This window comes from Balearica regulorum, chromosome 21 (assembly GCF_011004875.1).
Source record: "Balearica regulorum gibbericeps isolate bBalReg1 chromosome 21, bBalReg1.pri, whole genome shotgun sequence".
Lineage (NCBI taxonomy): Eukaryota > Metazoa > Chordata > Aves > Gruiformes > Gruidae > Balearica > Balearica regulorum.
In genome coordinates this window covers 2701813-2762941 of record NC_046204.1, presented here as the reverse complement: position 1 = coordinate 2762941, position 61129 = coordinate 2701813, and the positions used below count along the sequence as shown (strand labels likewise).

General features: G+C 47.5%; 2 protein-coding genes across 3 annotated transcripts; both read right to left on the bottom strand.

Moving 5' to 3' along the window:
• Window positions 1-5616: 5616 nt before the first annotated feature.
• On the bottom strand, window positions 5617-8030 carry FNDC10 (fibronectin type III domain containing 10). The gene has a single exon (XM_075773558.1). It carries the CDS (start codon window positions 7897-7899, stop codon window positions 7183-7185), a length of 717 nt encoding a protein of 238 aa, XP_075629673.1. The 5' UTR covers window positions 7900-8030; the 3' UTR covers window positions 5617-7182.
• Window positions 8031-15283: 7253 nt separating this feature from the next.
• Window positions 15284-49155, bottom strand: LOC104638027 (uncharacterized). Of its 2 annotated transcripts, none has more exons than XM_075773556.1 (14): window positions 48380-49155; window positions 41252-41326; window positions 39958-40007; window positions 38281-38334; window positions 34074-34224; window positions 30048-30130; window positions 26168-26323; window positions 25757-26035; window positions 24970-25127; window positions 21215-21423; window positions 18860-18927; window positions 18383-18547; window positions 17200-17271; window positions 15284-15816 (listed from the first exon to the last, which is right to left on the bottom strand). In XM_075773556.1, exons 1-14 carry the CDS (start codon window positions 48564-48566, stop codon window positions 15706-15708), a joined length of 1818 nt encoding a protein of 605 aa, XP_075629671.1. In that variant the 5' UTR covers window positions 48567-49155; the 3' UTR covers window positions 15284-15705. The 2 variants fall into 2 exon arrangements, with proteins under 2 accessions (XP_075629671.1, XP_075629672.1); XM_075773557.1 differs by having other exon boundaries at window positions 17187-17271; window positions 48380-49049.
• Between the last annotated feature and the right edge of the window lie 11974 nt (window positions 49156-61129).

Below are 61129 nucleotides of genomic sequence, written 5' to 3'. Positions count from 1 at the left end.
AGAGCAAAAATTAAATGGGAAAAATCCCTGCTTTTTCTATAAAAAAGAAAAATCCTCATAAGAAAAGAATTTCTCATAGGACATTTACAAACGAGCTTTCCCGTAAGATGCCCGCAATTACTTTATGAAAACATTTCCAGAAACCTTGATCCAAAGATGAAAGCTCCAGATATACCTCTAATATTATTTTATGCTGGAATTAACAACTCAAAACACAAAGCTTGCAAATGTGAGATTACCGAGGGCAGAAGAATTTAGGACATGTATATTCCAAAAGCAAGAACCAAAATAACCATCTCCTGCTGTATTTATACCAGGAAAAAAATGTATTGCAATAGAGCAGAAATCTGGGCCACAGAACCCCAAGATAATTACACATTGCTCCCAGTACTCACATGCTTTTGCTTGCTCTTAAAAAGTACCCCTAGAGAAACAAGGTCCAACAGAGGATATGTGAGCAAAGTACCTCCACATTGATGTGGGGAAATGAAAAAAAGACAAAATTCATAACCTAAAAATTCAGAGACAGCAGGAATACAGTGATTAAAGGAAGGAGAAGATAACAGTCCATAAGACAAAATAACCAGCTGAATATATCTCAGGTATTTTTCTAATACATAAGGAGAGCTACAAAAGATAGGCCATCTACAGGCATGTTTTCACACAGATCTTGCAGCTATATTATAGAATAAAAGGAAATATGGAAAATAAGACAAACACTGATGACAGATAAAATCACACCAAAAATGGAACACAAAGGAGAAAAAGAGGAGAATATCTTAAAAAAAACCCCAACTGGTGCAGAGACCAGGAAACAAAATTTATTATTGGTAATAAAGTCTTCCATAGGTTTTGATGTCTGAAAAGCATAAATAAAATCTGTAGAAGGAGTCAGAAAATAAATACACAAAAAGGAGACATTAAACACAAGAACAAAAAAACAAATGTCTTCTCAGAAGATAATAAAAGACCTCATTGCAGCACTAGCTCCAGCATGTCTCAAACAATAATGACACCCATTCTCCACAAAAAGAAAGCGGTAAAAAACTACATCCAACTTACTACCTCCCTGCTCTGGGCAACAAAATGGCTCGGGAGCACCAGGGAATGCGGGTCTGCATCCCAGGCCCTGCCTCCAGGGAAGTGCCACTGTCCAGGGTCCTTCCCCTCCATCTTCTGGGACTTCATCATTGGCCTCGTCAACAGCCTGCAGATTCTTATCGCTCTTTGCTTGCAGTTCTCCAAAGCCTTCCTTGTCTTGTTCACTTCTGTATGGCAGGGGAACCATGAATAAGAGAAATACAGGAGATGAGATCAGGACATGGAAGAAACAACTCTATTCCCCAGCCCAGCTGAACTTCACCTAGCGAGGCAGGACTCTCCCTGCTCAGGTAGGGGTGCTTTTTCTCTCCTCAGTGCTTCCTAAAAATATTTTCTGCTCCCCCATTAATATCTTTTCCCCTCTGTTCTTTCTGAGAAATTCTTTCCCCACTATCACATCAGCAATTTCTGAGAAAAGCCTTTTCTTTCTTTCCCCAGAGCACTTCCCACAAATGTCTTTCATCTCTTTCCCTTCAGTGCTTCCCAGCTAATTCGTTACTCCCTCCCCTTGTGCTTTGCACAAAAGCCTTTTCCCTCCATCACTTTCCACAGAAAGCCTTTCCCCACTACCCCCTTGACATTTCCCTATGAAACGTTTCCTCCCTCATACATCCAGTGCTTCCTGACAAATCGTTTCCCTCTCCCTCCCCTCAGCACTTCCAGCAGGGCCCTTACCCATCTTTCAGCACCTTCTCACATAACCCATTGCTCTCCTTTTAGCGCCTTCCACAAAAGCCTCGCCGTCCCCCAGCGCGTCCTGCTAAAACCTCTCCCCCTCTTGCATTTCCCATAAAAAACCCCATTTCCTCACTTTTTCCTCGACTTTTCCAACAAACTCTTTCCCTCTCCCTCCCCTCAGCCCTCACAGCAAACCGCTCCCCTCTCCTCAGATCTTCCCACCTCACATCTCGCCCCGGCGTGTGCAGACGAAGCCCTCCTGCCACACACCGTTTCCCGCCTAAATGTGTCCTCTCTCTCCTCAGCGCTGCCGAGAAAAGCCTTTCCCCCTTCTTTTCCTTAGCGCCTGCCTCTCTCCCAGGAAAACGTTTTTTTCCTTCCTTTCCTCCGCTGCTCTTCAGCATAGCCTGCCCATTTTTCTCCCCTCTGTGCTCCCCACTGAAACCCATCTGTCTTTCTGCTCAGCTCTTTCTCCAAAAACCTCTTGCCTTGTGTCTCCTCTCGGCCATTTTTGCTAAACCTGCCCCACTGGCTGCAATGCTTGCTCTTTTGTTACTTCTTTTTCTGCAAAGACACGCTGCAAATCATCTGGTAGTTCTGGGATATCTGGTTAGTGAATGAATTATCTGAATACGCACATCTACTTTTACAAAGGATCTATGGGTCAATGCACAGAGATCTCCTCTGGAAAATTCTTCCACCAAAATCATTTTTGGAGGGGTTTTGTTGGCACGCTGTATAAATACTGTACTGCACTGCCATCGTTTACATCTCAGCAAAGCAGGCTGAAAATACTGCCAGTGAATTTTAAATGATAAGCAAAACATGTGATATGAAAATCTCTGCATCAAAAAACATTCTTTCAGGTGAAAACAAAGGAAAGATTTTGGGCAATTTTTTCCCAGATGAGATCAGACTATGTGTAAAGACAAGAGATGCAGTGATCAGATCTATGGTGAAGCAATACCAATCAGGGCCTATTTGCTCAGGCTAAAACTGCCAAAGACCCCATCCAAGCATCACTGCTATAATTCCTAAGCCTTTACCAGGAATGTGACACAATTAACTGTTATCTGCCACTTTTTCTTCTTTCAGCCCACTCTCCCTAGCCTTTCTTGTGGAACATACTGGTGAAATAAAGCAGCAGTTTGCAGTCTTGTAAGACTACAACTCCAGGTCTCCATGGAAGCAAAATACCAGCTTTCACTTGCACCTCCAAATAAAGCCCAGCAGCCTTTCCTTTTATGTACCACAAAAAATATCGTAATGGAATTAAGAGGGATTCTTTGCTTGAGGCACAGACTGTTTCCTCCAGAAGATTCAAAGTTGGGGTCAGGCTGAGCTTGAGCTGCTTACATTTAGGCAGTTGTTTTCCTCACATTTAGCACAGGGCAAGGAAAAAAAAGCTTGTTAACGAGCATATCAGTCTCTATTTTAACTCCTGCAGAAATGGATATGGCTTGGTATTTGTACTGGAAATTGCCAGGTAAACACAGGATTATATACCACCTAAGAGTGTGCCATACGGATTTTTAATACCCAGGGACTTGTATCGTAATACGGAGAATGTGTAGTTGCCTTAGAAGTTATTTCCACTTTTTCTCAAAGCATTAGGTGCCTAAGAGCCAGCTTCTTGGCAGTTAGAAATCAGCATACTGCTACTTCTTTATTGCTGCCTGGACAGGCCAGGATTGACTATAACTCTACAAGGTACTCTGCGTGGTTTTGGGAATTGCTGCAGATACTGGATAAAGCTTTAACTGTGGAGTGTCACAAAGGCTTCTGGGAGTCAAATTAATATCAAGTCTATGTATGTGTAATTTTTCCCATTACTGCTAAAAAGAAATGTCTATACTCACGATGGAGGAAAAAACCCCACAGTTATCAATGGGTCAGCAGAGGTTTTGCTTAACGTCACATAAAATAAAATAGAGAATACTATGATTTTCTTTTCCGGACACCAAGATGCATCCATTAAAATTTAATCCACTGAAAATGAATGAGAAACTATGAGATATTGTTTCCCACACCCCACTTACAATGCATGGAAAGGAAAAAACTGATAAAAGTAATCCTTTAGAGTATTACAGAATTTCCTCCATCAGGATTTACATTCTTGTTCTACGTATTTTGCTCTTGCTTGTCTCTCCTCTGGCCAGCATGCTGTTGCAATGCTATCCACAGAGACAGATGCATGAAGATGTGAGATGACTACATATAATGCCTCTATAGTATCAACTAGGTGCTGTTTTAGCAGGTAACTGTATCCTATCAATACCTGCAGAGGTGTCTTATTGAAGATAGTCACTTACAAAACCGTAAATTAAATGTGGTGCTCAGTTTCCTCAGACTTACATCAGTGTCACCACAACGAACAGTGCTGGCTGCACACAAGATGAAGTAGCTTGAATTGGTAAAGAAAGGTGGATTTAGGAACTAAGGGCAGCTCATTCAAAGGTCAAATAAGGATTCTTTATATTCAAAACCAAAGACACCTGGCTACCATAATTAATGGTTTTGGCTCAGTGAATTTCCATACAAAATTTCACATCTGGCCTCCTATATCTGAAAGACTGAAGCGATCATCTTGAATATTGCTCTTTTCCCATTGCTGTTGGATATGTAGATCATGAGCTCCTTGTACCAGGTGCTGTGACCTCCGGCTTGGTAAGAATATTTTAGGGTGGGTGAGATGATCTCTGTAGCCCAAGCCTTTCCCCCACCACCAATTACGGACAGTACCATGATCAAGTTCAGGCTTGCCCAGAGAGGTTGTGCAGTCTCTGTCCCAGAGGTTTTCAAGGCAACACTGGGTACAGCCCTCAGTAACCCGGTGTGATCTCACAGCTGACCCTGCTTTGAACTAGATGACCTTCAGAGGCCCCTTCCAACCTGAATTACCCTGTGATCCTTTAGTCTAAACCTCCAGTAAACAAAAATCAAGTATTCAGACAATTAATCTAATTGTCCCACTAATGTTGTCATAATTTTACAGTAGGCAATGGAATATCCTTATGACCAGCCTTTGGGCAGATTTGCTCGCTTTGAATCAAACAAGATCTTGAACCATTAAATATTTGTGATGTTTTAATTTCTTTTCATTATTCTCTTAATTTATTAAGGTCAATGCCAAGGTGGTACAAGGCTCATTATTTATACATTTACTTTTCACATCTGGCAATTCACGACAAGATGAAGAACAAAACAGTAACACTGGTTGACAGAAGCTGACAGAGATACACAAAATCAGTGCCACTCTAGTAGTCCTGTGCAGAACTGGCTACAGGCAAGACTGACTTGAAACCTTTAAAAGACCTTTAACCCAAATTTTCTCTGTGTTTAAATTCACTGAACTAAACACCACTGCATACAATTTGTCTTAGTGTTCTTAAAAACAGATTGCCTTTTCTCTGAGCAGTCAATCTCCTGAGGGATAAAATAAGAAAAATTATGACATTGTCCTTCAACATCAATGAATGACACCATCTTTGTTACTGCGATGCTAGATATTGTCAGGCTGCTTAAATCAAGTACATTGGCGAGTTAATAAAAAAGAGAACACTGTTAAATTTAGAGTCAGCTGCATGTGAGAAAGAAAACAAAGCAAGAATAACAAACAAATAAAAGGTATTTCTGCCTGATGAAATATAGACCTTCAGTTTCTCAGCCACTCTCAAATTACTGAAGGGATTATGATTAGTACAAATACTACATTTTATTAAGGTTTCCATATACTTTCTATATTTACCCTCTACTAGCAAGTTTACACTTCGCAAACTACTTTCACAAAAAAAGCATACGGGTCATTCACCAGTCATAAACATTTACACAAACAGATCACATAGGAAACGGATGTTATTTTAATAGCAATACCCCTTTACAGAAGAGCTGTTCCCCTACTTTTGCTTTAGGTGCTCAGTTTAAGTGACATAAAGTAATTTTTTTGTTACAGCAGTCAACTACATACAAACAACACTAAATAAAAACTAGCTCACTAAATAAATACCTCTCAGATGGTAACTGACTCTATTTTGTGTACATATTAAAGTTCAAGTAACGATCAGCCTAAGTTTGTTTTAAAAAAACCAAACAAACAACCGAACAAACAAACCAACAACCACTAGTTTCAGAGACAAAAACACTAGGGGAGATGCAGTTGTCTATGAAGACTACAAGAACAGATACACCAATATAAATGGGACAAATTCTCAGCACTAAGGCACAATAGAATTAATACTAGAATATGGCTAAAACCTTACTTACTACAGCATTGAGTGAGCAGTTAACAAGGAGTGTTCCTACGCTCAAAACACCCGGCTACAACATCAGTGAGTTCTGTGTTTAAGACGCTTTTACCTTAAGTGTAGCTGCACACAGCATTCCTAAAGATGGGATTTCAGAGGGCAGTGATGGTGCTCATTTACATTGTACTTATTTTATAATTAAGGATTGGTTCCTATTGGCACAACAAAATGGAAATTTCATACTAAATTTGTCCCATTAGCATTGCTCTTGGTGGAAACTGCCGATACGACAGTTCTAAAGGGAGAAAAGCAGGTTTGGTCGGTGTAGGATGTTGATGGTCACTCAAGCTGACCGAAAAACCCGTTTTTTTTGCACAGCGGCCAGTCTAGGTCCCAGAATTTGTCGACAGCATAAGGCACGATACAAAACCCACTTAAGTCACGAGATTTAGGTGGGCTTTGGATCAAAGACACTCTTAGCTATAGGTTTTGTGGTTCCACCGGTCTGTTCTCCCACAGAATTTAAACAACATCCCCCCTCAGGGAAAAATTCAAGCACACATCTAAGAGCAAGGGGGTTTAGGCATAGGCTTAAAATAAGGGTGTTCTGGAGAGTCTTCTCAAACAGGCCCCCTGTAAGATCTGTCACTTGCTTTTAAAACAGACGTTTTTCTGGCACTTGTGGGCCCTTGCCATTATTTACTTTTAGTCCACTGAGATCCCGCGAGTTCAGTAACCATGCACGGCTCAGGCTGAAAACCCACCCCAGGAGGAAAAAGAGCTCCAAATACTGAGGAAAACCCAAATGCTGGAAGTTTGGGAAAAGCAAACCCAAGACACCCAACGCTTCAAACGAGGCCCTGAGCAACACCGCTGCCAGAACAGTTTGGAGAACCTCTCCTCCTCCTCCTCCTCCTCCCCTGAAAGAGCCACAAAGCCGGCGTCGGGCGCGCTGCAAGAAGCAGTCTGGCAAGGGAACCGGGGACGCCGCCGCTGCCGTACCGGCACCCCGGGACGGGCGCCGCAGTGCCCTCCCCGCCCGGGGCGGGGCCCCACGCAGCGCAGCCAAGCCCAGAGCCGGCTGAGCGGGAGGCGCGGCCCGGTCCGGTCCCGCTCCGCTTCCGCGGCGCACCCGGGCCCCGGCGGGCAGCGCTGAAGGCTAGGCGCGGCGAGGAGCTGCGGCGCCCGCGGCCCCGGCGAGGGCCGGGCTCATGAGGTTCTCGGTGATGTAGGCCACCAGGAGGCAGATGAAGACGAGCATGACGCAGATGGAGCCCCCCACGGCCGTCATGGCGACGACGATATCCCGCATGGCGGCCGGCTCCACGCGGAACTCCACGCACTGGGCGGGCGGCGCGGGGCGCGACGGCGCGTAGCGCGGCTGCAGGCAGAGGCGGTAGCGCACGCTGCCGTGCGCCTCGGGCAGCAGGTAGTCGCGGCAGGCGGCGCCCAGCTCCACGCTGTCGCAGGGGAAGCGCGTGTAGGTGCCGTCCCAGGAGCAGTTGAGCGCGAAGCCGCGGAGGCCGGCGGCGGGGCGCGGCGGCCCCCACTGCAGCAGCACGCTGCCGTTGCGCAGCACGTTGGCTACCAGGGCGCCGCCCGGCGACCGGTGGGCGCGGCAGGCCCGCGCCGCGCACTGGAAGCCGCGGGCCGGTGTGCGGAAGCAAAGCCGCCCGCCCGCCGAGCCCTCGGTCCCCACCTTGTAGGGACACCACGGCTCCTCCGCCGCCTCGGCCCCGGCCCCGGCCTCGGCCCGCCGCGGCGAGGCGGGCGGCGCTGGCCCCGCGGCGGCGGGCGGCGCCCTCAGGGCGGGCGCCGGCGCCCCGAAGCAGAGTAGGGCGAGGAAGGGCGGCAGCAGGCTGGGCATGCCGGGCATGCCGGCCGCCGCGGCATGGAGCCGAGCCGCGGTGCCGGCGGAGGGCTGCGGCGCCCCGTGCGCCGGTTATAAACGCGGGCTCCGCAGCCGCTCCGCCGGCCGCCAATGGAGAGGCGGCTGCGCCGTTAACTCTCGCTGGGCTGCGGAGCACCCGCCGCGTTGGCCAGCGCCCGCTCCGGACCAGCGGCGGGCGGCCCCGACCCTGCCGTGCCCGGCCTGCGGGGGACCCGCAGCCCCCAACGGACGGTCCCCGGGTGCCCCGAGCGCTGCGCCCCCCGGTAAGGGCCGGCACGGGCTTGGCTCAGTCCCCTCCCCGCCCCCCCGGGGCGTTGCGTGCCCGTCCGGCGCTGCTCTGCTCTGCTCTGCTCGCCGCGGGGCTCGGGGGCTCCGCGCAGGCCCCCGGGGGAGCTGCGGCCCCAAGGGATGGGGTGACCGCGGGTCCAGGCCGTCAGGGTGCCTCTGCCCCCGGGAGGGTGCCTCTGCCCCCGGGGTCGCACAACCAGCAGAGGCTTGGACCAGGGCAGCGTTGTGGAAAGTTACAGAGCTCCCCTCCAGCTGAAGCAGACCTTTTTCAAAGGGGTGTGTGTGTGTTATGTGGATTTTGTAAAATGGTTGTGCCTGCAGAGCTAGGCTGCTTTAACCCCGTCGGCAAAGATGTAGTAGATGGAGAAAGGCATGAGTCCCCCAGGAGGTCAGCTGATGGTGATAAAGCTGTGCGTCGTCAGTGCACACTAGTCTGCGAGACCAGAGGAAAAAAAGATACTCCTCTTGCTCCTGTCCTCTAACAAAAGCCCCTTTTTCCCCCGCTCTGCAACAGGACCAACCCACAATCCACCCATTTGATCTACAGCCAGCTGTTTATTTTACAGCACAGAAGAGGGCTGAAGGAAACAGAGCCGTGCTCTTTCCTACCAGTACACCGTAGCGCTTTCCAAATGACCTTGAAAGATGTAAAGTATAGACTTGTGTTCCTATATTTAGACAAGATCTAATGAATCAATCAAAAATACATACTTAACCTAAGCAAAGTTTGAAGATTCTTTGAACAGTTAAATTGATAAAAGCTATGTTAAGTCCTGTCATTGCTGAGTTGCACATTACATTCCACACAAAAAAGGGTGGGGTTGGGGTTTTTTGTGTTTTGATCAGGTTTTACATAGTGTCCTATTCCAGTTTTTATAGCAGAACATAATACAGATAAATGCTTAATTTGTAAAGTAGAACAATTACCATGTTACATGGTTAAAAACCCCAGAAATGTACCTAAACACAAAATTGAGTGTTTTCTTCACTGTGTTACTTGGAAACAAAAGATCTACAGATTACTATGCAAGTTTTCTTTAAAAGTGTTTATTGTCTTATATAAGTTTAAAATACAACAAAAATAAAATTCTGAAGCCTATTTTTATTTCATAGCCTAAACAGAACCCAAACCCAAATCATACACCTTGGTGTTTGCTGCAAATTACATTTTGTATATATTCAAGTAATGTGGAACTTATTTAAATAGTTTTGTTTTCTAGATGCGTTGAACATCAACATGACCAAATGGTCTCATATCGGACACCTTTTCCTGCCTGAAAGACTTGCTTATTTAAAGTATATTGTTTCTTAAGGAAATCTTTGAACATAATTTAATAATACCAAGCACTATCTCATAAGTTATTCCCACATCTAGTTTTTAACCAAATTTAATGCTGGGAGGGGGAGGGTGTCTGCTAGCCTACAGAAAGTTGCTGGAAATATCTTTTTGATACCAAGAGATATTAATAGGAATCAATGGAGAAAAAAAAAAGGATCAGGAGAGAAAAGGATGCTAGAGTTGTAGTAATGGCTGCTCTCCTTGGAAAACCCTTGTTTATCACAGAATAGGAGGTGCTGTGCTGCTGAAGGCACTTCTTGGTGGCTGAGGCAAACTTACCTGTGGAAGTTCCAGCTAGGATGCAAAACTGAAGCTCCGACAGCCCTTCCTGAGGAACGCGTGGGTGTTCAGGAGATGGTTGGAGTCAAACCAAGCAAGTTTTGCCTCTTTAAACTTTGTGCGGTTCTCCTAACTGCTATTAAGAGCGGATTGCACTCCAGAGTTGTCACTGGTTCAGTGAAGAGGGAAGAGATCTGGCACCAGCCTCTGATATTGTTTATGATTTGCAACGCACTTTGAGTTCCTCCGTTGAGAGATCCAGCAGAAGGGTCTGGCATTTGGTACAGGAAAGGAAAATGGTTGGCACAGCAGTGAAGGTGCCTGATTGCACGTGCCACATCACTTAGCTCTGGACTTAATTCCATACTTGCATTTGAAGTTGTAGAAGAAGGAAAAATAAGGTAACCAGAGATACCTCATTTCATGGAAAGCTGTAGAAGCCTCCTCAAATGTCCTTCCTAGAATGGCTGCCAAAATTACCAGGAATTGGAATGGATAATCATATTCTTCCCTTTGGGTTTGAGTTCTAAACCTCTGACTCATGCAAGGCAATACTGTAACTGCCCACTTCCATTTAGCCGTTTACATATTACGATCAGAACAACGGGTTCTGTGATAAGCTGGAATAGGTTTGTCATTGAACAGGACAATGAACTGACCTCAACGTTCATGAAAACTGTTGAGTATGTCCTTGTGCCATCACTGTCATCCTCAGACCTTTTGGCTTGTAGGTGTACCCTCGCACTGGAGACCCACAGTCTCCTTTATAACAAGACATCTAGATAAACACATATTCCTTTGATTTCCAGATTTTCTTCAGGCACATGAATTTAAGGATACAGAACACCCCAAGCCCTGTCAGTGATAATGTCTACCTCATCTTTTCTGTGTATATCGATATTCTCTAACTCTAAAGCAGCAGAGTTCAGCAAAACCGGCAGGCTTCACTGCAAAGGCGAAGTGTAAAATGGCACTAAGAGATGTGGGTTGAGGTGAAAAAACGTATTATTGCAAGGTGCAAAGAAGGAATGAGCACTGAAGGATGTTCATTCCCTGGCAGGCCCATACTCCATCAGTCTAGGTTAGATTTGTATTTAATGCATGAGTTTTATAACAGCCAGTCTCACTCAAACTGCATAGAATATGAACAAGAGTCATCCTTAGGAACAACAGTTACTCTTAAGCAAGTCATATATATAATTAGAAATGAGAGGACAGCCTGGGTTTGGGGATACGCAGACAGTTCACACCTACAGTATGCAAGTGTTTAGGGCATTTTCTCCTCCAACTATTTCAGATGTCTGAGAGAAAAACATCTCATTAAACTCCTATTTAATTGCCCCATTTTAACCCCTAAAAATTGCCACATAAATGAATGAGCCTAATAACCCTAAACAGGTTTCCAAGAAGTGGATTACAAAGAAGTAGGCTTCATTAAGCAGAGATTTCATTTAACTAATTGATAGGCATATGTTTTCCTCATCTATGCCTTTATTTGTAAGGGCACAGAATGTACCAGTAATCCTCATCATCTGGCTAAAGATGTGGCCGAACCACTTAATACTTTGACATCACGTGAATCCTGGAAATACATTTGTTTACAGAAATCTAATCTCCATCATTTTGATGGAGTCCAAAGGAAAATTAAGAGCAACCCATCAAAAAATTTGTAACGATGCTACAGGTTAACTACACCTTACGCTGCACCGCATCCTTCAGCCTTGCACTACGTCTCTAAGCAAAAGACAATTATTTATGCAAGAGACTAGCAAAACCACATGCTTTGGCTTCGTCTGCCAGCACTGGCTTCATATGAATACTTTTCCTCATTGTTTGCTCTCTTAGTAATCCAGCTGTTTCCTAAGACCTTCTTCTGTGCCCCAATCTGCAGTAAAACTCAGCCCGGACTTCTCGTATGCTGCTTCAACGGTTTGCCACTCCGGCAAAACACTACTACTTGCTTTAAGCAGTGAACCCCCAGGCAGCATATCAAAATCAGTAACATCCCATATTGCTTTATAGGCCTTCAGACAGACCCAACACCACAGGTTTTGTGGTTTTCTAGTTCTCCTCCACTGGGTTTATTGTCCCGTTTCCTCTCGTGTTAGGGGAAACAGTGAACTAGTATTAAAATGGGGGCAACTTGCTCTAGGCCAGACAAGGAAGCACTAACCACCCACAGCTAACAATTTATACAACGCTGCTAATTTTAGTCTCGGATTCAGCCAGGGCAGACAATCCCTAAAGCAGAGATGCTTAGCGCTCAGCTCAGGGCAGCGTGCGACATATGGTTGCTAAAGCATCCTCCTAGCAGGGAGCTTTACATTTCAGGCTGAGTTGCTACAGTTCCCTCCAAGTCATAACTTTGAGGATTACTCATCCTAGACATGCAAAAGCAGAGAATTTGCCTCTATTTAGATAGCTCCTGCAGTCTCTCTGAATCAGCACACAGTCTCACCCCCACTGGGGTTCTATTTCCAGCACTTGATTCACTTCCAGTAAGGTCTGAACCCACACACTCCAACAGTCACAGGCTAAGAGAAGCCTGGAAGAGGAGTGAATGAAATTCAGACAGATAACTGCACTACGTAGCTCACTGGGGCAGCACAGGCATGCGGGTTTGAAGCTCATGCCACAGACCGTGGTCATTGATCCTGCGCTGAACGGTGAAACGATGGCATCTTACCAGCCCAGCTGAGAACTGGAGACATTTTTGATCAGGATGCACCTGAACCCCTAACTGCAAGTCCAGCTAATCTATTCTGAATGTGCTATTTATAGCAGACCCTGGAGCCTGAGAAGTATTGCATCATACAGCAAGGTTGGTAATATAAAGTACTAACGCAGCATTTCAAGTAATTTTGAGTATCTTACAGCCCATTCTCGCTTTGCAATGAGCGTCTTGGCAGGCTACATGAGCAGCCATGGCACTTGGCTAGTAGACCTTTTCCTAGATTCCCTGGAACAACCTCTGGCTGCTCTTTTGCCTCTGGCACCTTTGCTTGTTCTGCCCACAAAGACACTGCGTACCAAGAGCGTAGAACCCCTACAACAGCATTTGTCTTCGCTGGAGATCTGTGCACACACCGAGGCCGGGATACCTCCACACTTAAAGCAGGCTATGCTAGGGAGTGATACAAAATTGAAAGATCAGAAAAAACTATTTCTAAATTGGAGGTTTGCTGAAGCTCTCAAATGAAATAGCTCAATTTAAGTCGTAGCTGGATTTCTGATCCAGGAGAAAGCTGGGAGAAAAAGAAAAGCAGTATTCAGAGAATGCTCTGTAGACTGAATGCTCCTTTCCAGGGCTGAGAAAGCTCTTCTCATCTTAAGTGGCGGGTTGCAGCTGAACTGTGGTTGACAACAGCTCTACAGTGACTGGTGCTCAGCCTTTGACTTGAACTTAGCTGAGATAAGGTGCCTAGGCAGCTCCTGGCTGCAGAGTTCTGCCTGCAGCCGTATCTCAACTCATGTCCTCCCAAAAGCTAGTATCATCAGTGTTCACTTCTGATGAGTTCTGTATTCTCACACGGTTTTGGAACACACAGTTCAAAACTGTTGCAATGAGGCTCTTCGTGGTCTCGGTGCACAAGTGCATCCTCCCCAGTTTCAGCAAGCAGCAGATCAGGTCTGTGAGGTCCTAACATGATTCTACTGGGCTCCGTAATAACCAGCAGTACCCTCCAGCTGACCTGATGCTGCACCTCTAGAAAAGCAGAGTTCTTGCTGCTTCCACACAAAGCAAGCAGAGCGCCAACCACATTAACAAGCCCAACCTACCCCAGCTTTTGACTTGCACAGCAGATTGTGCTGGTAAGAAGCACAAGCAGAATAAAAGCCAAGAACCAGAAAGTCCGATGACGTGTTCATTTCAAGCTCCATTAGAATCAGTGGAACAAAAAAAATCAATACTGTCTGTATGAAGACCAAGCCTATTGGGAGATAAATATTGTTTTTCCAAGTGTCTAGAAGCGCTTACAAAATATGCCCCAAACCAAGGGATTAAAAAAAAGCTTAACTAATGCAAATAAGGAGCCAAGATCTCTTCTCTGATCTTTTATCAGGTCACAACATTCAACCACAAGCTGCATTTGCTGAGTGAGGTCCAGGACTTCCGACAGTGATGAGGAAATAGGAAACTGCTCGGATGTGCGGGTCTTGCACAAGGTAGGAGATTTGACAGCTCTGCCCTGTTCATATGAGTAAACCAGGTCCAAGGCTTTGAGATATCATGATGAAGCCCATTCTCCTTTCAGCTGCCTCCATTTTAAATTCCAGGGACTCCAGATGACTCATTTCTTCTTTCTGAGGTCAGGCAAGATGTATTTTGGAGACTAAATAAAGCACCACAGATTTCAATCTACTGAATCAACAGAACACTAGAAATACCCAACTTGCCGATTAAAAACCAGACCTATCTAGAAGGAGAAAAATTTATCTTAGCTCCCTGACAAATTCTGGGAGACTGGAAAGCAGCTGAGCAGGATGGAATTGCATCCGTTGGGCTCCAAATCCTTCATATCTACCATCATGAATACTCTTCCTTACTTTTTTTTGCCCCCCTCCTGTGCATCATTTGGTCATCCTTGGCAAGCGTTTCATGCTTGTTTGGGAATCCTGAACAACCTAGGGCACCTGGGGAGGTGCCACAAGCTGAGTTAACGTCAGGAAGGGAGGGAGGGAGGGGGGAGGTTGTGGGTCTGGGAGGCAGACGCAGGCTGGGGTGTGCTGATACGTTCTGCCGACAGCCTGAGGAGGGCAGAGTAGGGACAGCTCTGCTGGGATGCTGCAGCTACATCGAGGATAGTAAGGTTTGAGCACACACAGCCATCACAGACATGGACGTCTGCTCCCATCCTGCTGCTTGCATGTGAAAGCTTTAGGACAGTTTGGCCCTTCCCAGACTCTGTTCACGTCCCACTGGGGGCATCCACACCACCAAACTGCCACACAAAGTGACAAGAATATCCCATCAAAGGGACTGGCAGCTGTGCCATCAAGTGCTTCATTCCCTGCAGCAGAGGTTACTGCAGGGCTGCACTTGTTTCTTCGTGTGGCAGGACCCCCCCCACCATCCCAGAAGAGCCCGTCTTCACTCAGGCCAGCCCACGTCTCCAGGAACCCAGGGTGCAGCAGCAACATCAAGACAAGATGCACAGCATTAAGCGAGGAGGCTCCAAGCCCAGCAGGACAGTCACAGCTCAAAGCCAAGAAAAGAACTCTGCAGGCTTCTCCTGAGTGGCTGGGAAGGGTCTCTGCGCCAGGAAGAGGATCCAGTCATTCATATACACACATGCACACATGCACACACGCACACACTGGCTGGCACGTGGTCATTTCTGTTGGTGCTCATGGTTAGCTATCACCCTTGCATTACTACAGACAACAAGCAGGCTAACTTCCTCTCTACCCTACTCCGATGGGAGCAAAGGATGTTTTAAAGAAACACTACTGAGCAAAATATTTTATGAAGACAGATTCCTTTGTATTAGCAATCAGTCGAGTAAGTCCAGAGACCAAGTTCAGGCACCCTCTGCTGCCCAGGGTGTTAAAAAAAAATAAGAAAAAAAACTCTCCAGCTGGGGAGGGGATAGGGAAAGCAAGAGGGGGAAGAACACAATAAATCAAAAAGTGCTTCTAAGCGAAGCAGCAGGATAAAGTCGTTCCTACAGTCTGAGAGCACTTCCATGCTCTGGAGAGGCAGCAATGGCCCCACGCACGTAGATGTAACGCATATCAGCAAGCACCCTGCTCAGTGCCTGCAAGTACACTTATCTCCTCCTGCCTTTGTCTGTCCTGGGCAGTGTTTAATACAGGCGCCAGTTCCCAGGAGGAGTTACCATCCCCTCATTCCTATAGCGCATTCCATTTTCCTTCAGCATCTTTCAGTAGTAGTCATCCTTCTTGCCATCAGCTCCCCGTATGCCTGCATGGTTCTTCTGGTCTTGGACAAGTTCCAGGTCATCATTGTCATCCATCTCACCTCCATGATCCTCCTGGGTGCAGAGGGAACAGCCAGGAAGGAAAAATCAGCAAGGCCTGGTAAAGGAGACCCTAACTAGCAGTGCACCATGCTGCTTCTGAGTATAGCTGTTATACCATACCAGCCCAGCTTGGGAAACTCAGGAAATCAGGGAAGGATCCATCTCTGCCAGAGACCTTTAGGTGGCATTGGCAAGCCACTTAGCCAAGATAGAGAGGTAAGAAGCCTGTGCTGCCATGATCAGCAGGTTCATTTTAAGCACATTTCATATCCTGGCATTACAATGCAATTTTAACACCTCAGCCTGTTGCCACTGCTACATGAGTAGAAGATATCATACATCCACCACGTTTAAAACTGTGTAACAAAGCCCACCCATGACGTGCAGCAGCCAGCACAGCCTCCATTGGCACTTCTAGGTCCAACTATTCAGTGTATGAGCCAGGTTCTACACAGAGGGCAAGGACAGCTCCTGACATCAACTTTGCACTGCCCACCCCTTCCCTTCCCCCCCCCCATCCCCTTTATTCCCAGCAGGCAGCCCAAACCCTCACTTCCTCAGCAATCATGTTGGAACTGCAGAAAAAGCCAGCAGCAGCCTCTCACAAAGGGCAAGGAGAGGATGAACAAGACTGGAAGAGGATCCTTTGTTTCTATCTATGTGAGCCAGAAGGCACCAGGTTGATCCTTTCTAGCACTCATGCCCTCAATCTTTGGTGGCCTCCAAACTTCCTCCTAGAGGAATGCCAACTTGTCACTGACTACAGTAGTCCTAGGCTCTGAGACACAGCAATAATACCTGTTTTCAGCCAAAAATAGGACCAGTTGCATCCTGGCAACTGTGGCCCAACCACTGCACCACCCCTCCCACTTGCCTCAGGAGAGGGATATCCCATTCTTCTGCCACCCATACTTTTGTTCGACTTACTGACTGTAACCCAATGACCCTTCTCCCCAGCTCTTCCACAAACACAGGCTAGACCAGTAGGACCTGTGCAGCAGACTACAGGGCTCTCAGTGAATTTCTCACCACAGGAATAAACCCAGGGTGATGCTTGGAGAAACACATACTGAGCTTGCCTAGGTGCACAGCTTTAATTCACCCCAGCTGCTGTTTGGTAAGCATCTCAAAGCTCAACTGCTGCAGATTGATGCAAAAAGAAATGAGGAGGGCAAACAGAGCATAAAGGGTACTCTGAACACCTGAAAAAGGGAGCAGAGGTAAGCAGGCTCCAGGTTTGTTCTGGAGACCCACCTCAATGAGGAGGCACAAACCTGAAGGCAGTACTCACATCTGGTTTCCTAAAAGCTGAGTCATGCTCAGCTCCCGTCTACCAACATACCCAAGTAACAAATCACACCAGAGAGGGAAAGAGGAAGAACCTTGGTGTCGTACAATTTCTTGCTCCTGATCTTCTTGATAGTCATCCATTGGGTCTTCCCTGGGCTTGGCAGGTCTGCCAGCATCCTGAAAAATACAGGAAGTCAGATTCTGTTGACACTGCCCCAACCTACCTCCATCCCCTGCCAGGGATACAGCTCTCTCACATTAGAGCTCCAGGTCTGGAAGACTGGACTACAGATCATGAATCAGAGGGCAGCAGAGACACAGTGAGACAACCCAAACTCCATTTGTGCTTTCTCCACCCAGTCTCTCCTCCTGCCTGCTGGCAGGAACTGCCTAGCTCCTTCCACTGCAGCAGGAAGGTCCCAGCGCCAGGGCCCTTTGCGCATGCTGCTGCTGCATCAAGTCCCAGGGCTGTGGGGAATCTACAAGTTATTTAGGGTAGACCTTTAGGGAGCCCAGCGCAGCCCTAGCTGAAAGTCAGGTATTTATAGCATTCATTTTTTCCACATTTTGCACTAATCTTAAGGTGGTGTTACTCTGTTGATACCAGCATCTCTTTCTTGTTTGATTTCATTGGCCTGGATTTCTTTTTTTTTTTTTTTTTTTTTAAAAACCTCACTATTAATCTTGATTTTAGAGCCTGACAGATAAAACACTCCTTTTTTAAAACCAAGCAACACTCAGTTGCTTGTCAAAACAAGCTAACATTTTCCTGATGCAGAGTCTGGCTTCAGACAGCAAGCAGCACTTTGTAAAATAAATGGATTCCTTCTGCAAGCAGGCAAACACGGAGGCAGAGTTCTCGCGTGTTGCCACTGCTCCATACCCCTCCCAGGAGGGGCAATGGCTGCACTGACCAGACCCTGAGCATCAGCCCAGATTATTGTCTCTGGTTTTGGTCTCTCAAGTGCTTGAAAAGATACAGCACCTCCGCAGTACCAGCCGTGGAGTGAGCCATCTCCTGTTCAGCGTCTCTCCAGCCATGTAGGTGCTGCAAATGTGAGGGCTGACTTCAACAAGCAGAGGACAGGACCAGAACAGGTTCTGGTACTGACCAACCCACTGATTCTCAGAAAGAGGTTTCTCCCGCCTGCCATATCCCTGTGGTGGGATTATGGATCCATCCAGGAACATGACGTTTTCCCCTTTGAGTCCTGAAGCTCTCTGCCTCCCCCCATTCATAGCTGGGGATCTCTCCCTGGCTCCTGCTGGTTGCCTTGATGTCAGTCACCTTCAGTGGCTTCTCCTTAGACTCTTCTTTCATGCTGGGCTCCTTGAACTTCTCCAAACCTCCCACCTTCTCTTCAAAGTCAGGTCTCTCCAGCTCAGCTTCTTCAAACTCATCCTCACCTTGGTTATTGGGATCCTGGGCAGGATCTGCAGCATCATCTGGCATCTGGACAAGAAAAGTCTCTTGTGACTACCAGGCAGGATATCCCCTTGGGAGACAGCGGCCAAGGTGAGCCTGCCTTCACCAGCACGCAGGAAGTGCTGGCTTGTAGCACTTCAGTCACACCTCTCCAAGCACGGTAGCGGTCTAAAACCAAAACCCCATGTCTTTGTTATCCCTCTGAATCCCTCCAGAACCAAGGAGTTTGGAGTTGGATGTTACAGAAACTTCTGGGAAAGCGTTGACTTAAGTGGGACAGCTGGATTCTTATTCAGAGCTAGGGCTGCATCCAGATGACAGCATGACGGCATTACTTACCATGGGTTCCTGGACAACAGTCTCTTTCTGAGCACGCACGTTCTCCCCTCTCTCAATCACTCCTGCGTCTGCAAGGAAGAGGGACAGTTATGAGTGACGTGTCTCAGAAGTCAGCGTCTCCAGTTCAGATCCCACTGCTGGGGAGCGGCTGTCTTCGCTCTGTGCCAAGCAGGGATCTGTCTCGACCTGCCTGCAGGTTGCGGCAGACAACGCTCTATGGATGTTTTCCAAGGAACGCTTCTTCAGTGCCATTTGCAAAGCAGCATGATGCTCCTACAGCGGCTCAAGCTGCTTCCGTGTCCCCACGGCTGGGGCACAAACACGTCCCTACCTTACTGAATAGCACATATGACGCAAAGACAAAAACCAGCTCTGAAATCGGCCCTTAATTTCTATTAGGAGGCACCTTTCTCTCATGCCACTGCTAAGTCTGGGCAGTATCTACAGCAGCAATCCAGACCATCGCTGGGAGCCGAACCGGACCACAGCAGGTCGGGATGTCGGTGCCACCTTCCCCTTCGTCGGCACACAGCTGCCGACAAGACGATACCAGAACAAGAGGCAGGCTTCTTGTGTCAGGTACGGGGACGTTCAGGGTGGGGGGGGAGTACTAATGAAAGAAAAATACAGCCTTTTAAAAATACCACCTTTGCTTTCAACTAAGTAAAGGCCTAATCCTCACCCTGAATTGGATCTGGCTCTGACACGTCCCAGCTCTGGCACTGGGCACTCTGCCTGCCGTCACCAGGAACGCTTCTCCCCAAAACAGCAGAGCTGCCGGTGAGGCAGCAGTGCTCCCAACTGGACAGCAGCACGGCCAGGGCAGTCGAGTCATTACTTTGGTTGTTAATTCCAATTAGGACACAGAGGTCAAAGGCTACAGGTCCTCACGCTCCCCTATACCTGCCATTAGGCCTTTTCTTTTCAGTGCAGAATTCACTTTGATGTGAACCAATTAGTTCGGTTCCTCTAAGGGGACTTGCTGAAAATCAGGTCAGCGAAACATGAAATAGCAGCGAGGCATAGCTTTGGGAAAGTGCAATACCACCAAACCTCCTCTGCAGACGGGCATCTGCGTGCACGTTAGTGTTGCCCAACTGTTGCTGCAGGACTTCATCTGCACGGAGTGAACAGAGCCAAGAGCCTGGCAGGAAACCACCCACCTTGGGTGACTTCAGCCTCTTGATCCCCGATTCAGTTAGAACCACTGACCTTCATCTCTGCCCCATGACATCCCTCCTCTGTTCGAAATCCAGAGCCAAAAGTCGACTGTCAAGAAACCAGGCTGAGATAATCTTTATAATGCTTAATAGGATGCAAGTCAGCATTTCAAATGAGATCCTCACAGGAGTCTCAGCTCCCAGCTTCCCTGCCTTACTGCATTCAAGACCGCAGGGGGAAAAAAAAAAAAAAAATTAGCTACATGAAAAGCCACCTACTTAGTCATTCTGCCTCAATCTAGCAACGTACAGGATTAGCCTTAGTCATATCTACAGGTCAGCGCCTCATTTTGACAAAAGTAACTAGCTGACTTCCAGATCCCACAGGTTATTTCCACGTGTGCAAGAAATTGATGGTGGAGTCTGTTTGCAGCCAAAGAAATATGTTTTCAAAGTGTTAACGCTGTATATCCTGGCCGATTGACAAACCTCACCTGGAAAACGAGGCAAAGAAAAGGTTCTGCCCTCACACGCGTAATCCAATGGATTAATCACTAGTTGCTTTCATGGTGTGATGGTGAACTTTACACCAAGTCACATGTTTCTCCCCTCCTGTTATCAGCCGAGTGAATCAACGTGCAGGGGTCTGAACAGATCTGGATGGGAAGACTGAGGAATTCTAACTCCGTGTTCTAAGAGCTGCTCTCCAATCGCCCAAACGCAGTTACTTACGAGACTTTAAAATAGCTGTAGGTGCTCTGTTGGCTCACTGACAAACACAGCTAGCTGCCCCTGAATTTATTTGCTTTTAGTGCCTTAAGGACAGTTGGGAAATCTTCTGCCCTAAGTTAGAAAACCCACTTCTACAAATTAAATCACTTCCCATAGGAGACTGAGATCGAGTCTTGCAAAAAACAGCGACGTTTTCCCCATCACTCCCACAGCAAAAAAAAAATATTACTTAACTTACACAGATTTTGAGTCCGCTGCCTTGGAAATGTCTGAGGACGCAGGACAACAGGGAACAAAACCAGAAAGCTGTCTGGGCTTTTCATTTGACCGAGGACAATAGCAGCACAACAAGTTTTCAGCAGTTATAAGGTTTTCCTTTGACACAAGCAGAAAGCTTTTCTCGCTCCCTACCTTGATTAGCAACAAATTAGTGCTGAACATCATAGGATTAAGGAACCCATACCCATTTCAAGTTCCTCAGCATCTGTCCTTTCCTTCTCGCCTTCCTGCTCAGCGACGTGATGCTCTTCCCCTCTCTTCTGATTAGGTGGTTGTGGGCTGCCTTTCTGCATCTCCTGCCCAGGCTTGGGGTCAAAAGGAAGGCTCCTTGGGTAACCGCGCACTTGTTCTTCATCCATCTGGGCATTCACTTTGTTAACTACGTCCTTCCAGCTGCAGCAAGGGTACAACACAAACCACAACACCCCCGCCTCAGGATATCAAGGGATATTTTATAATGGTGAGCAGAGAAAAAGCCCCCAACACATGCAGAAGTTTGTCCTAATTTAACTTTATGGCAAAACTAGCAGATTGCATTAGTTACTGTGATATTTGCTTGAAACACAACATTTAATATGCTATATAAGTACAAAATAAGTTAGGCTTTATAAACACAATTTATTGTAGAACTGCTTTAATATTATTCATATTATACAATAACATATCCACACGGCAATAAACTCCAGTTCTAAATGGATACTTACTCATGCCTCACACATACCCAAATACACAAATCTAACTGGTTTGTTTTGGTTTTGTTTTTTTTTTTTTTTTAAATCAAAACCATAAGTCCTCTTTATTGTTCCAACTTAATTTAAAATGAAGATGCTACTAAAGTAAAACTGTAGAATTTTGACCTATAAGGAGGAAAAAAAACCTTTCAAAATAAACAGGAAAGCCACAATACAAAATTGATAGTTTCTGTTGCCTGATTATTTTTTTTAAAGCTAAAGTTCTCTACAAAGCTTTGCAACTGGGATGGATACTTTAACCAGCGTCTGTTTATAAAACTCTTCATAACAGGCATCTGTCCCCTGTACAAACCCCAACAGTGAAAAGAGAACTAGCTGAAAGTAAATATTCATATATTGTTTTGATTTTTTTTTTTTAGGTGAACATGGGAAAAAGCAGTTCATTTCTTTACTCAGTGAGGAAAGCCATGTTCCAGTAGGATTTACTGCTTTTCCTACCACCACCCCCAAATGTTTCCATTCATCTACTGACCTGCAAAATCAATTATTCAGACACAGCTCGCTCCGCGAGAGTTCAGGCAGCCAGAGTCAGGAATTCCCTCCTCTGTAACGGTTCCACCTCAAGCACACTTCTCCAGATGCCGACATCAATATCTACGCCTGCTTCCTTCTTAACAGGAGCGCCTCAGCGGGCCAACGACTTGCTATCAAGGTAGATGCCGAATGCTGCACGTTTTTCATTAACGCTACCCTGCCTGCAGCAATAGCCCAGCTCACGTGGATGCCGAACCAGAGGCTCGGCAGCAGAGCACGTAGTAGCGTAACACCCTTCCGCTGCATGGAAATGCACTGGAGGGCAGAGAAGGAAGAGCTGCCTCATACTCGTTTGAGTGAACCCCCAAAAACGCCCAGAAGGCAGAGCTGCTCATAAGGAATATTTTCTACCCAAATATCCTTCCTTCCTCAGGGAAACTTTCAGAAACAAAGAAGGGTAAAGGGATGAAATCCCAGTGGTAAGGGCTCTCACAAGTGACTGAAACCCAAACGTTTAACCTGAGTAAGTTACCACCAGCTTCAAGCAGGATTACTGCTTGGTCTAGCCTGTCCTGCTGCACAAGCCAGCTGAGATTTAAAAGTCTACTTAAAACATTTACATTTTTAAACTGCTGAGAAAGGACAAGTGGTCTTAGCCGTAGCAGCTTTTTAAAGTCCGCAGACTAACACCACACAAAACTTTTAGTAAGAAAAGCCATAACCCAGCCCTCAGCTCAGATTTCCCCATTATAAAGCCATCGAAATGCAGATTGGCCATCAAGAGCTCATCTGGAATCTGCTGGTCTCAGCCACCCAACGCAACAGTTCTTGGCATTGGATGCATGGCCTCTTTTGTGCTCCGCTGCAGTTTGATGTTGTTCTTGGCACCGACACCTTCCGGAGAAAGTTGGTTTATGGACTCCTTATCACAAATCTCATGCAGTGTAAATAACAGCCTCCAGCTGCTCACTAATTTCTTGATGATAGATCCAGGAAAAGAAAAGCACACCAAACATACCATGATCTCTGTCCTTGCAGAAATCATTTGCCAAACAAATCTAATATTTGCATTTTCTGTTTCAGAGTAGTGACGGTATCCTCTCTAGACTCTACATAGTTGAGGAAAGGGCATTCTGCCATCACAACTTCAACCCTCACCTGCAGTTACACCCACACAAGTCCCTTCCTGTAAAAAAGCAGAATGTCCTCTGTGCCATTACTCTGGGTGTCCACGCAGATGTTACCAAAGCAGCACGGGGAGAATATTGCCCTTTAAAGAACTATGCGAAGCACAATTTCTGACCTGGGAAGATTACAGGTTAAGCGAACAAACAGAAATGGCACAGAAGAGTGAGTAGGATCTGGCTGATAATTTAGAATAAAATCCAGAAGTCTCCTCTGCAGATAAAACAAATTAAATCTTGTTTGCTCCAGTAAACTAAACAGATACGACCCAGACACACACAAGGGGATAAATTAGTTAAATGAGGAAGCACTATTTTCAGAGTCAGTTTGTGGATTATGGCCAGACTTTGATGAATTGCAGCCTCAGAAAGACATTTTCTTCCTTTTGCAAAACAGACTGGTCTTCTGCCAGCACCGCTGAGACAGTAAATGGTTTCTCCTGTGCCCGTACAGCATCCAGGACAACAGGATCCTGGTCCCTGACTAGACGCTCAGGTACTATAGCGATACAAGTACCGTACTGTAGGAACTATCCATTCTGTTACTGAAATCCCATAGTCTGGGGATCACAGGTCTCAGACCTGTCTGACTTTTCATGTTCTAATCAGGCTGTGAAGGAAATCCCTAGCGTACCTCAGAAGTGCACTGGCAAGAGGAACCCAAGCTCCATTCCCTGGGAGGAAAGAAAACACAGAAGAGAGACTAGAGTTTGGGAATTTGTCTTTGCCCTAGAAGCAAAACCCAGAAAAAACTCTAGAACCTAATCAGGGCTGGTTGCCCACTGCTTCTAGATTACCATATAACCTTGGAGATCAGAAGCTTCCAAGTCTTCAAGGTCTGGTTATTCCTGCAGAGCTTGGCAGATTACTGATTAATTAGTGGAAAAAATGAGCAAGTTGCAGTTCTCATATACAACTTAATGCTTCTTATTTATAGAAACCGAAGAAATTTTTAGCCACCCTTGCTGCTGTGGATAGGTCGCTTCCATCATACAGCACTTCTTCAGTTTGCTAAACAAAACACATATTTAAGTCACCATCACTGAAAGGGAGGACATTTCTTGAAGTCAGTTCAGACTTCCATCCCACCCTCTCCTCTAGCTAGTAGGAAATCCATGCTGACCTGATCTCACTCAGCAGCAACTCCTCTTTCTCTCCTCCCCACACAAACAACTTCACCGAACAGTTCAAACACAAGGGCAGCCTACAGAGCCTGCACCAGTAACATAAGAGTTGGATTATGATTTTTCCCAGCACAGCACCCACAGCAGGCTGTGCATTCAATCACCCAACACTGCCAGCAACACCAGACTAGTCCTCTGCTTCGGCTGAGAGAGAAACCTGGCAGCAACATTTATAGTTACAAGAACTAGATGACAGTGGGACCAATAACTAACGAACTAACTAACACTTTCTTCAACCATCTTTCAAGTAGAAATCACAATAAAGACAAGAGAGACCAGGGACCAGCCTGTACAGCACCTTTGAGCCCAAGCACTGGGAGCAGCAGGGAGTTTTGTTTCACCAACCTTTGCATTTGCAGCTGTTTGCTCCCTGTAGAGTGGTGGCTGTCTGGCATCTCCGGTTTTTCTGCTGCAGAGGGTTGTTTCAGATCAGACAGTGGCAATCCAGGAGCCTGGCTTTCCTCATTGCTTTTCACCTGAATGCGCATCACCATCTTTAGATCCTGCAGAGAGACGCATGCACATATACTCAGGACATACACAAGCTCCCAATCTTACCAGGTACTTGCAGATCTCCCTTGCGTTTGGGCAGGCTTATGGGCCAGAAAAATCCTTTGTCAAAGACCAAGAGATTCAGAAGTGGTTCAGAACAAACCCACAGTCCTGTCCAGCCAGCGGGCAGTTAAAGAGGTCTTCCTCCTCCTCCTCCTCCCACACAGCCAAGAGGAAATAATTTGAATCCCGTGTGACCCAAGCTTGTCTTGGTTAGGTGAATCTCCAAAAAAAGAGGAGCAACACAGCCACTCATACAAAATAAACCCCACACATGTCCCATTATAATAGTTACTGTAACTATAGTCTAACCACACTGAACTTATTGACATTTTTTAGAGGTTTGCTTTTATGATTTACTCTTCGCAGATCTGGCCGAATCCAGAAGAAGAACCCCAGCCCGTTCATCTGAGCCCAGCCACTGAAGCTCTAAGAGCGCACAGGAGTCTGGAACCTGAGGCCAGGACAGTTTCCGCATCAGGGAAGCGGAATACACGTGTGCACGTCGTTACAAACGTCATAGTTTTGAGCTTCAAAAGCAAGGGCTACACAAAACAAGCAGCAAGTGCGCAGAACTTACTGGGTTCCCATTTCGTAGACTGTTCATGGTCCGGGTGAATCGGATCACGTGGCCATCCCCGCGTCTTGCCGGCCAGGCTGGCAGAGCATCCGGCAGTGAATTGGCATCTTGTAGTGGGGCTGGATGGGTAAAGAGCACGTTTGCCTGCGGCCTCGGGCCGTCGTTGCCGTACGAGTTCTGGCCCTGCAGCAGAGGGCCATCTGCCTGCTTCTGGACCCCAGAGACTTGTGATGCCAGCGGGTTCCCAACAGGGCGATTCTCCTGATTGACTGGAAAAGCCTGCAAGCAAGAAAGGACAACAGCAAACTCTAAAGGAACAAGCTCGGTTCCCTCCACTTCAAAGCCCCATGCTGAAAACCCCCAGAAGCCCTGCAGAACTTTCCTCCCTGGGGTTTCCCGGGAGTACCGCACCTTCTGCCTCACGAGCTGCAACTGGCTGTTGGCTGGCACCACGGGCTGCTCCTTCACCACCGGAAACTGCTGCTGCCCCTTCCCTGCTCCTCCTCCTTTGAAGCTTGGCATCTTCTGTAGAGCTTCCTTGAGCTGCCTGAACTCTTCCATCTGGGCCTGAGGGCACGAGAAGGGCACAGAGAAACCTCACACGGTAACAGGGTTAAACAACTCCTTGCCGAGAATAGCTGCTCATTTATGGCCAATTGTTCAGCACAGATACACCACTAAAATATATATATTTTATATATATGAAAGGCTGGAGATAATCCACAATCATTAATGACAAACCCAAGCTAGTCTTCAGCTTCCCCTCCAGATTTCATGGATATTCTCTATTCTCCCTTTGCCAGTCTTACATCTTATTTTACCGCATACTTTTACCCTTGCAGTGCTGACCCGCGACACCAGTTCTTTGACCAACGCTATTTAGCATGTGAGCCATTGATACAACTCCCACCTCTGCACAAGAACTGTGTCCTGGGTGTTACTAAGTACGGCTCCCTCTCCTCCTGCGCTTCACACACATGTACCTTCAAGGTCAGCTTTTTAATTCCTGTGGAGGCATTTCTCCATGGATGTGCTCATCTTGGCAGGGCTGACTATAATTGGCATAATCCTACTTGACAATTCAATTTACTTTGCAAGACAAATGAAAATTGATTCTCCTGGCTGACTGCTAAGCAAATACAACGCTTCTCTCTCTACTGCGGTTTATTCCTTCCATCTCCAACCCGAAAAGTAGGGCTTGAAAAAGCTACTCAGGAAAAGCTCCCCACTCTTACCCCAGTTATTTATAGGAAAGCGAGGGGAGAGAGCTTTTCATATGCTTGCCAGGGGACCTGGAAACGGACCAAATTAAGGACTGGGCAGAGTCGGAAAGCTTCCAAGCAGCAAGGAAAGTTTAGCAGGAAATTAATTCCTGAGCAGGCTCTGTTGATTTCAGTTCTTCCCCCTGAAATGTGACCTTAAAATTAACATTAAATAAACAAAACCCAACAAAACAACTCGGCAAAGCTAAGAAAAGGAATGAGGAAAGGAAAAGGAAGCCAAGAACAGTTTGTGGAATATAGCCCTAGCTAGGGGACTGATCCCAGTCAGAACAAGCCAGATGGAAGCAAAACTTGTACCCATCAAAAGCCTGTTAAGCCCAGAGGGAAAGAAGCTTTAGACTAGCCTTGATGCGCAGACTCCCACGTGCTGTTTGCACCCCTCGCAGCAAGCTGCGCATACATCACTTGGTGCCTCCGTGCCTCATTTTTCCCTGGCAGACCAACTGATATGACAGCTACTGCAGGCTGGGCTCGTGAAACACGTTGGAATCCTTGCAAAACGAACGCATCGTCTAGAATGCAAATTACTCCTCTAAACTTTCACCTGCCAGAAGGAAGCAAGATCAACAACAGGATACTCAGCACAAACCAACACTGCAATGAGGAACCGCAGTGCTGATGAAGAAGCTGGGAGCCTTTGTGGGTGTCTGCTCTAACATATGGCACCTCGCCCCGCTGAAAGCAAATGCGATTCTGTTCACCTTTGCGTTATGAAACGCTGGTTAGACGCTACAAAGGACTGATCAGAAAACCGAACAGAAAACTTTAAGATTTAACACTAGGCTCATTGTCAAAAAGATCCAAAGTATTTTCTGAAATCATTGAGATCAATCACTGCCACTTCTGTAAGAGCCAGAAATAGCAGTCAGACAGATGGCTGGAGCACAACTTTGTTACACGACTGTCTAGTACATTCAGAGCACGGAGCTGAGCCGTGTCTCCCACCCCCAGGGCAAATCGTTTTACTCTTGCTCACTCTTAATTTTGGCAAGAACTGACAGTGAGCTGTTTCTTGCTAACTATTTTTCCCGTTGGTCACAACACCGAAGGGGCCAAACGTTAAGACTGGCAACACAAAAACTGCCACCATGTTTTCCAGTCTGCAAGCACTTGACTTCGTAGCCTCGGCCATCTCTAGCCAAGTTGGGTTGTTTTTTTAACCACTGTTCAGATTATGTGCTAGTTTGTGCACTTGAACTGCTGATTGCTTTCTCTTGAACAGCATTTGAAGGGTACTCTGCTGAAGAGTAATTCAGGACTGGTCCTACACGGTCTGCCAGATGCAAACGCACTCAGCATTGACCCAGCAAGCCAAAAGTAGAAATAGTTAATGACAAACAGAGGACCTTCGATCAACTGATCTTGACCCAAGCTGGCAATGGCAGAGGCCTGTATGATGGGAGCTGATGGGATCTCAGCATAGCTCAAGAACAAGCTACAGCGCAGTGACATTGGCAGCTACTTTGAACGTTTGGCCAGGAAGACTAAAAACGAAGGCTGAGACATGTTTTGATAGCAGGAGGTGTGAACGTAGACTTGGAGAAGTGCTGGAGAAGTTAGTAATCCCATGCTGCTCTGATTTCTGGTATGGGCTTGCTGGACTGACCCCTGCAGAGACTTGAAGCCTTTGTTCAGTTTCTAACAAGTACGCTGCGGGCGGCATCACTGCCGAGAACCCTGCCAGCCTGCCTTAGCCACGTGGAGGAGCAGGGTGGAAAGAGCAGTTCAGTGGTAAGTCATGATTATTAAGGCAGGCGACAGTCCACCTGGGACCCCTCAAACCACATCTGACAGGAGCCAAAGACGGCTGCCTGCAATGTCAGTAACCTGGGCTTCCTGCCTGGAGCAACCTGTGAAGTTTGCGACGCCCTAGAGCCACTTAGTCCCTGCTATTTTGCGGGGCAGATCAGCCCAGAACTCGAGAGCAATCTTGTAGAAGTCAAAACCCACTAGTCCCCACACCTCTAGTTCAAGTTCAGAGGAAGAGTCAGTTGTCAACAGCACCTAACCACAACTAGCTCCTTGCTTCTGGGCTTATCCTATAATCCAAGGGAGTGCTTGACAGAAGGCTGTTAATTAACAGCAGAAAAGGCTAACTCAGACTGCGAGGTGACTTTTAAAGCGTATTTAAAAAGCTGGTTGGCTCTTGGCTCAGTGCAAGGGCCTCAGACACTGCAGAGATGTTAAGTCCTCCCACTTCTCCCAGCACACCCCGCTTTCCCCCTTCTCCCAAGTCAGCTGGGAGCTCCCAGCATCAGCTGGGTGAGCACAATTCTGTGAGGTCAGGACTTCCCATGTGCTGAAGGGGTTCACACCATCTCTGGAGCGTGAGCATAATGCCATATCAACAAAACTGTTGGGTTTGTTTTTTTTTTCCTGCAGAAAAATGCTTTTCTGCCTCTCTAGTCTTAAGCCAACACCACTTGCATGTCTGCTCTGGCCTCTAAAAGCATCACTCCAACACTTTTATTACTGAACGCTAACTTCTTTTTTTATATAAAAATTTTAGAAAGAGCTATAAGTCTTCCTCTTTACGAAGGCTTCACAGGGAGATGCAGATGGGGACCTTTTTCTGCATGGTTGTTGAGTATCTACTTGTAGTCTCAGCAAGCTACGCAAGGCACTTCTGCATTGCTATTTCTCTCCGCAATTAATTTTATAGGCATAAACAGAGGCAATTCATCATTTAGGGTGGATGTATTTGAGAGGTGGATAAGCGAAAGGGGGCATTCCAGGGTTGGGAATATGCTGGTTTATGCTCGCTTGAACCACAGTGACTTGCGTAGCATACCTGTATATTCAGCTACTGGGACAGATTCCAGGCTGGAGAATTTTACTTGTCCAGAATGCATCTATACTACCAGCATCTACCAGCACTGTTTTAGGCAACTCACCACACTGGAATACAGTTGATAACTACATTTATTATTTAGAGCAGATTTGATGGTGCACCCAGACCCCAGTGACAGATTGTCCTGCGTGGCCACAAACAGCCCCTTGTTGATTACCTGGGCATTGAGGAGCTGAGAGTGAACTTCCTGGTGGGCCTTCCGAAGAAGCTTGCTCTCTTCTCTGAGTTTAAACACTGTATCTGCAAGAGGAAAAAAAAAAACCAAACCCACAACGAATTTGCATAAGAGATATTTTCACAAGTGTAGTGTCTCTCTTCCTTACCATAAATTCCTCTTGACCTCGTAGGTGTCTCCAAGTGCAGGAATGACAGTGACGCACGAACTAGGGACTAACCAAACACTCTGACAAACCTGAATCATCATTCCTTTCAGCACTCGAGTCCTGCCCATCCAAGGAATTTCTTCCTCTCCAGAGCGTCTCTGCTAACTAGCGCTGTCAGGCTCTTGCCGTGCTTGCTATCAGAATATTTGTTTCTTCATTTCCCTGACCCGTTGCAGCTGAATAGCAGGGAGAGCAGCGAGCAGCAGCTGCTGCCCTGCCGCTGGTACCTGGAAGGTTGAGAAACAGCTACGAGAGAGGTCTGCCAGCCCTCCTGAACACACAGCAGATCCAACAAGGAGGTTCACTCCTCCTGCACAGAGAAGCTGCCTTGTGGAAGGATGGTACAAACCCAACGCCCCAACCCCCTCACAGAAAGCAATCACAGGACAACTTGGTCCTCAGGCACATTTATTTCTCTGCTGTTAAGCAGCAAGCTTGTGCCTTGCAGCCCCCGGCTGGGCTCCTTTCAAGCTCTTTGCACATTCCTGACTATTGCAGTGACAGGAGACACAATGCGCTTACGTTTCACTGCCTTGAATATAATCGCGTACCCTCCAATAAAAAGAAAGGCTGTGAAAAAAAAAGAGTCAGCCTTATTTTGGAGCCTGAAGCTCTCTTAAAATATCACTAGAGCTGCACGCGCAGGGATTTCTCTGCAAACATAGCCGCGTCTGCCAGGACAAGGATGGGAATTTTTCCTATAACAGGATGGCCACTTACTGTAGGCTGAGTTGTATGCAACATTTCAGCTCAATATTATAGATATTTCTGATTAGTGTGGTATATTTATTTTATAATTTTATTTTCATCCCTGGGACAGGACATTTTGCCATTGAGGACAGGTGCTATGTTCTTGCCTTGTGGTGAAGGTTAACATCAAACCGAGAAGAGAAGGCTCTGTCTTTCCTGAAGCCGGAAGGAAATACGGCATTACGTTCTACGGGACTACAGCTAGAACAGCTTTAACTTATTTACCTGGTGTACACACAATGCAGAAAGCGCACACAGCTGCGGGTGTTGGTCTGGAGCAGTGCATAAGGGATGTGTTCTTAGGCAGCCGGTCCAGGCTAGATGACACCTAACACAGGATGGCTGCTGCTAAGACCTCTGATACCACAGACATCCCCCCAGCCCTTCAAGAGAACCAAAGGCATCTCAAGTGTGGGAGAGACATGTCCAAAAGAATACTGCAGTTGCACCAAGCCAATGCCTCGGTAACATCTAAGTCTTCAAAGCATATTCAGAAAGTGGAAGTGAAACCCTTCTTGCCATGGTGTGTCCTTCCTCTATCACCAGCACGGCAGACAGGTGAAATCCAATGATTTCATCAGGAGTTTTACCACTGGTGTCAATGGGAAGAAAGTTTCAGCTCTAAATACAGGGTCCTTATCTCTAACAGAAGCTCGAAGATCAGGACTAGCCCTCTGCCTTCAGAGCAGACTGCCAGCGTGCGATGAGAAAAACGGAGAGTACAGAATTAGTGTGGGGGAGCACAGCAGAGGACAGGCTGTGCTGGGGGTGTGAAATGCAGCATAAATAGACTGCAGCTCCTATAAAGCAGAGGAGAAAATAGTTCATAATGCAGCAGGAGAGGGCCTGAAGGAGAGGATGGAGGCAACCAGCATCAAACGGGCCCCAGTTAACAAGACCAGGAAGCTTGAGCTCTCTGAGCGTATACTCATAACCCATTAACCAGCATTCAAAAACCACTTCCAGCAGCAGGGATTTTCAGGAACAGGGCACAGATACCCCAACAGCACCACAACCAGCACCACCACCGGTGTGTCGCATGGCACAACTGCCTCACCCCCTGATCCCAGCACCTTATGCGTGCAGACAGCTATGCGACCAACCTGAGAGCTGCCCCAAAGCTGTAAAGCAACCAGGACCACCAAGAGGAGCTACCAAAGCCAGCTCCACCTGGGAAAGCAGTCCCTCCTATTTCCCAGTGAGCTTCTGCTTTCCCCCAGCATCCCCAGGGAGAGGGTTTAATTTTTGCAACTGAATCCAGCAAAACCCCCTCAGTTCCATTTTAACAACCCTGAGCAATGCCCACTGCTCAGATACCTCTTCTGCTCTCTATTCTACTCGCTGGCAGAGGCACGTCTTCCAACACATGTCTCCTGAGGGTACGTTATATATAGAAAGTACTGGTGGAACATAAGGAAAGAAAATGAGGCATTAGCAACGCTACTAGCTCTCTGTCTTTGCCACCTCTCACGAGGCCGTCTTGCTCTTTTGTACGGCACGGTTACCAATACTTCAGGGAAGATTTACTAGCCAGCTTTGAGCTTTAAGCACAGGAGAGAGATGGTACCAAGTGAACAGTAGCCTGGGAAGATGGACAGAGAATATTAATATCTCAGCCTTAAGCCGACCTTCCCAAGTAGCTTCCCTCTTTGAATTGTTTTTCTGATCATTATTCTCCTTCCTCTGGCAGAATTAATTTTCTTACTTCGTTGGAGGCTGCGTATTTCAAAAAGAGAGACAATAAAATATTTAGGTTTCACTTGCTTATACTGAATTCCTCTCTAACCCAGGAGTGCTCATCAGGTATTAGAGTTTTGTTGATCAGAGGAAAAAAAAACACAAACAAAACATTAGCAGATTTCACTCTCCCAGACCTAATCTAAGTAAGAACAGATGTGAACCTTGAAAACCCCCAAACCAGCAGACTAAATAGAAATTACTCTTTGGGAATTAAAGGCATCAGCATTTTCTGCAATAAGCACACGTCATTTGCTCCCAAGCTTAAATGTTAGAATTTACAGGGTTCTCGTAGTAAAGAAACTGGCTTCCATTGTCAAAAGCATGCAGAGAAGTGAAAAACGTATATTGAAAGAGATGGGACATCTAAATGTCACAGTGCTTTCTCTTTGCCACAGAAAGCATCTCTGCTAACTTAGTTACGCTCATCCCCCAGAGAAAGGATAAGGGTAACGCAGCATTAGCTGATGGATGCAGCTGCTGTTTCTGCCCCAGCCTGCTGTGGAACCACAGGCATGTGCCTCTACCTTAGCCTCACGCCTTTTATTCTGGGATTATCTTATGCATTTTGAGTGTGACCTCCTTGGGACACGAACTGTTTCACAGTCTGGATGCGATCAGCATCTGGCACAGTAAGTTTTCTTCCTTGGCTCTATGCAAATAAGGTAAGTAGCAGCTGCAGTAAGAGTAAGCAGCCAGCAAAAGTTCATTAGGCTTTTGAAATAACACCACAAAAATGCTGGTGTTGACAGAAGCCAGGGATGCCCCACGCAGCATAACAGCGTCTGAACCCCCGAGAACTCAAGCGTGGTTAAACCAAGGTCACAGAGTCTCCCATGGGGCTATTTAAACAACAAAAAGGAAGCTCTTCTCCCCTGTGAGCCTACACTGACCGTGCAATTGGAGCCCCAGAAACCTGCAGCCTGATCAATGCGCTTCCCAGCTCAAGCAGCCAGAGGCTTTTGTGGTGTGTATTCCTACAGAAAAACACCACCATGAACCCCAATGGCTTCCCTCGCATGGGGAAGCTGCTGGATAGCCCGCTCTGCATCTCCTACCTCCCCTCAGTGCCAGCTCAGGACCCCCGGCCGGTTTTAACAGCACCCTTATTCCTGCACCACCACCCTGAGGCAGGACAGAACTCCACGTGAGGTACAGACGGGCTAAGGCGCTGCACCCACAGTCGTACAGAAGCGTTCCTACAGCACTGGCAGACCTGCGGGGGGGCCTGTAGAAGAAACACTGTTCTCCCAAACTCAGTTCTTCAGTCCTTTTTTCTGCCTGGTGTTTTTTCAGCTCATCATCACACTCACCCTGCAAGTTTGCGACTTCACTGTCCTTCTCCTGCTGCAGCTGGGCATATTTCTGGCTATGGGTCTCCAGTGTCTTACGATGTTCCAGTTTCAAGCTGTTGTGCTGCAGCTGCAGGTCAAGCAGCTGCTTCTTGACATCTTCATGCTGGTTCTGAATATGAAAAGAAATGACAAAGAGTCAGTACAAGGAGAAGAAGAGTAATTTTAGCTATTGCCAAGCGCTACTCGAGTGTCTCTGCTTAGTAAGTTGCTTGGGGAAGCAGAAGAGATGTTTGTTCCTCCAATAAGGTAGCAAGAAATCCCAGATACAATAAAATATTCTTTGTGTTCAGTGATTCAGGAGGGATGTGAAATGCCAGTTAAACTCTGCTTTGTGAAGCAGTTTGGGAGGTCTCCTTGGAAGCCACTAAACTGGAAGCAGAATGTGGTGGCAAGTCCACTCCTGCCTGAAAAAGAGAGATGGAGACTCTGGGACACTGCCAAGAACTACACCTATTCCTTCCCTGCTTCCCTGCACACCCTGCTCTCTGCGAGCGATGCAGGCTATATTTGCCGATATCAAACCAAAAGCCTGTGGAACACTGCACGAATCCAAGGTCCCTTCCAGAGTCACAAACACGCCGAAGGACATCACCACCTGCAAGGACAGTTTTCACGGTGCACGTAGCATCCGTCTGCACGCTGCATTACAGGAGCGGTTCACCTTACGCAGGGCTAAGGTCTAACTCCTCCTGCCTTTCTGTCTGCAGGTATCGCTTGCCACTTAGGACACACAGCCACCCGGACACTCGGCTTGCTCTCTCTGCTTGGTTTGCTTCTCGGCAGCCTGGCCGTTCTCCCACCCGCCGCTCCAAGCTGCTGGCGCAGGCGGGACACCTTTTGCAAGGGTACCACATCCTCTCGCATGGTGAGACTGGAGAGAGCCCATGTTCCCCGTGGTGGCACGGGGCTCACGGGCGTAAAATGCCAGGATAACAGGACACTCACAAGACCGCAGACTACTTCAGCGGGCCAAGAATTCAGCAGATAGAAGTGGGTTGAAGAGCTGTTCTTTTCTCCCCTCCTCTCTTGCGGAGCCCAAGAACAAAACATGCTGAGACATCCTTTTGCTCAGACCCACTGAACCAGAATTCACCTCCTTTTTTTTGTTCCCATGGTAACCTAGAGAGTCCTTCCACATTCAGTTTGTCAACACCAATTATGTATGCAGATTGATTGGCTCACAGGTGAACCCTGGCCCTCCACACAATAGCTCCTCAGGACTCGGGCAGCAATTTCAATCAGCCTTCCTGTAAAAAGAAAAATCCTTCTTTTTTTTTAAAAACCCAAACCTCTAAATGCTATCGATGATTGCATTTATCCCTAGTAAAACAAAGCATCTGTGGCCCAGGCATTCTACCCTGAAGCAATTATTCTCCACCTAAAGGGGAGAAATAACCGTGCTCCAAAAATACATGCAACGCAGAGGAAAAAAAAAAAAACAACTATCAGTATGGAGGGGTCCCAGAGACAGAACAAAGAGGAGGGACAAGGATGTCAAGTTAATCAGACCACAAGATCAGGAGGGAAAGTAAAGAGAATAAAAAGATTCCTGATTTGGCTTTTAAAGACATTAGGTACTTACAGTTCTCATCAGAGCCACCAGCAGAAAGCACTGCAGAGGAACCACATCCCTAAAATCATTTTGATACTAAACGCCTCAGAAGCCACCAACATTAGCAAGTGAGAATCAATTTTAACAAGGAACTCTAAGCAATTCAAGGAATTTTAAGTCCTCATCAGCACAGGTCAATTAATTTCTAGCCCATATTATGTCTGGCAGGCGATGTGCCTAATGTCTGTCCCCAGACTGCTCGCAGTCAGGAAGAAGAGAGGGAATATTCATCCTTTGATAGCAGCAGGAAGCTGAAGAAAGAGATAAGTGCCTTGACCAAGGTCACACAAAGCATCCGAGGCCCAGTCCAGCTCATTAAGCACACAGAGCATCCTCACCCCCAGCTGATTTCTAAGGATGGCTGTGACCAACACATGCAAGCTTTTGGAGGAATCTAAAGATGCTGTTTTATTGTAGTTGCAGGACAGGAGGTCTGGAACATGCTACATGTGATTGTTTTTCAGAGAAGCCACTTAAACTGTAAGCAGAGCATTCTTGACCCAGTTGGTTCTACCAAAGCTATGTATGCCGACAGCCCCGAGGAAGCCAGGACCCTCTTATGTCCAGAGCTGCCCATCTGACTGTGATGCCATTCCCTCCTCTACCTCACAGATACGCTGTTTTACTCACTCAAGTGCACGCTGCAAGACACGAGTGTTGTGCAAGTCACGTACAAATGCAGCTGGGGGTGAGGGAACACAGAGACACCACGCTGCCAGGACATTTCCCTCTGTGTTCCTACCCATCCTGCCCAACTCTGCAATACGGGGAAATCACATCATTCGGGAAGTCAGCTAATCTTTCAGAAAATCAGAACTCCTTTAACTCAGCTGTATGAACTCAGGCCAGCAGGTCCTCTCATCCCGCCTTCCCTTTGCTGTTCAGACAATCTGTAGTTCCCGAGATGCATCGGCTACGCGGTAGAGGTCTCTGCGGAAATGGGCAGGTTGGGGGGCAGGGGAAGAAGAAAACATGTACTTCTGCCGTGACTTAGAAAGCAGCTTTGTAGAAACAGAGTCAGGAATGGATGCTTAGTCCACAAGCAAAGCAAGCGCACACCTCATTGCAAGCTTCCAGGTTCCAGCAGCTTCAGGAAGTCCATGTCAAAAATCTTTGGTTTGAAGCCACTCGCCTCCTTGCCTGCCTATTCCAGTGAATGCTAGGATGCATTCTGCAGAAAGACGTTAACAAACAAATTTAATCTCCACTCAAGAGGATGAAAGGAATTGTCAGACAAAGTCTGACCCCAGCAAGAATCCAGACACAGGCAACTGCTGCAGCTGCTATTTTTGGACAAAGTCAAGCCCCTTGCCCCTTGGAGTCTGGTGTGCCGGTTGCAGAAGTTAACCAGACATAGATGACTTCAGTACGGATCAGAATTACAGCAGTGGCCAGAAACACCAAAGCTAGATATGCTGATGTGGCTTCCTGGAAGCCTTTGGTCATATTTGGGACCTCCAGCTTCTGTTAGTTGCTCCTGTTCAGCATTACATGTCCACTTCCTAGGTAATGATCTTGCTGGCAGCAATCTTCCTCCCGAGGAAGCCAGTACCAGTGGAATCATTTTCCGCCTGTGCTCCAGTAACAGAAGCGTTACTCAGCCTCACAACTAGCTAGACGTTGAGCCGAACGCTACTTTTTCAGGGGCAGGGGGCTGAGATCTACCACACTGCAGTCCCAAGGGCTGGCTCATCTTTCAGCAGCTGTAAATGTAGTTTAAAAAATAAGTGTCCCCCCGCCCAATAAAAGGAAGCAAGAGAAAGGGAGCCAGGATAAAATGCTCTCACTGTCCCCTCGAGACAAGCAAACCGGAGCATTCTCTCGGACTGCAGTTGCTATGAAGAGGAACGTTACTATTGCAAAGTGTTCCCAGAATCTGCAGTGCTGGATAATACCCAAGAGACAGAACTGTACTTCCCTTTTCCCGAAGTTTGAATCCAAAAGCCAGGCAGCTGGAAGTCCAACTCCGCTCAGGAAATACAACCCAGCGGTGCTAAGGGTTGCTGGAACCTAGCCCTCTTTCTACATCCCAGAATTAAATGACCATTTCACTGCCTAACTAAAAACATTTAGAACCCACCGTCACCAGCCACAGTTGCATTGCTCTAACTAAAGCAAGCTTAAACATCAAGATATGCTTCAGGTAGAGCATGCAATAAGCTGAGCTGCTTCCATGGACTGGAATACAATGGGCAAGCTACAATGAATAGAGCCATTTTCACCTAAGAGACCCAGAAAAGAACATGCTGAACAACAGAACTCCTGTGCGATAAACTGCACAAAGACTACCATTGAAATAACGTATAGGTGGAGGCTGTAATCTGATACAAAGCTCAACAGAATAAATAGGAAACTCCCATGAACCTGAATAGTCAGGAAGGGATGTAGATCAACACCACGGTGCGGTCTCCTCCCTCTGCGCTGGCACTAGTGGCAGGAGACCCTTGGTCTCTCCTAGGCACCTCTGGCAAGCGAAAGCACCGACTCTCCTTCCAGGGAGCATTCTTTAACTCACAGCAGATAGCGAATACGTGAAACCAGACTCCTCCTTACCTTCAGGATCTTGTGCTGGGAACTGAGGGCCCCGTATCTGTTCATTGAATCTTGCTGGAAAGAAAAAGATTCAACAGTGCCATTAGATCCCAGGAAAACCTAAGGCAGAGAGAAACACAGAAGAGCACCTGCCCAGCTACTGCACCACCAGCAAGGTCCTGCTGCCCCTTCGCACGCCGGCATGCACACGGTGACCAGGAACAACCCTACCAAGGTGACCAGGAGAACATGCAGCCTGAGCACGGCTGGAAAAGAACCTTTTCAAAACAACCTAACCACCAGCTAATCAGTTGTACTCTTTTGATTCACGTTCAGAGTAGTTTTCCCCAGTCTTCTGTTCTTTACGTAGGACAGGCCCAGAGCTGAGCGAGCTTTACACAGTAAACCCCCCCAAAAGCAGGCTGAGCACTCCTCACAGCAGCTGAGGGGGAGGCAGACAACACCAGAGCTAAGGCTTTCACCTACACACAAAAATTACACCATTTAACAAAAAAATTGATCACTAAGCAATTGAGTAAGCCTAAAGCAAACTCCTGTAACTAGGCACAGCTATCAGACTAAGCTCAGCTGACAAACCAGCAGCAGAGGGATTTACACGTGTCCACGGTCTGCTTATGCCTTGCTAAGGGTCACGTTCTTCTCCTTTGTCCCCAGGGTACCGTTCTTCACTGCAGAGCGGCATCTCAACACACCAGGTGTGAAAGCCACCGGCCACCTGTGCTCCAAGGCTCAGTCCCCGCGGCATCTGAGCGGGAACGTGCTGCAGCTTTTCCCACCGCGTGCATTTTTACAAACATCCGCTGGCATCTCGGTTTGGGTAGCTTAAAGCAACATGGCTGAGACACTAAGCAGGACCACGGAAGTGCAAACTAAGCACCATGCAGAGATTTCCACTACCACCCACAGTTTAACTTATATGAGAAATACTCAGTAGGGTGTGAAATATTACCAGCAAACGAGCCCAAGTGGCAAGGGAGCTGCCCAGCCATTAGAGTATTCAGATATCCATCCGTGAGTTTCTTTGTGTAACAGGGTGACATTCACCCACAGATGAGCAGGCTAAAAGCAATTCCTCTTCTCCAGCATCTCATCAACAGATGCTCCGAGAAAGGAGTAAAACCAGCCTTATAACTTCAAGTGAATGGGACAGACTAACCCAGGGACACATTTCTTCCTAACCCTCACTGAAGAGTCCTTCTTTTTCCTGCCAAGTGAGAAGCCCACAGGCTAGTGGAAGTCATCTGACAACCCCTGGAGACAGAAAACAATGGGTATGCTTTCCCCAACATCACCACGGCCTTTTTTCCTATGTTCCCTGTGGCGTGCCTTACATTCAATCTCCCCAGGATGCTTCTGTACTAAGAAACGGCAATTCTCTTTCCTGACTGCAGCACAGGACTCCCCGCTACACCAGAAGCTGACAATCAAATCATCTGCCGCACACGGGAGAGGAGGCAGAATAGCTCTAGCACAACACGGTCCTTCCCTAAGATGAAGTAAATCCTCACACACCAACGGCCTCACAAGATGGAGTCAGCCAAAGTTCATCTTGTACCATAGAGGCTCGTAGTCTTTCACGCCTTCCAGACACCAACGCTGGCCTCGTGACTGTGGTGGTACTAGAAAAAAATCTTTACCGTTATTACATACGCACTCTGAGGAATAAACCAGACCTACCTTCTCCTTGTTGAGAGCTTCCTGAGCTTCTAACTTATAAACTAAAAAATCTAGAAAGGGAAGAAGAGAAGACAATTTAATGAGCTGGAATTTAACAAGGATCTGGTTTATATTTTGGTGGGAGGAGGGAAGCAGGAAGGCAGCCCCTTGCTGAGCAAAAGGCTGCAACTCAACAAGCTGGAACGCAGATGCTGCTAGGAGATGCCCTCAGAAAGACGGTAGTAGTTTCCATGAGAGCTGTCCCACCCATCTAGACTGGCCCAAATGTTCTTCCTTTCCCGTTCTATGGGGAAGTGCATTGGTGGCTTCCTACTTCAGCACACAAACAGCTACATTTTGATGTCACTGAAGCTGCATGAGCATTCGGAGTGCTCTGAAATAAGAGATGATTCTGTAAGAGAAATCAAAGCTTCTGTGAGACCAAAGGAACCCATCTGCTGACCTCATCTGTGCCACCTTCTTAAAACAGGAAGGTCCCATGATAAGATAACGTTTTTTAGGGCACTTCACTTTCTCAGTCAGTCCTCACCAAATAAAGGAAAGACAGAAACACAGCTTCTCTCTCAGCTATGCAGCCACATAGCTACAGCCAACCCTGGATGCTGTACGTCAGCATTTGCAGAAATGCAGTGCGTGTAGGAGTAGCGTACGTTACTCCACATACCAGTTTTGAAAATAAAAACCAAGCTATTAAGTTGCCAGCAACAATCGGGTGCAAAGGGGTCTGACATTTAAGCAGACTACTCCACAGAAAGGTACGTGAGCTAATCTGTTAGCTGTCTACTTCCTGCTGTATTTCATGGTCTTAAAATATCCTGCGTGCAGACATCTACATTTGTAGATCAACTTTAAAGGATCTGACAGCCTGTATTGTCCATGTATTATGGAATGCAGAGATGCTAAAGCAATTAAGCTCAGCATCTTCAGATCACTTTTATAAGAAAGTTTACGTATTTCCAAGAAAAAAGCACGGTCTAGTGCCAGGTTTAGCTAACACTCACAGTGCTCAAACACCGTGCCATGGGTACTATTACTCACCGATTAGACTATGGACATCTGTGGGAATATGAGAGAACAGGACCCACCTCCCAGCACCTTTTGCCCACGGGCAATGGACAAGTCCATTAACTATTCTCCAAGTACAAACCAGGGATGAGTCTCACCTGGGGGGCCTTCAGTAACATCCATACATGGCCCTGAAGGCAGAACACACTTTGGGTACCACACACATCTCTCCACAGGACAGCCGGAGGGTTGGCTGGCCACCGCTATGCCACCCATGCAAGAGACTCACCTTCTTTCGTCTTCTTGTGTTCCCCTCGTTCCTTCTGCAAGGATCGTTCTAGCCGGGATCTGTGCTCATACACCACTAGGGAAGCAGAAAGAGGCAGAGCATGAGATAAATCCTGGAATTTCTTCCAACATATTCTTTTCCCCAAAACAGGCCAGGCCTCTCACAGGTCACGCGACCAGGGGCACACGTGGACCTCAAATCCTGCTGTGAACTGGGCCAGCGAGTGCCCAAGAGAGCAGACTCGGGCAAAAGAGCCTTCCCTGTTCTGAGTGGCCTGCATCACTCAGTGTCTAGGCTTAAGCACACAGTAGCTCATGTGTAAAACCCAGACCAAGCAAACCAAGAGTCCTCAAATACATACAGATACCTGATGTCGAAAACAATGAAAGGGTCAGGTCCAGCTACAGGCTGTTTGCACTTTGTCAACTATGACTAGGTAAGGTCTGGAGCAGGATGGGAACGGTTGGACTACAGACAATGGATATTCCTGATATAACACACCAGTCTCATCCTGTGAGCCTCAGCACTCAGGTTGTGCTTTGGAGTCTAAGCTGAAAAGCCCAAGAGCTTTAGTGGCCAGTGGCTAAACTGTATATTTGCAGGCCAAAGCCACTACCAGGCTCCACATAGCCAGGGCCTTCCAGGTCATCTCTTCTGTAAAGGCATCAGCAGCATGCAGGAGACACACTTTCTTCCCTTCCTTCCACGAGCCAACCAATAACCGGCCCTCAGGCCACTAAGGAAAAGCGAGCCAAGCAGCTCCCTCTCCCATTACACACAAAAGAGCATCCGTACTCTGCACAGGAGCCGAGAAGGGAGAGGGATGAGGCTGCTTCAGGGAGGAGGCTGCTTCGTACAGCAGCCACCTGACAAACGAAACTGCCAGAGAAGCTTCCTGATGGATGGTGATTTTAATCCACTCTGACCGCTAACCAAGAGCTTTGCGGCTGAGGGCTGTGACTCAGGCAACAGGCTCCTCCATCCCCTCTGCACAGAGACCACCACCGTGCCAGAACGGCACTGGGCTGCAATTCAGACGGGAGGGACAATAAAAGAAACTTGCCTTCAGAGCCAAGATCTCTGGGGGCAAGTTGTGCCCTGATGGAGAGTCTCCAGGAAAACGAATGAAGTGGGATGATATCTGCAAGCATAAAAGAAGTGCTAACCCATTCCTTGTTGAAACCTTGCCAAGCCAAGAGCCCCAGGCGACTCGTGCACTCCCTGCAAGTGAATCTATAGAGACTGCCAGCTCCACTCAGGTCGTACGGGAGCAACAAAGGCAGTGCACGTCCTGCATTAACAGGTGGTTTGCTGCCCGAGAGCAGACGCTCCGACCTGGGTAAATAAGAGACAAAACATCTGTTTGTATATCTAATATTTTACAGTGTTGACCATCAGTGGTACCAAGCCTATGGTAGTGCAGATGTCACTCAATGTATACATAGAGCTCAGATAGTTCTAGCATCCTGGGGAAAAAAAAAAAAAAAAAAAATCAAGCTAGGACATTTTTCTAAATAACACTAAAGATCATTCACAAAATGTGCACAAAGAGCACATGGAGACCATCAAGATCCATGCCATTTCCAGCTCTGGCCCAGTAACCATCCACAGAACTCACGGCCTGCCTAAGCCTGGGCTCATCCTGTGCCAAGCTCAGTCCCACCGCAGATCGAGGAGCCATTCCACAGGCATACGTTCACATCCAAGCTGTCCCCACTGACCCACAGTGACCCGTCACTTTTGACCTCCCTCAAGGAACAGGAAGGGCCAGTGTCCTGGGTCAGGAATTCCTGTTGTCACCAGCCAAGCTATCTCCTTCCTTCTCCGTTACCTTCCTCAGTTAACAAAGACAGACATCCCAACGGTGAAGATGCTTCCCCTGGGCTCAGCCGCTTCATTAACGTTCATTTCCTCACTTCAAAGGAAAATACATTCTGCAAACCATTACAGCAGAAATATTTGTTTTCAACTTGGAAGGATTTTCTCCCTGCTGAGCACATTGGTAAGCAGCAAGCCCATCACTGCAGCTGTCCAAGAGTCTACTTCAGCGACAGCTTTATTTTTAGAAACACTTTTCCCAACAGACTACTCAGATGTCACCCCGAGGGCTTCCCCAGCCCAGCTAAGCACACAAAAGACTGTGGGTGCTTCTTCACTACGTGCTAAAAAGCCTTGTTCAATGGCATTGTCATCTTAGGACCATCAGCCACTTCCCAAAAGATTTGTGAACTCTGGGCACTTACGTTTCTGCCATGAGCATCTCGCTTTCCTTGCCGTCTGATCTAGCAGAGCACCTGAGGACAAGTCTTTGATGGGATGGGAACTTCACACCAGCAAGAAGAGTCACGGCTGCTGGGGCTAGTAGGGACGCCCAGCAGTTCACGGGCTTTACCGTGCCCTTTCACGTACCCTGAGCTTCCAGCCTGCGTTTGTCTCAGCAGTCCTGGGCTTGGAGGAACTCCCCATGTTGGGGTTTCTCCTGCAGGCATTTCATTTAGTTTTCTAGCAACCTGAGTACACTGGAAGAAAACTGAGTCTATGAGTCTAGTTTCTATGGGAAACTAAAGCAGAGGAAAGCATCTGTCATAGACTTGTGCTGACACCCATAACCACAAATCCTAACGCAAGCACCACAGAACAGACGAGTCTTCAGGAACAGCTCCATGTCATAGGCTGTTTATTCAGAAATTTAGGACACAAAATCTGGCTCTCCTGACACTTTTTTTTTTTTAAATAAGTAAGATCAATTGAAGCAATCTCCAATGACTAGAAAAAAAAAAAAAAGTTGTAATCTCTCATGCATTCCTCCAGAGCTCAGACAAGGTGGGTTCAGCTTTACACAAAGCAGCAAGCGCTGCGTAAAATAGTCTCTCTGCTGATCTTTGTGGTGCAATACAGCAACGACTTAGCAGACCAAAATGGCACTGTAAAGCTTCAGAGGACAGGAAGTCAGGAAGTCTTTAACAATTTGCAATTACAAAAGAGAATGGAGGGTGGTCAGTGTCTAAATCCAGGCTGGAATTCAGCCAGAATTCAGCACTAAAGCATTGTCACCTGCTGCCAAATGAGCTAAAATGCAGAACTGGAACTGCTGGAACAATGAAATCCCTCGCAGTGCCTTGCCTTTGGGAAAGAACAACAGGTCGGGCTTTCCACAGACTCCTTCTCATTTTTAAAGTCCACAGAAAACAGGGTGATGGTGTGAAGGGGTTGCTTCACACCCCAGAGTGCCAAGCTAAACATCTGCCAGGGAACGTTTAAGAGATCCAGAAAGGGAGAGCGATTCCCGTCTTGCCAGCAGTCCCAGGTTTTACTCTCCTGTTCAAGTGTTTTCCTTTTGCCCCTGCCTGGGAAAAGCCACAAGTGCCCGCTAGCTCCCTGCTTTCATGGAGCAGGGCAGCAGGGGTGCCAGATGTGCTCCTCTGGTTCTGCTAACGCTACGCACAGCGCAGTTTGTTTGGCCGTTTCTGTGCCGGTTGCACATACTGTGGGAAAAGTCGTCACGCTGCCCGTGGCTCACAGCTCCAAGCAGCTCTCAGCACAGAGATCAACACTAACTTCCAGACTGCACTGTGCTCCTTCCCCTCTCAGGGATAATCACCCAAAAAAAGCTTTCTTCTCTGATGCTGTCCTTGTTAGAGGCACCAGATACTCCTGCCAGTCTCCATCCAAGCATCACAACTGATCACCCCCGTGGCACCAGTCACCCAGGCTGAAGAATCATCCAAAGCAAGGGCCAAGGGGAGCAGAACAAAAGCCAGACTCATCACACCTCCCTCTCTGATCCAGACAGATGGCAAAGGCGAGACAGATCGGGTAAAAGACACCCAACGGTGGGACAGGAGTGCTGCATTCTCACGCTCAGCTACTGCGCAGTGGCAGCCTGTTGTAAGAGAGAATTCCTCCATCCCAGACCCCAGTTTGATGTGCCGTTGTCAGGCCACATCAGGAACCTCAGGCAGAAGTGGTTGGAACTATAAACGCACCCTTCCTTCCCATCTGTTCAAAGCCTGCTGTTTGTTAGTGAAGTGACCCAAATAAAATCTCTCTAGTTCCACTCCGAACTCCAGGCAGCAGCATGCTCATACATATACACACCTACAGAAAGTGGGAGGTGGCAAAGCAACACTTTGCTTAAAGCCACCTGCTACATAACTCAGCGCGGCATGAGCTTGGGCTGGGCGCTGAGACAGAACAGATTCATCTGGAGTGCACAGCAGGTCACAGCCTTCCAGACTCTCTCTAATCCCCTCCGAGTCTCATGACACAGCAGTCGTCCCTCAAATCACAGCCCATAAGGGAAAGCGCAGAATTTATTTGGCGAGGTGTCTCCGTGCACTCTCAGACATACCTCCAACCCCACCCAGCAGAAACAGAAGAGATGAAGAGACAGGAAAGCCAAGCAGATTCCTCCTGGATTCCATCTGGGCCACACTATGAAAAGAGCATCTTCTGGGTCACAGCAAACAGCTACCTCTGCATGTAGCAGCAAGAGCCAGCCAGGACAAGGGGTACCAACCACCAGGCAAGACATTGGACAGGGTCTCACACCCCCCAATACCTCCCTTTCTTCTTCTCGCACAATGCGTTCTACCCTACAGCAAAGTCAGAAGCTGCGTTGCTCCTATTTGAGAGGGCAGATGAGATCCATTTCCCTGCGTGCAGCCAGCGGAGGAGAGCACACGGGACAGGCAGTGCTGGATTCAAGGCAGCTTTGCTCCCTCCTCCACTTGCTTTCCTTTTTCCTTTCATTCATCTCTTGGCCCAACTCTTATACCTTCAAACTTTATTTACAGAGGCTACCAGAAGCATTACCCACGTGTTGTACTCTGATAGAAGAGGAGTAGGAAATACTGAAAGGAGACCCCCGAAGCACTGGTTAAACAGTACCAAACTCCACCTCAGAATAACACATCCTCCTTTTGTAGAGCTGGAAAGACACAAATCGGATGCAGAAGACAGAGCAATTAAAGTCGTGCAACAAGTCAGCGCAGGGGCAGGGATAGAGCCCGGAGCCCCGACTCCGCACTCTCCTGCGTTCAGCACCAAAGCACCGCAGGGAGCAGCGCTCCAAGACAACAGCACGAGAGCCACGGTCATACGTGCAAGATACCACTGCACTTTAAGACTTCCATGAACATGGCTCCTATCTGCCAATTCCTAGGCTTCTCCTACCATCCAAATCCAAAAAGAAGCTTTGCCTTTGTTAAAATTGTTGGACAAGTAAGTGTCTTCTCAAAATAAAAACCGTATCCATGGCAACAACTGTATTTAGGAATGGGAGGACTGACAGAGGGTTAGAAACCCCAGCAACAGGCTACAGCTCTGCCATTCAAACATATTTGGGTGAAGAAAACATTATGAGCCTCAGTTGTCTGCTTGAGCCTGCTGTTCCCAAAACTCGGGTTCCCTGAGGCTACCGCTGCCAGCTCATTCTCTGAGGAACCAGCCCCTCTCTCCAAGAGAGGCAAGAGATGCTGACACACCAGAAAAGAACGTGGGCTAACTGCTGTCCTGCTCATCTTTGCATCTCAGAAACCCAGGATGCAGGTGGAAATCACTGTGGCTGGGACCCTGCAACACACGAGGAGCTGTTGCTGTCTGACTGCCTGGTGACGGAGCAAGAAGAAATGGAAACGACACGTAAGATAGCAGCAGTGAACCTACACCACGCTAGATCAATTCATGAGATCAATTGTTTGTTTAAGGCATGTTTCCTTGAGACAAAACAAACACACACGCCACACTCTGCTTTCCCAGTGCACACGTAGAAATACACAACCCCGAGCACAAGAAGCCTATGTACAATGTTACATTTGCATCACAGCACCAGGAAAGATTTAACCCTAAAAGGCACATACGTTGAGTCACAGATCTGCAGAATTCCCCAGCAATACAGGCTACAGAAACAGCGGCACTGGATTGTGTCACAGAGGTCATAATGGATAGCCCATATTTGATCTTAGACTGAGGAAGAGCTCTTGACTTAAATGCTATAAACTAAACCCACTTGTTAGAAGAAAAAGTATTTGATGAATCTCTTGACCTTGGGTCACTAGAACCACTGGCAAACAATATTTTGTCCACATAAAATTCATTCTGTGGGCACTCCAGAACCAACCCATCCTCCAGCATTACACACACAGCTGCTGGCTACCAAAGAGCGGATTCCCACCAAACCTCTCTACAGGGAGCTCAGCAAATCCCTCTAGAGACCCCAAATCTAGTGACAGGTGCTGGAAACGTAGCTTTGGCAGACACAGTAAGGCTAAAATGATAGACTAGGCAAAGAAGATAGGAGTTCAGCAGTGGAGGAACGTGTCCTCAGCCTTCCCTACTGAGATCTCTCCATGGGCTAAAATGTCATTCTCCCACAGTTAGACATTTATGTAAGGAGGACGAACGAGGGGGGGAACATACGTATTATGCTTGCCTTCTGGCAACTCTTGCCAGAGGAACCAAGTGTTGGTCAGTGGACTCAGAAAAGCCAATTCTTCTCCCTGCTCCTCCCTTTTTAGGGAGCTCTGTGCTATAGTATCTATCACCCCCAAACAGGCTGGCAAGACTTTTCTAGAGTCACAGACCAATCTCTTGATAAGAGGATGAGTTTGGTTCCTTGCAAAGGCAACGGGCAGCAGACAGTATTACAACAAACTTTACTAAAGGACCCCTTGCCTCTCTATCCACTTTCTGGACAGATGCTCCTGCAGGCCGAAGAGCAGAGCCACATCTCAGAGCCTGCCCACCCAGCCTCTCTATGTCCTGTTTACATTTTTAAAGCTTCACATTTAGAATGACATAGGACTAGTCTTTACAGCCAAAGGGAACTACGGGAAGAAGAAACGGAATAGACGTGACGCAGCTGAACGCGCCAATCCAGCACACTCCGTTCCCCCTGCTGCCGTGAGCAGCAATTCAGATTCAAGGCTATTCTAATTCTAGACAGCAAAGGGGGGAAAGAAAGAGGCAACAATGTCGTCTTAGAGCTCCTTAAAGCCCAAAGCTGAACGTTGCTCCGCTAACGCGCCCCGCTTGTCGCTGGGCTGTGCGGCAAACCCACCAGCAGCCAACGCTGGGAGAGAGGGAAGTTCGGATGGTGCGTGCACACTCGGAGAGCGGGTCACTCACCTTGGAGCTGGGCAGAGAGCGCTTCCTGCTGCTGTTTGTATTTCTGGGCCAGGGCTTCGGCGTTCCGCACCTTTTGCTGCAAGTGATTGTACATGAAAACTCCCGAGCCCAAACACGCCACAGTCACCAGGCAAAACCCGGTCTGCAGAAGCCCCTTCTGCCTCCTCGAACACATGCCGGTACCCATGACAGGGCCACAGGAACGCGGTGTAGCGCTGCTTCTCCGGCGTTGCTAAAGCATCTGATTATTTTTGCCCAACAGCCCCTTTCCTCCGCAAATTCGCAAGATGCGATCGAAGTCTCGCCTTCGCTCCTTTCCAGCCCTCAGGGAAGCTGAAGACGCTCCAGCAACGTTTTATTCCTCATCGCCCATGGCAGAGAAGCGCAGCGCAGCGCCGGGCTCCGCAGGGAGCAGCCGGGGGAACCGGCAGACGCATCCTCCAGCTGCCCCCCGCTCCGTGGGACCGGCCCGGGAGGCGGCTCGCTCGGGGCTGCCGGGGCGGAGGGGAACCGGCGGAGGGGAGAGAGGACGAGGAGGAGGAGGAGGAGGAGGAAAACTTTTGCTTCCCATGTGCTGTAGCGGGGGGGGGCGGGAAGGGGGTACCGCCGCGTTTGGCTCTTCCCACCGCCCCCTCTGGAGCACCGACCGGAAAAAATAACCCGGCGGGACGAGGGTTCTGCCCCCTCCCTCCCTCCCTCCCTCCCCGCGGCTTCCCCCGCCGGCAGCCCGCGGCGCTCCAAGAGGAAGCGGCGGCAGCGGGGCCGGGAGACGGGCCAGGAAACCGGCGGCGGCATCCGGGCTGCAGCGGCAGCGAGTCCGCCCTCCGCGGCGGGAGGGGGCGGCGGCGGCAGCGGGTAGGGCCGGGCCGGGAGCCCGCAGCGCCCCGGAGCCCCCCACCGCCGGCCGGGGTGTCCCGGAGAGCGGGCGGCTCCTCCCGAGGGGACCCCCGGCTGCCCCCGGCCCGACACGGGGCAGAGCGCCCTGGGGTGCCCAGCCCCTGCCCGCATCGCCCCGGGGGGGGGGGTGTGGGGGGGTCCCTCACCCCGCTGAGGCCGAGGGGAGCCGGCACCGCCCCCCAGAGCAGATTTGAGCCACCAGCCTCTCCCACGCCGTTGGTTTCCCGTCCCTTTCCTAAAGGCGCTGCCTCTGCTGCCGGCACCTGTTGCCGAGAGGAGACAGATGAGGGGTCCCTGTGCTAATTAACAAGCGGGACGTCTGCAACTCATTTCTTTAACGGCTTCAGGTTTTTAAGAGCTGTGGTCGCTTCTCAGGAAAATAGCTGATAAAGGCATGAGGAAGGCGCATAAGAAGAGTTGGGCTTTGTCAAGGTGTTTTAGGCAGCTGTTGTCCTTGATGTGGGCTGCTCTCTCCTGGCAGAGCCCAACTTCTTTTACCCATACGTGGGATGCACAGCTGTGGCGTTAGCAGACATCAGACAGGAACAGGAGAGAACAGCTCTACCTCGTGGGACAGACAAAGCTCTCTGGAGCCTTGTCCCTGCTCTGAGCTTAGACCTGCTATTGAAGACCTCTGGGTTTATAACGAATCTTGCGGCACCAACAGCCCGACTGTCAGGTTGGCTCATCTCTTATCTGAACTCACAAGGATACTTCCTTCAGAATTCTGCCAAGTTCCTCATCTCAGGCAGCTGAGGAATAAGCAAGGATCATAACAATTCTTCAGTAGCAATTTCCCTCTAAGAGTCAGTTTTGTAAACGTTAATCAAATGAGCTTTACAGTAGTGGTGGGAAATACCTGAATGGCATTCCTCCCTCTCCCTAACATGCAGATGGGAAAACTGAGGCACAGCATTCCTATAAGGTTATGACTTATCCAAAGTAGCTACATTTTTTATGGTTGAGGGGGTTTTTTTCCAAACATTTTAAGTGGATTTGGTATGTTGTTTGAGGTGTCGGCCAGAACAAGGGTGAGACTCAGCCTGCTGGAACTCGGGTGATTTGGCTAACAGTCCTGGCTCTGAGTACAGCTTCCAGAAAACATGATATACTTTCCTTAATGAATTAACTGATTATTCCAGATTTACTGCTTAGCTCTTTCTGAAAACCAGAATACCACTAATGTGATGCTCCGTGCAGCCTATGTCTGCCATGGATCATTTGCACGTAGGGCCAGGGATAATCTCGGTGCTGATTCACGTATCCTCAGTCCAAGAGACGCTCCACCTACACTACACAGACAGCGGGCAGCAGACAGCCTTACTGTCCAACTGGTTCTTGACATAAATGTCCTGGGGGGTTGTTAAATGCTTCAGCATCTCTTCAGGCTGCTTGTCAGGAGCTGGAATGTCTTTTGTCTGTGTCTTGAGGATTGGGGAAGGAGCCTGTGGGATGAGGGATTTGAGTCTCACTTTTGCCTCTATTCAGCACATTCTTTTTTTTTTTTCCTCCTGCTCCCATTAATTACTTCCTCATGTGCTGGTTTCTGCCTGAGAAACACTGGGAATTTCTGAGGTTTTGACAGAGAAGATTCTGGAAAATGCTAAAATCCTGAGTTAGGGAATGTCCATCTGAGAAAGATTTGATTGATGAAGTTTCCGCAATCTAGCATTTTACTCTTCTACCACTGTAAGAAGCTCAGTTATAGATTTAGCTCCATATTTCTGCAACAGATCTAGGGCCAGATGAATAGCACAGCCCCAGCAAAGAGCAAAGGGTTTGCTTCTTGCTCGTACTCTGCCAGTTTTTGTGTTATGTGGCCTGCTAGTGAAATCCCAGTAAACTGAGAGCTGATCCCACTTCCCCTGCTGTCAGTGATAAAATCCTCCACTTCCGTCCCGTTCTTCCACATTAAAAAAAAAAAAAAAAAAGCTCCACAGCTTTAGCCATTCTTATAAGATGTTTTCCAGTTTTCAGGAAAAGCTAAACTGCAGGACCTCAAAGAAATCAGGGTATCTCAGTAGAGCACTCATAATAAACAGCCGAAACCAGAGCAAGCTTGTTCACAAAAACGGGGAAATAACAGCAATGAGACTGGACTTCCTTACTCTAGGGATCAGTCCCCCATAATTGAAGTCTCTGTTCTAAGACACACGGCGCAAACCCACATCTTCAGAGAGTTCATTTTTTGTTGCACCTAGTTTGTATTTAATATTGTAGTCTGACTAGATCTTTATGCTTATCTGACTGGGGTAGATCCGAAGTTCTCTTTGCCAAAGATTTCTGTGCACCCGATGAAAAGGGGACATCCTGATGATTTCGCACGGCCTAGGCTGGATATTTACCTGCTATCCATTTTTGCACTTTTTTCTTGTAACCATGCATTGTATCTGAAAAGGGGTTGTCCCATCAGCCACCTCAGAGGGTACTTCCTTGGGCAAATTACTACAACTTCCCACATCTCTAAAGGTCTACAGCCACTAGGCACGAGTATTTTCAGGAAGATACAGAGAAATACCCTGAACAAGTTGACCATAGGTGACAGCGCTCTTCAAATCCAACTCAAAATGCTTTGTGCCTCAGGGATTATCTGATCATCTCCTTTTGCTTCCTCTAATCCAAGGGGTGATCACATCTGATGATGATAGCTTTAAAATAATAATCTGAACAAAACCAGCAATTCGCATGGGAAAGCTCAGGCTGTATGTACTTGTAAAGAAAATGCCACTTTTTCCCCTGTAGAGCACACCATGAGTATTAACCATCTGCACAAATATTGCAGTCTTGGAAAGCTCTATCCTTTTAATCAGAGCTTTGGATTTCATAGCAGGCATTTAATCGGCTGTGGGAGTGTTTTCAGCCAGGTTATGTAAAAGCTGTCAAGAAACCAAGTGTCTGAAAAAGATGCATGTAAGAAATGTGCTAGTAGGAGACAGAGGGGAGGCTTTATTATTTACTGATCACATTGGCAACGTACGCAAGCCATTGAATTTGGCTGTAGCCCTGTAGCCCTGCAGCCTTTACGGGTCTTGCAAATACCTTGCAGGGAGACCCACTGGAGGAATCTAGTGTGTAAATGGTGGAGGGTATAGGCTGAGCACGAGAGGAGCTCGAGGCAGGAGTCCAGTGCATGAGAAATGACAGGCAGAAACGTTTAAAAAAATAAAGTGGGCATCTGTGCATGTGTGTGCATGAATTTGCAGCGTTAGGAGTGTCTGCCTGTCGTGCATCTCCTGGAGGAGCCTGCCTTACCCCACAGAGAAATCCCCAATTAATTTCTTGCAGGAGTGAAAGTGCCCTAAATTAAACAATTCCTAGGGGCAGCTCTCATCTCAGTCTCTCCAAGGTTAAGGGGTGGGAAAGCTGAACCATTCCTTCCTTCTTGTAACAAGAAGTGACAGCTTCTAATTAGGCTCCATTAGAGGGTGCCCCAGGGAACCGATGGGACCATTTTTCAGAATGCATTGTTGAAATTATTTTTTGTCTTAGAACGGCACGTCAGCTCAGCTATCTCAGTTATCTTCCCCAAGCCTACGTATGTACTTTGAGTCATCTCACTGCTGTGCCATGCCTAAAAGTAAGCGTATGAGGTCTCAAGAAATGTTGATGCTCTCACAGCCTTGTCAGACCTTAGAGACAAGCGCTGAGCAAACTGTGGCCATGGCCATGACACAAGAGAATGCCACTGGGGGAACATAATGAGCATAAACCCTGGCTTTCTGAGGTACAAGTTGCTAGGCTCAAACTCATCATCTAGAAGAGTATTCCATAGAAAGTGGAGCTCACGGAGATCTGTGCTTACCTCCACAACTACTAGAAGATACGTCAACACAGCCAGCAGGCTGACACCAGTAGAAAGCCACTATCCGTCTATAAAGACTGTTGGTAACTTCAAGTGCACAGAACATATTTTAACTGTAGGGCAATAAAGGTACGGCTACCGAGATAAGCTACCTCCTCGCGTCCCTGCAGGGTCATACCCTACCCCAGTTCAGTGCACAGCAGTGTTCCCAGTCCTTCAGTAAGAGCACAGTTGTCCAGTAGAAAGGCCAGAGAAGCATCTTGCGCCAACACTGTCAGAGATGCTCCAAAATGCATTCAGGGAGCTCAGATAATTTTGAACCCACCTTACTGAAATTCACCCCCATGATTTTGACTTTAGTACGGGATCCAGGTGGGAAGGAACCTGCTCCCCATGCAGCTGAGATCACGAATCGATGACACGTGCAAGATGAACCATATTCGATAACGGCAGACACCCCTCAACAACTTCTTGTAGACCATTCCAAGATAACTCATATTCAGCACCCGTCCAAATTCCAGCAGAAAGTGGTTGATGTCTGGATGTTTTGGCATGTTACTCGGTACTTTCCTTAAAACATCAGCTCCCAGAGTCAAAGCATTATGAGAGAAACTCATTATTCTTTAAAAAAAAATAATCTTTATTCCAAGCACTTAGAGTGACAAAAAAATTCCACAATGTGAACTATTGCATCTTAACTCCTCTGGAAAAAGCAAGCGTATTTACTTTTTAATTCCACCTCATCTTTCACAGTTTGGACTGGTAATCTTCCTGCAAAAAGGATCCCTCGCCTTGAGAAGAAGCTTTTCTGAACCAGTCTGTCATTTGGGTTCCTTTTTAAACAAAAGCAATGAGAATTGGTTTCAAAGGGACAAAACAAAACAAGAAGGGGCAAAGAGCATTTCTGCAGAGAAAATGCATCGCAGTACAATGAGAGCCCTGTGACTCCGTTGCCCGTTTGTTTGCAGCACACGTGAAGCCGTTTAAAAGGAAGCCGGTGCCCTTTAAATTTGCGCAAAGTCTTTACTGCCTTGCCAAGGCAGAGACATTTTTATTAGAGCCAGGGAACATTCCAACTCCCAAAGGCAATAAAATTGCAGTTTGTCAGAAAACAATAGCAAACTAGCAAAGGGGTTTTTTGGTTTGTTTAGGTGCTGCTAAACTTGCTGCTGCTGCCTCTGTCAGTGGGGTTCCAGCGTCAGCCCCCCCCTTTCCCCCTACGGGACAAAGACACCTTGTATTCCTAAACTCCCGCAGGGCTGCTCCATCTGGCCCAAGCCTCCGGAGCTTCATGTCTTTGGGACTCAGCTGAGGGTGAAACCAGCCTGTTCCCCAGGGCTTGTGAGCCTCTGCTCATGAACTGAAGGACCCGGGGACTCCGGCTCCGTGCTCTGCTCAGCCCCAGAGCATCAGGCGGCCGAGTCCGTGGTGGCACAGGCTGCTCTTTTTTCACTGTATTCTTTTGTCTCTGTATCAGGTTACAAGCAGAGATGCCAGGAGAAGTGTTTGCACATGGCTAACATGGATAAAGCCTTAACTGTCCATTCCAAAGAAGCATTAGTGGAAAAAGATGGTTGGACTGGAGGAAAGCCAGCGAGGCAGTGAGCGAAGCGGTCGGCAGTGGGAAGGCGAGGCGGGGAGGAGAGGAGGGACGACTCTTGTTGAGCAGCGGGAGAAGAGCTTGGCAGGACTAACCACAGCCTGCTGGGCTCAGCCACAGATACAAGCCTTCCTCATCTTAAGAGCGAAGGAATTTGTCTCCAGGATTGCAGTTTCCTTCTATTCCACATGGGCTCTGTCCAAGCCAGAGAGAAATAGTGCCATAGAGAGAGAGAATACTGGCACTAGCTCAACAATTTTTCTTCCTACATGACCACCGAGCTTTATGAAGTCCGGTGTTAACCGTTGATGAATAGCATCTGTAAAGCGGAGTTTCAGACTCACTGTGTTCATATTCACGGGCTGTAACAGCGCCTGGTGAAGGACTCTAGGCATTAGTATGACCAAGATAGCACAGCATTTTGCAATCCTTTATAGCACCTCTGTGACGCTGGGGTTTATTTCTTCCTTTTCATAAAGTAACCCAGCGAGGCACTATTCTACAAACTACAACAAAACATTGCTCCCCGGCCTTATCTTGTAGTATACATTTCAGAGAGTCTGCATCAGCCACACCATTCTGGGTTGTCCAATAGTTTCTCACACCGTTGGGAGGCAGGACTTTGTAGGTACAGCCATTGTCTTTGCTGCGCATGATGGGCCCTTTGTCACTGTACCCTTGTGGGGGAATTGCTGGGAAAACCAGAGAGGGCTTTTTAATTGTATTCCCATATGACTGGTTGTCTTAGCCAAGACTGGAGCCTAATGAGGCAGCCCACTTCTCAGATAAACAGATAACAACGAGAGGAGAAGGCAGCAGCACGGAGCTAACACAGCACGCTCAGCGGCAGATCTACATGTAGACCTCCGGTTCCTCCTCCAGGATTTTCCACCGCATCGTGCAGCATCTTGGGATGACAGTGAGATGTGAATTATTCTACTTCATGGTGTCACTCTAGTGTTTTTCCAGGGGAAGCTTCATGGCTGCACAAGAGTTCTCTTGGAATCACCCAGTCTCATCAGTGGGACACTGGGCTTTTTTGTTTTACTTTGGGTTTGGTTTTATGCTGTCTAGTTGTCTATGACACGTTTTGATCATCAAGGTAGAAACTCACTTATGAGCAACTTAAGCTGGTGTCCCTGTGTGTTGGGTGTCAGCCAGAGAGATTTCAATCTGGTTTTTAATACCCTCGTAAGCCAAGAGCTTAAGTCATATCTGCTTTGCCATCGTCTCTTAACTGTGGCCCTCAGCAGATACGACACAGATTTAGGGTGAGATTTTCTAAATTGCTTAATGATTATTGATTTTTAAATAGGATAGACTTTCCTGAATCATGTATTTGGTTTTGCAAATTTCATTCAGCGTCTCACTTTTCCTGCACAGAGATGCTTCGCTGATTCTGAGGTCCACATCTGTTTGCAGAACAGTGACAAGAGGATCTCATCTACCACTCGAACTGACTATCTGGGAATCCGTGTAAGGTGGTTGTCTTCAGCAGCCTCCTACCAGGTATACATCTCCAGCTGGCAGGGAATGGATGTGTTTAATGGTAAGAATTCAAAAGGGAGAACAACATGGAGCTATAAAAATGGAAATCAGCTCCTGTTCTATATTAACCTGTCAAAAATTCTCTCCGTGGCCAACAATCAAGTTGACACTAAGCTAATTACAGAAAGACGTCTAAATTCGGAAAATTGTTACCTGCCTGTATTTCCAGCTCTACATGTCTGACCAGCCCAGAAGTCTTAAAGCACTATTGCTCATTTGCCTCCCTGCACACATACAAGAGGCCGTATTTGGAGAGAAAATCTGCAGAAGTGCCTGTTACTCTGATAGATCCTGTGGCTGTACGCACAAACAGCCGATTTGGCATGCAGGCACTCAGCTCTTGCACAAAAATGCACGTTCTAGCCAGCGCTGCCTGCAAACTCAACCTCAAGGAGCAATTACAGTCACATAAACTGTTTCTAACGTAACGCTAAACAACAAGCCTCATGGAAAGTGACTCTCCCGGCCCTGTTTATATGATTTAGACAAGAAAAAAGCCCCTTTAAGGGAAACTAATTCAAGCCCCTCTTCCCCAGATAACAAGGGACCGTTGATGGTTAGTACACTGCCTGTTAGACACAGTTCCACCGTGCGCTGTCAAATACCAGCCTTCCTATCTGGCACACGGATAGGAAAAGGCGATACGGGGAAGTGAATGGCAACCCACCGCATCTTTCCCCGGGCACCGGCTGCCCCACGAGGACAGTCAGGAGCGGAGAACGGACTCTGCTGGTAGGGGAAAGAGGGAAGCGGCAAATGTTCAGCATTATGATGTCTCCTTCCTCAGCAGCCCTGAAATCTCAGATGGTCCTATAGCAAAGACACAATGTCCCTTCTGATGAATGCGCTAGCACTAGCATTTCATGGCCTGGGTTTTCGGCTGCTTCATGAGCAAAAAGAAGTCTCCAAAGATCTCTAAAGCTGGACTTGCAAGGGCTCCCAGCCTTCGTTAAGACTGGAAGGGTGGGGTGGCTTTGTGCATGTTTGCTTTTAAAAATTAACACATTTTTAAGAAAGGATCTGGCAAAATTGACAGCAAGAGAACTTTTTCATAAAAAGATTGCGTATACGGTATACCAAGTACAGCCAGAGAGGCATGAGGACCTAATTCCCCCTTGGCACAGGGAGGTGCAATGCCAAACATTCCTTTACAGACACAGAGAACTTGACCTCAGTTACATGAGCAAGTTGCTTAAATAATTGCAGCAGCAGAAAAAAGGAGGATTAGTTTCCTTGTCTGCGCTGTAGCTGGGACCAGATTCATCACTGGTGTAATCCCACTGATTTCACTGCAGTCACACTTGGGATCACTTTGGGATTTTGAAGGCTATATTAATGCAGCAGGATGCTGCACTCACAGTCTTTCCCAAGCATTAGCATTCTGATGTGGTAGAAATTTATCCCATAATACAGCACTGAGAATTTTAAAATAATAACGAAGTAAAGATGCCTGCTGTCACCATTGCTAGCTAATTATAGCAGCACGGACAGACTTCCCTTGCAGAATTCCATATGCCGTATTCATCCAGCACAATGAATGAACCATATTAAAGAGGGAAGGCTGAGAAGACATTTCTGATTTTGAAATCCTCTACCCTAAACTTAGAAATAGATGAAATATTTGAATGGCAATTTGCCTGTTTTTTTTCATACAGCTTCTCCTCATGCCTCTAGATGTGCTTCAGCTGAAGTGGGTGGCACAGAGGGCAGGGGAAGACTATTCACTATTTCCTATACTCAGTGCTGGGCTTTAGGCACAGCCATCCCAGAATTCCACCAGTCTTCCACCTGGCACTACTTGGACACTTAGCAAAGGCCAGAAGACCGGATGAAACAGATGGTTCCAGTTTTCCTTAGTTTTCAGTGATGCTCGGCACAGGAGGGAGCCTGCCTTGGATACTGTCTGGAGCAGCCAGGGTAGGGAGGGGGGGACTTGAGGTAGACTTCAAACAGCAGAACTGCTGGCACAGGCAATTACCATTGGCATATAAAGAATCAGTCCTAAAGAGCAGGGAACTGGCCACCGCTGAGGGTGAACGTTCAGCGCCCAGGTCACGGGAACTTGTATCACCGCACTGGAGAATCCACAGCTGCCAGGGGCTCTGGAGAACCCCCGTCCAGAAAGAGGTGGGGAGTTTCCAAGAAGGCAGCACTGGTGTTCTCACACATTTGCACATGACTTCTGTAGGGCCAGCTTCAGGGCATGCATCTCCAGATGGCATCACTGGAGCACAGCTGGCAGACAGGTTTTTTGTTTGCTAGCCAGAAGCCGGAGCACGGTTGAGACTAACCACAGCTGTTCCCATGAAAGCAGTGGGGCCACCCAGCCTGTCTGCTCTCCAGAGGAGGGCAGTTAGAGGAATTTTGCAACGAGGGCACCACGGGGGCTGATATTGACCCCTCATACAGGGAGAAGTATCCAGCCTGTCACCTGCCCAGTAGAACTACTCTTAATTATTTTCCTTGGTATGTAGCACCTTTTTTTGGACAGTGTGAGATTAGTCCCCAGGTATCCAGCACGTCTGTTTTGCTGCTGCTTGGACTGGTCAGGCGATACCACCGATGTGAACTCTGAAGTTGCCAAGATGACATTGCTGCGTGAACATGGGGAGCGGAGAGGACAGGCTTTGTCAAGATGTGATCATTCTCCATGGGTGACTTACTCAGCAGTTCTCAGAGAGTCATGTCCTCCCTCTTTTATGCTCTTCTCTTTTTTTTTCCACACTGAGCTTCTTGGGGTACCAAGTCTGGTTAATACCTGCTGCAGTAAGGCCTCAGTATTATTTCAGGTTCAAGAACTAACGCTCCATTAGTTTATAAATAAAGAACAAGTGCAGGTAACAACATGAGACCTGCCGTAATTTGGGGGATCGGTCCGCCCTGGCTCTCCAATGCACTAAATCCTGCTAACGCCTCCCACAATAAACCACGCAAGAATTGATAAGTGCCTCCACCGCTCGATGAATCATGACTGTATGAGCCAACCGTTACAGGCAGTAAGACTCTTGACTCGTGCGCTACACATTGGGTCGAACTGCTTGGCCTCAGTTTCTAGTCAGCACTGGCATTTGCAGCCCCTTTACGGGGTGCTTTGGCATCAAGTCTCCAGATGTGATTTCTAAAGCTCAATCAACACCCCATTGTGCAGTGCCATATATCTCTCTGCCGATCGCAGCCCTAGCTGCTCGGAAAAGAATTTAAAAGTAAATGGTTGCTAATATTTTCCTGATCCAGTAGCTATTTGAGTCACACAGGGCAGTAAAATACTTGTTCAAATGTCGCCCGTGCAAATAGTCATCGCATTAAAATGAGCGTCTCTGTAATAGTTGAAAATTGAAATAATGTTAGACTACACTGAAGGAGGAAAGAAGGAAAAAAGGAAAGATTTTGTATGTGTGATAACACCGTCAGTCAAGAGACGTTCAATTAATACTGTTGCATGGTTTCTCCCTGCACAGAAATGGGAAAGGAGACTGGACCCCAGCTTTGGGATGTAAACCAGCCGGTGCACGACGTACCAGATCAGCTGGCTTATTTCTCTGAAGGAGTGACGCTGAAGGAATGTCAAGTCTGCTGCCCTATGCACTAACACTAGTACAGTTCCCCGTGTGCAGAAGAAACGGAGCGTGCAGCCCAGGATGAGATGCACAGTACCTGCACAACCCCCCCTCTCCTGCCAGGATTTCCGTAGCACCAGGAGATCACTCCATCAGGAGACAGATTCCTGAATCAAGGAGATCCCAGACCTAGAAATGCAGACTTCACTTGGATTGGATCTTTTAAATATGAGATGCTTAGCCATCCATCTATAGCAATTTTATGAATTCATGAGTAGCCAAACGAGTAGCTGAAACAGGCTGCAAACTAACTTAGAACCAAACCCAGATTAAACTAAAGCAGTGAAGCAGGCTGAGGAACTCCCGAGACAGCAAGCGGTAGTGGGATCTCTGCTTCTCGTAGGAAGCCACAGTGGATTAAAAGACCCAAAATGAGCAGTAAGTAGTAATGAGATTCTAGTTTGAAGCCATCTCTCACTATATTTCATTAGATGGGAATGGATGGAGGTGACCTACATAAAAATCACTTTACTGTTCCCTAAAATAGAGCTAATCCTCCACACGGCAAGGCTGGATTTGTACGAGCCAGCCTCGCCACTTGTCACTAGACTGCAATTCTGCAACGCCAAACTCAGTTCTCCCCATACACATCTATGACTATCCGGGTCCCCACTCTTTGTCTATCGGTCACCAACACCGCGCTTGGGACAAAAATGCAGGAAGACCACAGTTCGGCACAGCTCAGTGCTGCTGTTTTCTGCAGCTTCCGAGGACAGGGCGCTTTCTCATCGCTGCCGTGCACTCCCTTTAGGAATCCATACGGTAACAGGTCTCAGGATTACATGCCAAAAATGTTGAGAATTTATCTGACCACATCTACAATAAGCTACACATGTTCTACGCAGGATTTCTGGAGGGCTACAGAGCGTTCTGGCTTGTTTACTGACATGGCTGATAGGTTTCCAAGGGGAGCGCGGTGACCCGGTGCACCGCTTCTCACACCGTCATTCAGTCAGCGTGGTGGGATCAGAGCCTGATGCCAAGGCGGTGAAGTGTGAGGGACGAGAGGGTAGATCTCCCTCATTTTACAGAGGAAACTGAGACAGAGGCTGCTTCTTATAGGACTCCAGGGAACTGGATGAGATACAGAAGCGGAGAACAGCGCTTCCCTGGACACCGCTGGCAGCACAACCACACAGCTGCAGCCCCCGGGCTGAGTACACGACACCAGTATATTTATTTGCCATTTGCCTTAGGGATGGCAGGCTCCATTCAGCATATGCTTTGCAGAAATTTGTTGGCAACTGTTTTAAAGTTCCCCCTGAGATTTGAAATTGATGTATGAA

What these genes read in the sequence shown, in the direction of transcription:
- FNDC10 (XM_075773558.1), bottom strand. Translation starts at nt 7,899, where the DNA reads ATGCCCGGCATGCCCAGCCTGCTGCCGCCCTTCCTCGCCCTACTCTGC.
- LOC104638027 (XM_075773556.1), bottom strand. Translation starts at nt 48,566, where the DNA reads ATGGGTACCGGCATGTGTTCGAGGAGGCAGAAGGGGCTTCTGCAGACC. An exon ending in CTCAGCTCCTCAATGCCCAG is followed by an intron (nt 26,324 to 30,047) that starts GTAATCAACAAG and finishes TCGTGCCCTCAG; the next exon opens with GCCCAGATGGAAGAGTTCAG. An exon ending in AAGATCAGGAGCAAGAAATT is followed by an intron (nt 15,817 to 17,199) that starts GTACGACACCAA and finishes CTCTGCACCCAG; the next exon opens with GAGGATCATGGAGGTGAGAT.